A 58,163-nucleotide genomic window follows, 5' to 3' on the forward strand; every position below is an offset into this window, starting at 1 on the left:
AAATTAACTCAAGATAGATCAACAACATACATATAAGTATGAGATAAAAATAATAAAACTATTAGGAAAAACAGTGATGAATCTTTATGACCTCGGATTTGGCAATGGATTCTTAGGGTACCAAAGGCATGAGTGACGAAAGAAAAACAGATAAATTACATGTAATCAAAATTAAAAACTTTTGTGCATCAAGAACATTATGAAGAATGAAAAGACAACCTACAGAAGAGAAAACAAACATTTGCACATAACATAGCTAATAAAGGTCAGGCATCCTGAATATACAAAGAAGTCTTACAACTGAATAACAAAAAGACAACCCAAGTTTTTAAATGGAAAAAGGAACAGACGTTTCTTCAAATAAGACATGCAAATGGCCAACAAGCATATGAAAATATATTTGTCTTTAGGGAAATGAAAATCAAAACCACAGTGTGGCACCACTTCATACCCAGTGGGGTGGCTATAAAAAGAAAAAAGAAAGGTGGGAGGTGGAATAGGAGAAATTGGAACCCTCATACATGCCCAGTGGGAATGTAAGTTGTTCAACAACCATGGAAAATAGATTCCAATGATCCAAAATAGAATTACCAATAACCCGACAATTCTATTCCTAGGTATTTACCGAAAGAATTGAAAACAGGTACTTAAGCACATGCAAGTTTATAGGAGCACTATTCACAAGAACTAAAATTGCCCAAATGTCTCTCAATGGAGAAATTGTGATATATCCATACAATGAAATATTATTCAGCCACAGAAAGGAATGAAGTACTGATCCATGTTACAATATGGACACACACTTACTTGGTGTGTGTGCTAAGTGATTGTATATGATTCCATTTATATGAAATATCCAGAAAAGGTAAATTCACAGAGATATAAAGATTGGTGGTTGCCAGGGGCTAGAGGAAAGGAGGAACAGGGAGTGCTGGGGACTGAATTGTGCCACCCCAAGTTTACATGTTGAAGGCCTGCTCCCCAATGTGATGGTACTTTAAGATGGGGCCTTTGGGAGCTAATTAGGTTTAGATAAGGTCGTGAGGGTGGAGCCTTCAGAGCCATGAGAACATAAATTTTTATTAAGCCACCGAGTCCATGGTATTTTATTACAGGAGCTCAAGCTGACTAAGACAAGGATAACTGCTTAATAGGTATGAGGTATCCTTTTGGGATGATGAAAATATTTTGGAACATAGATAGTGGTTGTACAACATTGTGAATGTACTAAGTGCTACTTTGAATAGTTAATTTTATGTTATTTCAGTTTCTTCTCATTTTTTTTAAACAAACGAAAACAGCCAGAGGGGTCCAGAGAATGCTGAGAAGTGTAACACCGGACCATTGCCATCAATGCAACATACCATGTAACGTCTGAACATCTCCCAAAGGGCATCAGTGTATACTGTCATCACTTCCAGTCTGTCCTCCAACCTCACCAGGACCTTGCTCCACTGGGGTCTCAACTTAATCCCCTTGGCAGCATTGGACGGTTGATCACTTTCTTCTCCTCTACCCTCTTTTTCCACATGGCTTCTACCACACCACAGTCACCTCTTTTTGTTTCTTTCCCACTGGCCATTCTTTCTCAGCCTCCTATACTGCTTCCTCTTCTTTCTCAACTTATTGCAATGTCTCAGGGCTCAGTCTTTGGCCTCTATACCCACTTTCCAGGAGAGCACATCCTGTTTTATGGCTTTTTTTTTTTTTTTTTGGCCCCCGCAGCATGCAGGATCTTAGTTCCCTGACCAGGGATTGAACTCATGCCCCCTGAAGTGGGAGTTCAGGGTCATAACCACTGGACTGCCAGGAAATTCCCTGTTTCATGGCAGGGACACAAATAAAGAGAATTTATTGGCCAGTGACCTTCTACTTTATATCTCCCACTGTTCTCAAGATGCTTGTATCTATCTGCTGCTTGACTCCTCTAACAGACATCTTAAACTTGAAGCTTGAAAGCCATCCTCTCCCTCCTCCACAATCTGCCGCCTCCCTGCCTTCCCTATTAGCCAATTGCTCAGGCCCAAATTCCTCTAGTTACATGCCACTTCTTTACTTCTTGTACATCCACAAATCTTATTGGCTCCACCTTCGAAATATATCCAGAATTCGACTCTCTCTCACCACCTGGCCTGCTACCCCCTGGTCCCTCCAAGGGAGCTTGCATTAGCCTCTCAACTGTTTTCCCTGCTTCATCCATGCACTCTGCAGTCTACTCTCCATACAGCAGGCAGAGGATCCTTGGAAAGCAGGCCATATCTTACCAAACCTCAGCTCTCCTCTTCACTCAGTGTCAATAGGCATCCGGCCCTCTCATTCAGTTCCAGCCACATTGTCTGCTTTGCACTCCTTGCTGGCCTTTGCATCTGCTCTTCCCTCTCCCCACAGATATTCTATCTGGTTGCTCCTTGACTCTCTTCAAATGTCTGTTCAAAAGCCACATACTGAGAGGGCTTCTGAATCTCCCTCTACCCTTCTTTCTCTATTTTTCTTCACAGTACTTATCACTCCCCACATATAATTATTTTGTTTATTTTCCATCTTTCTTTGCTGGAATGTGAGCTTCTTGACCACAGGTATTTTTTCTTCTCCACTGCATCCCTGGTCCTTGCCCTCCAGGGTCTCACAGGATTTTCTGGGTGGGCTGGAAGAAATGAAGGCAGATCAAATATATTGAGGAAAAGGTAGCCTGCTCACTGGGGTACATGGGAGACTGTGAGGTAAGGTCAGGCTGGCCAGTTCCTGAAGGCCAAGTAGGCCACCAGAGAAATTAGGATATTATTGTCAGGGGTTGAGGAAAACATCCCTTCCTTTCTCTCAGTGCTTACTTCCTTTCTTTAGTTAAGGCTCCAATGTGAAAGAAATGATTATCCAAAACTTGGAAATAGAAAAGTGATTATTAGTGACAAAAGTTCCCTCCTTGACCAAAATTTAGTCAGGCTCCTCTGAGCCCTCTTTTCAACTAGGCGTTGACCTTGGGCTTCCATGTCCTGCCTTATAGAGTCCAATTTTAATAAGAATCCTGCTAGGTCAGTCTAGTGAGAATCCCCCTACCTTTAATATCTGATCACCCTCCACAGCTAATCAAATTCCTTATCCCTCACCATCCTCCAGGTGATATGTGATGACCCTGGCCTACCTTCAGCAGAAATCCTATTAAAATCAGTTTAGCAAGACTCTCTCTACTCTTGATGTCTCTTCTTAGCCATTTTCTATCCACTGAACCCCACCCTGCTCCTTAGCTGTAAATCCCCACTTTTCCTTGCTGTACTTGGAATTAAGCCCAATTCTATATAAGATCTCTTTTCCCCTTATTGCAATACTTCTTGGATAAAATGTCATTTTACCTCTTTAACTACATTTCGCTCTGATACTCTAGGATACTAAGTGTCCTTACAGTGGAGTTCTTAGCATCAACTAGCAGATCTTTTGGAGATTCCAATGTGCACCTTTGATTGGCTTCTATTGACTTGATTATTTTACAACTCTGTGTGGTAGAAATTAACTTGTAGAAAACCGATAGTAATGCAAATGGTTTCTGTCTGAGAGCAATGCCAAAGATTCCTATTTATAGCAGTACAAATAAAATTTGACAAGGGATGCCCCTGATTTATCTCTGGTAGACAAAACAACACCAAAATAGCAACCATACCTTAAACATCACAGTTTATTATACCATTAATATATTAACCTGTCTTCCATCTGTTAGCAATCTCTTTTCAACATTCCTTTGGCTGACTGATCATTAAAGACTCTTTTCAGAATCTCCTTTGAACTGGTTATAACATCATATAAGGCCCCTCATTAATGAACTGAGTAAAATCTTGATACGTTCGCAGCATTCATATGTTTGTGTGTCATGTTTTACTTTCTGAACATTTTTAGAAAAATCCACTGCAGTGAGGTCTTACTTGACAACCCCATTCCAAAAATAGACCTCTACCATTTCACTGTCCTGCTTTTGCTTTGTCCTCACAGCCTCTGTTTGTTTGTGCTGACTGTCCCCTTCACTGGCAGTCAGCTTGCCAGGACAGCGACTTCGCCTTTGTTCACTGCTATATTAATAAAGACTCAATGAATAAATAAATGAATGAATGAGTGAGTAAATGGTTTGCGGTCTGGAGCACAGGAGTTAGGACTTTCCATTTGATGCTAAAGCACACTTTCTATCTTTGCACTCTTTTGTTAACTGCTCCCCTGAACTATGTTTCAACTAGACCTGACTTTTGGATTTTCACGTTTCTCTCTACAATATCCAATTTTAGCAAGAATCCTGCTGAATATGTTTAACCAGAATGCCCCCTCCTCGATATAGGATGACCCTGAATATATAATGCAGTTCCTTGTTCTCTACCATCCGCCAGGAAATGTCTGATATGCTGGCCTACCTTCAGCAAGAACCCTGTTAGATCGGTTTGGACAGAATCCTAGCACCTCCCCGCCCCACACCCCTTAGTAATTTTCCATCCAATGACTGCCTCCCATCTCCCTCTTTGGCTGTAAATTTCCGTTCTCCCTTGTACTCAGAGTTGAGTCCAATCTCTCCTTCCCCACTGCAAGACCCTGGTGCAGCGGTACCCACACATATCTTGATAACCCCTCCTTGAATAAAGTCTTCCTTACACTTCCTAACAAGTGTCATGAATGAGTAATTTTTTTCTTGAACACTGATCCCCACCCCCCACCCCATTATCTTTAACCACGGCTGGGTGACTTGGCAGAGGAAGAGAGGTGGACCTTAAAAGGATGGGTATGCCAGGGACAATAAGGCAGAAAGCCCTAATAATTTGGAAACAACAACAGCAATCACTGTCGCTCCCTCTGTGACAAGCGTGTATTCCATGAGCTTTCCTTGTATTCACTCAACTAGCCAGTTTCCTCCGCTAGGGCCAGGCATGTGCGGCCGGAACCCGGGGTCGGGCAGTGGCCGGTCCCCCGGGTGGGCTGCTGCCTGGCGCTTTCTCTTCGCCTTTGCGACTATAGTGTCCTCCCTTTGCTAGGTCGGGTGGTCACTAACCCCTCTGGTTTTCTAGCAGGATCGCCCTTAGTTTTGGAGATCCGGCTCGATTTCCGGCCCCGCCCGGGAGAGCGAGGCTGTGCAGTGCCGAGCGAATCGCAAACACAGCATTCTCCGCGATCTCGGTGGTTAGCCGCCGGCGCCTAGAAGGCGGTTCTTCTCCGCCCGGGCCAGGCGGATTCTGCCATAGGCTGCCGTGACCGAGAGGCGGGGCAGCGTAGCAGGAAGCCGTAGGAAGCAGGCTCCACACCAACAGTCGCCTACCAGCGTGTCAGGATGGCCGAGTGGTCTAAGGCGCCAGACTCAAGGTGTGCACCTTGCCTGTGGGCATTCTGGTCTCCGAATGGAGGCGTGGGTTCGAATCCCACTTCTGACAAGCGCGTTTTGCCACTTGGCGCTACGTACCCAAAAACATTCTTTGGTGCTAAGGGCAGGTTTTGTTTTTTTGTTTTTGTTTTTGTTTTTTTATTGGCATATAATTGCTTTACACTCTTGTACCAGTTTTTGAGGTACACCAAGGTCAATCATCTGTATTTATACACATATCGGTTTTTGTTTTGTTTTTGTTTTTTCTGTTTTCTGGGAAGACGGCAGTATTCAGGTTTTTATCGTTGCTGCCGTTCTCCACTGCCTAAATTTTGGGCTTTGCAGTGCCCGAGAAACTGCCTAGGTGGAAGAGAGAGGCGGCTTAAGTACCCGACGTTCATGCAATCGTATTCATGAACTCGATTTACGTCATACCTTTTACACTTAGTCTAGCTTACTGTAGGAACTGCACTCATGTGTTCCCTGGTGGTCTAGTGGTTAGGATTCGGCGCTCTCACCGCCGCGGCCCGGGTTCGATTCCCGGTCAGGGAAAGTGTTTTTTGTTTCAACTTAAAACGTCAAAATACTGTACTGGCCACCTTTCTCTTTGGGAGAAAGTAATTACCGGAGATGAGAATTATTCAGGTTAATGGGTGCCGGCTGTGTGTGAGTAATTGTCCTATACCTGCAATACGTTAATTAGGAAGGGGAGAACAATGCAGACAGCACTAAATGATTCCAGAAGAAAACCCTGGTGATGTCACAAGTGCCAGGCCTTCCAGTGCCCAGGGTTAAAAAAAAAAATCTCTCCGAATGCCCAAAATACCATTAGAATGGCCGATGTCACCTAGAGGGGGACTCAGGAAGGTCTTAGCTCCTCATGATGGCTCAGGCAAGTTTTGCTATGAAAAGAAGTCAGGAAATTCTCCCCCTACCCGAATATCTGCCTTTTTATTTTGAAAGTAATTTGAAATAATTATAATAATGAGTCAAAGAACGCAGGTGTTCTTTCTACCTACATACGACGTAGGTGAATATTTTGACACATTTTCTCTTTCTCTCTAGACAAACATGCAGAGCTTCCCCAGCCTGCCACCAGTTTGAAAGCTGCAGCCATGATTACACTACTCCACTGTCACACCTGAAAAAATCAACGTTAACTTGTCATCAGCTGCCAGTCCACATTCACAGTTCCCCTAATTGTTCCCCAAATATCTTTTATACCTGCTTTTTAAAAGTTTTCATTCTAAAAATTTTCACTGCCCGTTTTTCTATTGTGACACCTGTGGAAAATAAGCTATTTTAATAATAAAAACACTTTAGGCACATTTAGGTTCTCTCTCTCTCTCTCTTTTTTTCAATTTTATAGCTTTATTATAGTATACTTGACCTAACAATAAAATGCCTCTATTTAAAGTGTAAACCTATTGGATAGGTTTTCACATCTATGTATTCATCTGTGAACCATGCCCACGCTAAGAAAATGGATATACCCATCATCCCCCCAAATTCCCTTGTGCTCCTTTAAATTCTTACTTCCTCACAAATCGTGGTTACCAAACGTTGACCTGCCTCCCCTGGCTATAAAATAATTGTATTTTGTAGAATTTCATGTGCCTCAGAATAGGCAGTATGCACTGCATTTTTGTATAGCTATGAAGTTCTGTCTTCTTAATATTTGTGTAGTATCCTGACCCTCTATGCTTAAGTTGTTGTTTTTCAAAGTATTCATTTCTCCCTGGGTACTTTTTCTAGCCCTCCAGGGAAGGGCTGTTAGGATACATTCTACCTCCACATTAGTGACAACCTGGCTTGCCAAACGACCCCAGGCTTTGGACAAATAATTTTGCTTCTGCTTTTCTGTGTCCTAGAGTGGGCTTTTTTTTTTTTTTTGGAATCCAGCCTTGTGTGGAGTATAGCACTGTGAATGATGGCTGGTGGTCAGACTGAGCTGAGTTCAAGTTCTGCTTGGACTTTTCAGAGGGCAAGATGTCTGTCCTCTCTGAGCTTAAGTTTTCTCATCTGTAAAACTGGCCAATCACCAGATGAAGAAGAAAAAGAATGAAATTCCATTAACCTTTAAGTTTCATTTTGAAATCTTCCCTAATCTTCAAAAGGAATTGGAAGGAATCTAAAAATAAAAAACAAAGGATTTTTTTTAAAAAGCTGGGAAGACATACACCTAAATGTAACTATTTTTCTGTGTGTTAGGATTATGAAAAATTCAAATTTTCTTTGTTGTAATTTCATGCATTTGCTGATTTGTCTACCATGAGTATATAAAATTTATTATTAGAATAACATATTTGAAAAATTGCTCACACCTTACACAAAAATGAACTCAAAATGAGTCATATACTTAAATGTAACACATAAAACTATACAAACTTTATAAGAAAACATAGAAGAAAACCTTTAGGACCTAAGGCTTAGTGAAGAGTTCTTAGAAATAACAATAAAAACATGATCAAAAAAATAAAATATTAAATTGGACCTCCTCAATATTAAAAACTTATTTTGCAAAAGACCTTTTTAAGAGGATGTAAAGACAAGCAACAAACAGAAAAAAATATTTGCAAACCGCATATCTGACAAAGGACTTATATCTAGGATATATTGAGAACTCTCAAAACTCAATGGTAAAAGAAAACAATCCAATAAGAAAATGAGCCATTGGCGTTTGACAAGACATTGATGTTCAACGTTATTGAAGTGCAAAATAAAGTTACAATGAAACATCACCACAAGCTTTTCAGAATAGCTAAAATAATAAGCAGTGATAGTACCAAATGCTAGTGAGGATGAAGAGAAACTAGATCACTTCTTCATTGTTAGTGGCAGTGTAAATGGTATAGCCATTTAGGAAAGAGTCTGGCCATTTTTTACAAAACCAAACATGCACTTACCATAGGACCCAACAATTACATTCTTAGGCATTTATCCCAGAGCAATGAAAACTGATATTCACACAAAAACGTGTACCAAATGTTCATAGCACCCTTATTTGTAATAGTCAAAAGACAGGGAACAGCTGAAATGCCCTTCAATAGGTGAAGGGTTAAACAAATGGTGGTACCACTGTACCAGAGAATGCTACACAGCACTAACAACAAATGAACTATTGACACAGGGTACAGCTTGGATACACCTCAGGGAATTATGCAGAGTGAAAAAGCCAGTCTCAAAAGGTCACATACTGCATGATTCCATTTACATAACACTCTATGATAAAATTACAGTGGTTGAAAACAGATTAGTGTTGCTAGGGTCTGGGTTAGTTGGTGGGTAGGGAGTCAGGTGGAGGTGACTATAGAGGCATAGCAGGAGGGAGATCTCTGTGCTGATGAAATAGTTCTGTATCTTGATTGTGGTGGCAGTTATAAGAATATGCACATATGATAAAATTACATAGAACTGCAAACACACATTGTATTAATGTCATGCTTCTGATTTTGGTATTATAATTATGTTAAATGTAGCTATTGGTGGAAATTGGGTGAAAGGTCCACAGACACCTGACTGTACTCTCTTTGCAACTTCCTATGAATCTATAATTACTTAAAAACATTACTTGCTCCCTACACAGTGGATGATGTCAGCCCTCAGCAGAAGAAGCCCTCCTCTGGCATCCCAAGGTTCTTATTATTTTATTTCTGACAAACACCATCATCTGTCACTTGTCACACTTACTTGAACATATGTCATAGTCCCTGCTACAGACTGAACTTTTGGTGTCCCCAAAATTCTTATGTTGAAACCTAATCCCCAATGTGATGGTATTTGGAGGTGACATTTTGGGAGATGATTAGATCGTGAGGGTGGAGCTCTCATGAATGTCATTAGTGCCCTTATGAAAGAGATCCCAGAGAGCTCTCTTGCCTCTGCCCCTTGCCCAGTAGGCGGGCCCAAATCTGCTGAATCTGCTGGCACCTTAATCTTGGACTTTCTAGACTCCAAAATTGTAAGAAGTAAATTTCTGTTGTTCATAAGCCACCCAGTTTATGGTTTTTTTTGTTATAACAGCAGTTACAGAATAAGACAGTCCCTAAGCTTGTCTCCAGGTTCACTGAGGGCAAGATTTGGGTCTGATTCATCAGATTTCAGAGCCACTATCAGAGTGGTTGTTTAATCCACATGAATTTCATGTGTGCAGTGAGATAGAGTGGGGACTCAGTGAGACTGTGTGTGCCAGCCTGTGTGGAGCTGGGCTGAAGGTGAGGAAGAAGATAGAAACCACACTACGTAGGGTAGTGGTTGAGGTATGGGTCGGTCTATGTTGGGAAAGGCAATCACCAATGAGGCCTGAGTGTTTCTGCACATTCCTGTTGGATATGCTTAGAATGCAAGGCCCTAGGCCTCTGCCCAGTCATTCCTAGCAACTGCTGCAGATGCCTAGACAGCACCAGCCCCTGCTGCCCCAGGGCTGTTATTGGCTGGCTGCCCCGGGGCTTCCCCGGGCACGCCCTCTGGTCTGCTCTCCCCATGGGTTCTGGGCTGCTGATGGGCCGGCTGCAGTGGTCCTGGCCTCGTGCCAGGAGCCTGCCTTTTTGATGGGTTCCTCCTTTCAAGCATATGTGTGTGATGCTGCAGAACAGTTAGGCTTGATGTGTTGGGGCAGTTTTAGGCATCGTTTCTAGCTGAAGGGACTGCTGTCCTTCCAAGTCTAGAATTTGGGGTACGGAGAATTTTGTGGTGTGTGGTAGGGTTTTTGTTTTCTTTTGTTCTGAGCTTTCATTTTTCCCTTTGGCCTCCTGGCTTTTTCCTTCCCCTTCTCCCTTCTCTTCCATCGGCCAGCTTGGGCCTTCTCCCTGTGTCAGTCTCCATAGGAAGACGCCCGCCCCATCTGTCTGCCTGCGACAGGCATCCAAGGGCAGAGTTCAGGCCTGCAGACTGGGTTGGTGCCTCCTTGGCCTCAGGGGCATGAGAGCTGGGGAAGGGGTTTTAAAAAAAATAATAATGAAAGGGGGAAAAAAAATGAAGTCTTTGGCGGTTTCCAGCCATTCAGATCCTTGAAGGCTGCAAGGTTTTGCTGATCTGGGTTCATTAGGAATGTCTCCTTGCCAGCCAGGGCCAAGACCCAGGCCTGATGAGAGCAGAGGCCCTCCCAGTCCCCAGGCTGCCATCACCCCAGGGGGCTGATCTTAGAGAGATGGCTACAGAAAGTTGGGGTGGCCACCATCAGGAAGCCCCTCACAGGGGCCAGAACTCCTTTGCCAGCGTGGATTTCTCAAGTCAGGACTGCGTAAGTAAAGCAGTTGCAGCTTTATTTTTTTTACAGTTTTTTTCCCAAAAGTGATTTGTGGTTGTGTGTGCAGCGCGTTGCCCTGATATGCATGCTCTACAAAAAAAACCAAATCTAGTGTGTTTTGGAAAGAAAAAAATGCAAGGGCCTGACTGCCCTTTGCTTGGGCTGTTTCTCAGAGCTGTGCTTTGGTGAGCAACGCTGATGGATGAGACAATGACTCCTCCCCCACCTCCTACCATCCTCCCCTCCCCGACAAAGAGCAGGTTTGCTTACTGCTTGCTAAACACTTGTAAATTTTCTGAGCTCAGTGTTTCTCAGCTGCAATGCAACCCCACCACATGCATAGCATGTACCTGGGTATCTGCATTGCCCCCACTGGGACTTGGGGGCTTGGGGTGCTCATGCTTCTTGCTGTGCATGAGTAATAAAATCCTATGTCTCTGCCCCATGAGTCTGCCAGCATGCATGAAACTGTGCAAGCTACTTGTTAGCTTACAAGTAGGATAAGATCCTAGACCCTCCCAGCTGGAGGAGGTTTCTTGGGTACCTTGTTCTGTCCCAAGCCTCAGACTCTAAAGAGCATGGCACTTTCTCAGCTGGTTCTGAAGGCACCATTTTGCCTTTGGTGATGAACTGTCCTTTCACCTCAAAGCCATCTGGCCCCTTCCTGAGACCCTCTGGGTGATTACTCATACCTCCAAGAGGTCCTTTATGGACATAATTCAGGCCATGTCACTGCCAAATGATGGGCCTCTTTAGACCTCATGCATCTGATCTGTCTGCTTGAAAATTCTCCTCAGTATTGACTCCATTTATTTGCCTCCTCACCCCTCCAGGATGCCAGGCCAAGAAGATCCAGGGGGATAAGAAAAGGATGGAGGGCAGACCCCCAGCTTTGATGCTGTGCATTCTGAAAATTCCTTGCTCAAACATTCAGCGTATTCATTGCTGAATGTCAACAATGTGAATCGTTACTTCAGGGATACAAAAAAAGGATAAGACACTGTGTGTAGAAGAAACAAAAAGATTTGGGGTTAGATGACTGACTTAGGTTTTGATTCCTCTGGACCATAATTTGTGACTTCAGGCAAGTTATTTAACCTCACGGAGAATCAGTTTTCCTCATCTATAAAATGGAGTAATATTAGAATATGCACATTGGGGGGTTGCTTTAATAACATGGAAAAACTTTGGGCATGTTGCTAGCCACAAAGTTGCTTCCACCTAAGTTCCCAACTTCTCTTAAAATTCAGTCACGGGAGATGGAGGAGTAGACATGGGGATGGGAGGTAGGGCTAGACTCAGAATAAAGAAATAACAGAAGAGCCAAGGACCCCAGACAAGACCCTTGGAAATCAAAGGCCTCCCTAACTCCCAGCACTCAATTCTATAATTATTCAGATGCCATGCAGAATGTCGACAAAACACTTAGTGATAGCCTTAAGCTTAATGAATGCTTTACTTTTAATCACTGTATCACATGTTGTTGTTTTTGAGACATTGTCAATAAATTCAAAGTCATGGTGGCCAAATATTAGAGGGACTCTGTTCCTTGGCTTTGTGTGGCACCTCTTGGGTGGCATTTTTGGAAAACGGTGGAGATAAAGTGAGAGAGTGGATTTTGAGTCTTTTCCTCATGGACCATACTGACCAGAATTATTCCAATTCCTGGTGTCATGAAGTTGGCTCTATTTTTTTTTAACTGAAGTATAGTTGACTTACAATACTGTGTTTCAGGTGTAGCTATAGCTCCATTTTGGAGTGGTGTTCTTTTGTGTCTCTGGGTCTCTTGGTCAAAGACAAACCCACAGCCTTTTGGATGTTCTGTGCAGCCCTGAGCCCTGATTTGATTGCCGTGTCAATCCAGCCATGGGGCAGGCTTGTGTGCTCACCGGCAAAGTGGACCCGTCTTTCTGGCTTGCAGAGTTCCTGGGCATAGTCCACATATTGGTAGGGAGTGAAGGAGGCAAAACCGCCCATGGAGTAGGGATCCTGACTCCAGTGCTTGACTGTGGAATAGGGACACAGGGCCCGCAGCTCCTCCTTGGGGAGGTCATGGACTGCTGCCAGGTCGTCCAGGATGACATCTATTGCCCGGGCATGGTCCATGGCACCGAAGAAAGAGGAGTCATCATCCAGGGTATAGGAGGCCAGAATGACCCCTGTGCCATTGGGGAAGATGTGGTTGGGGTAGAAGATGAAGCGGGAAGGCCGGTCTGTGATGGACTTGCCCCCAAAGATGCCTTCGCGCTCCCAGAAACGCTGCGTGCAGGCCAGGATCACTTTGGTGGCACTGCTGTAGTGGACGGATCGCAGTGCATCCTCCTTGCCACGGGAGAGAGGTGGCCGGAAACGGAGGAGCCGGGCAGCCTTGGCTGTAGTGGCCACAATTGCGTAATCGGCGGTCAGACGTGCCCTGGGTTGCAGCGGGTCAGGTGTTCGGTAGGTGATGTGGACGTGGTCTCCGTATGACTCCACCTCCTCTGCTGGCGAGTGGAGCTGGACTGTTCCTGGCAAGAGGGCAGCATGCAGGGCCTGGGGGAGCTGGTCAAAGCCCTCAGTGATTTCATCGAACCTGAAAGTAAACAGGGAAGCGAGGGAGAGGGAAGCAGGTTTATGGACAAGGCCAGGTAGAGGGTGGGCCATTTGGACTGCACAGCGGCTAAGCCCTCTAATGGACCTGCTCCGGCCTGTGTGTCAGAGAGGTAAGCCATTGGCAAAAGGAGGCCCTGCCAGGCAGGGTGGCTCTTAGATCCAGGGGACTAGAGATAGGTACCACTTGGGGCTGACAGATCAGGAAAATGCATCCCCTCTGGGCAGGTACAGCCTCCTTTGTCAGAGCCTCAGGCTTGGCTCTCGGTCACACCCTCCTGCCTCCTCCAGCAGTCATCTCCAGGCAGGACTCGTGGCTGTGGGGGCTGACCAAGCACTGGGGCTCTTACAGGCTCTCTCAGTCCCTTCCATAATCCTCTTAGAGAGAGCCCAGCCTCAAGGCATGAAGCACCAGTAAGTTCCCCCACTCAGCCTGCCTTAAGACCTTCCTCTTCCTTCCATTCTCCCTTTAAGACAGTCCCTGGCTTGAATATAAATGGATTTACCCTGATTAAAAATTTTGGGAGGAAGGCAGAAGATGCTATTGGGAGAAGAACCAGCCTGGTTGCTCAAATAACTGAGCCAGTCCCCTTGGCCACTGAAGGCTTGCAGGGTCTGTTGTCCTCTCATGAATATCTGTAGCCTTTTTGTTTTTATTTTTTGGTAGGACTGGGGTCACAGAACCCTAAGAGAGAGTGAATCCTGGTTTATTTTATCTTTGCAGCCCCAAGCCCTCTTGAGAGCCGCCAGGGGTTTGGTAGTCGGGGTCTGGAGTTAGCACCCCTGGTACATCCTCCTGGGCTGACAGAAAGGGAGGTTCCTTGTAAGGACCCTCATCCCTGTAACCAGAGAGCAAGTGAGGCCCAGAGAAAAACAGATCTGTAGCTTCCTGATGTGACTGCCTCTTACCCAGAGGTTCTCAAAGTGGGGCTCCTAGACAGAAAGACAGAAAGCAGCAGCAGCTGTTGGAACATGTCAGAAATGCATGTTCTCAGGTCCAACCCCAGAAGTACTGAATCAGAGACTCATGCTGGGGGTGGGGCTCAGCCTTCTGTGTTTAACAAGACCCCTAGTGATTCTGAGGCTCACTGGAGTTTGGAAACCCTTGCTTCCCCCTCCTCCCCATTTCTTTTGGGATTGTCCACCTGATTTATCTAAACTTTCTTTCTACCACTATCCTGGATAGTAACTGGCTAACCCATGCCCATTTTCCCATTTCCCCACCCCATTTCCCACCGAGGCTCCAGGAAGATGGACATGATGGCACGCAGGGTCTCCATGAAGGCCTCGTAGTAGCCAGCATCTGCATTCAGCAGGTCTCCGATCATCTGCACGGCCCCACGGCTCAGGTTCCCCACCTTGATCAGGTATTCCTGCAATCAGCCGACCATGTGCAGGGAGAGAAAGCAGGGGAGTCAGATGGTCTGGAAGCCAACATGAGAACCCTTGCTTTGCATCCAGGAACAGGGAGAAACAGAACTGGACAGAGCGAAATGGCCAGGGCCTTCAGCCGGGTTCCTGGGGGCTGCCATGTGTCTGCCTGTGCTAGGCTCTGACGGTCTCAAAATGCTCTCCTGGGTCCTAACAGGAAAACAGCTAACTCTCAGTGCTACTTCCCATGTACACACACTCTGCTGAGCTCTTCACTTGTATGAGATCATCTAATCCCAAGAAGTAGCTTATCACCCCTGTTTTACAGATGGGGAAAATGAGGCCCATTCCTCTTGTCAACTGCAAGTATGTTGGGCCCTTCACAATGATCTGGAGGAATCTAGGTACTGAGTATTTTTCTCACCCCTGCTCTCATCCCCCACCATCACACTGCAGTTCTCGCCAGCCCACCAGCAAGTGATGCTGAGGTTCTGCCTCTGGTGTGCCCATCGAGGACTGTGATCTGTGCTTCACCCCTGCTCCCTTCTCCCAAGCAAGGCCAGAGTGCACACCACAGAACTGGCTGGGAGGGGTTCACCTGTTAAAGTGACCAACTGTTCAGCTTGTGCAGGGCTGAGGGGTGTCCAGGGCTGAGCTTGTACCCTTGTCACCGGTGCAGCAGCCCTGGAGGCTGGGCTCTCAGGGAGCATGCCTGACAGGGACTGCCAGGATGGCAGGGCATAGCTGGTCTAGCCTTAACCTGAGCAAAGGATCTCTCTCAAACATGCTTGTTTAAACCAGAGACAAGACGGCAGGGCCCCACCATCCCAGGAAAAACCACATCACAAGTTCCTGGAGACAAACTGCAAGATCTGCAGTGGGACAACCAGAACCCAGAGAGGGTGGTAGGTTCCCTATCTCCGCAAATGAGTTGTAGGGCAGCTGGGGGGTGAGGGTAGGGCAACTGAGAATCTTCTCTAGCTTGCCTTATTCTCCAAGCCCTGTACCTCGTCCCACTTTTTACTTCCCTCCTTCCTTCTTTCCCTTCCCCCCTCTGTTCCCCTCCCTCCCTCCACCCTTGTCCTCCAGGAGCTTACATTCTAGCAGGGGAAGCAGACCATAAACGACTTAAAGAAGTAAAATATTCAATATAGTGTGATAAGTGTTGGGGTGGAAAATACTGCAGAGAAAGGAAGCTGGGAGCGAGCCAGATGGGACGAACCTCAGTTCAAAGGGAACATTTGAGCCACGACCTGCAGAAGGTGAGGGGCAAGCCATGTGATATCTTCAGGAAGGGCATTCTAGGCAGAGGGAACAGCCAATGCCAAGGTCTTGAGGGTGTGCTTGGCTGAGTAAGAAACAGCAAGAGGTTGGAGTAGATGGGTGAGGAAGGACTCCCTCTCCATCTCAGGCAGCCCTGAGCCACAGGCGGGAGGATGTAGAGCAGAGCCTGTGCACAGGCTCCTTCTAGCTGCCTGCTAGGGAGGGCGGCTCAAGGGATAACATGCTTCTCCTGCTATAAGCTGGGAAAAGCGTGGGTGGTCCTGCTGTTGGGCTCCATAGATTGTGACAGGGTGGACAGTGGGTAGCAGGAAGCGGGTCCCAGGACTGACCTTGGTGGAGAAGGAGTCGTACTTCTCCAGCACCTGGCTGCAGCTACTGCTTCTCAGCTCCTCTACCACCTGGGCATGGAGGAAGGAGGGGCGCTTAGTGAGAACAACACTCCACCCCACACCACAGACACTCACTGCCGCCCGGTCCAGCCCCCCATGCTCCTGCTCCCTCACTCGCGCCTCTACTTGTGTGTGAGCCCAAGGCTTGCTTTATACGTGCTTTCCGGGGATCCAGGACTGTGCCCTGCAGCTAGTCCGAATGTCCCAATGGCAGAAACTTAACTATTGGACAGATTACAAGGCTGTTAAGTAGGGGCCAGAGGTCCCCCATCAACCTGGGAGTTACAGAGGTTGGAAGTCTACCTCCTTGTCTGGTGTTGGACACATTTCTGTAGGCCTATGAGGCCACTGAATCGTATGGACAAGGCTGGGAAAGGCTGGCCCCACCGTGGCTGAGGGAGGCTGGGCAGCGTTCACAGGGTTTGGTATGTTCGCCCTCCTGGGCAGGGCTCACCTTCAGCAGTGATTCTTGGAAGAGCTGTTCTGCAGTCTTCCCCTCCTCATCTGCCCTGACTTGATAGCCCAGCAGGCCCGGGTTGGCCTGCACGTCTCCAGTACGCTGCCGCACCCCATTGACCAGCACCCAGGTCTGGTTGTTGGAGCCATGGAACTTATTGAGCTTTAGCCCAAACTTCCTGATGAACTCACGAGAAAGCCTGTGGGGTGAATCAGAGACAGCTCAGCAGGGACAAGGAAACTGCCAGCCCTCCCTGCTTCAGGGGCTCTGCTCTTTTCTTGCCACAGATTTATGGGGGCTACTGGCCTCTATCCAAAGACAGACCTACAGGCTTCTTTATCACTACACTCATGGCGGCAGGGCCACGAGGGAATGGGGCCACCATTCTTGTGGCCGCATCGCACCAGGCTTGTCCTCCATTTTGGCCAAGATCCATCTCACGTTGTCTGAGACCTCTGGCCTCAAGGTCCAGGAGGCGGCATGAAGAGCACCGTGGCAGGGCCCTCTGGGCTTATCCTCCCTGGAGGCCATGTGCCTCCTTCCCAAGCCTCCAGGAAGCATCCTCCACCACCCCGCATTCTTCATGGAGCAGGGCTCCCCTTCAGGATGACCCTCCATGAGGTCACCTTGTGCCAGTTCCTGCTTCCGGGGCTCCCACCAGACACCACACCCTCTCCTCGACACACACTCGTTATTCCCATTGTTAGCAAACCTAGCAGGCCACTTTTGACTTTTCAACGTGCTCTCCCATCCTTATTATCTTTTGGGATCTTCCACATGAGCTTCGAAGCAGGCAGGGAGGGTGCCATTATGCAAAGCATACAGATTAAAGCATTGAGGCTGTGAGTTGGGGCAAATCCAGCCCTGCTGACTTCCAGGAAAGGACTCTCACTCCTTGCTATTTGTCTTGGCCTTGGTGTTGACTGCTGTTCTAATTGTGTTCTAACTGTGTGTTCTGTGTCTTCTTAGATTCTATCTATTTGATAGTCATTAATCACAGGGCCAAACCATCACCAAAGTGTTTACGTCTCTCCTGCATGTCAGCTTGCCTAGAGCTCTCCTTTCAGTGTGCAGACTGGCTGGTCTAAGACCCTCTTCCCACCCACACACCATCTAAATATTTTCCCTTCCCTAACTCATCCAGGGCCAGGTACCAGGCAACTTTAGAGACCACTCCTGCAGCCCAGAGTCCCCTGTAATTATTCAAAACAGCCAAGCCTGAGCTGTTTTCTCTGTCCCACCTTGCCTTTCCCTCAGAAACTCCAGTAAAGGCTGTGGTCTGTGCCTTCTTTTTGCTTCTGTCTTCTGCCTCCTGATCACCCCAATGTATCCTCAGGGCCCTGTGTGGTGTCATGTGTCCCCTTCTCTCTAGAAATGTAAGTAATAAATTCTTTCAGTGGCATTAACCTCCCCAAGGCTACTCATCACCTCCATAAACTAAAATCCCGAGAGTGCAAATGAGACAACTGCCCACACCCCAGCCTTCCCTGCCCACCCCGACTTTCCTCGACCATACCTGTGGCTGGCGGGTATCCTCATGGGACCCAGATCCACATACCACTGCGCTCCAGGTACTCTGTGGGTCTCCACTCTGCCACCCACACGCCCTGAGGCCTCCAGGACAGTCACCTAGAAAGACAGCGATTTTCTGACCTCCGTGAGGATGGAAACATCTCCTCCTAGCAAATCTAGCTCCCACAGCCCTCCTGCCTCTTCCCCAGTCCTCCCTCTGTTATATGGTCAGGCCACCAGGTTCTATTAACCCTTTTGCCCCCACCTAGAGCCCAGCTAGACTCAGTCTCCTGCCCTAACTCTCTGAGGCTGTCCACTTCCCTCTCTCCCAGGTTCCCCATGCAAGAACCTCCCCCACCCTATCATGCACCTTGTGGCCGGCATCCTGCAGGGTCTTGGCAGCGGTGAGCCCGGCCATGCCTGCCCCAATCACCACTATATGTTTCCTTTCTGCCGTCCGCCCCAGCCCGTCTTGGGCCAGCCGCACCATCTCTTCATACTGGGGGTCCTGAAAGCACTTGATAAGCTGGCTGTTGAAGGCCTGTGTGCCGAGGCTTAGCACAGACAGGAGGGCGAGGGCCAGCCAGCCTGGGCGCATGGCTGTGGAGATGTCAAGCAAATGACTGAGGACCAAGAAGTCCTGCTGGTCTTAACACTTGCTTGGAGGAGTGCTTATATTGCTAGACCTGTGATGCAACAACCCAGCACTCCCATTCACTTCCTTCCCTACTGGACGGTGTCTTAGTCACTAGGACTGCCAAGCTGCCCTCAGCATCCCAGGCGGTCGGTACTGCCCCCTTACAGCCCCCACTCAAAGAATGATGCCAGATGGAGTCCTGCCCCAGGTAACTGCCCTTGGCCAGACGGACTGCCATCCACGAGGCCAAGCCCTCAGTCCAATGGAGGACAGGTGAGGTGGACCTGTCTACCACACTGTGTGCCCCATTTCCCCCTTGGGGTTGATAGAATGTTTGTGGCAGTGAGAAGGCCTAAGTCACTGGCTGTGGAAGGATGAGGTGAGGATAGAGAGTATAAACGCCTCATTTAATAATATCAGCAGTTTCTTCCTGAAATGCACATGGCAGGGTACCACCTTCCCAAGCCCCAGAGAGACACCGTGAGGTGGTTTCCCAGAGATGCCCAAGGCTGATTGACATTAAAGAGTTTGCCCAATTGTGAACCTGCATTTCCTCACTTGCCTTGTACAGCATTCCATTCATTCTGGCTCATATTCCCTCTAGAAGCCTATGAAAGGTGTGTGTTTCCTGACTGTCATTTTCTTATTGTTGTCCTTGTTGAAACTAGTATCTGTGTTGTGGGCTGAATTGTATCTCCCCACCAAGTCTTGTGTTGAAATATTAACCTCTAGCACCTCAGAATGTGGCTGTATTTGGAAACAGGGCCTTCAACGAGGTGATTAAGTTAAAAGGAGGCTATTCGGGTGGGCCCTATACAATCTGAATATTGTCCTTATAAGAAGAGGAAATTTTGACCCACAGAGAGACACCAGGGATGTGGGCGCAGAGCAAAGGCCGTGTGAGGACACAGCGAGAAGGCAGTGATGTACAAGCCAAGGAGAGAGGCCTCAGGGGGCGTTGCCAACACCTTGACCTTGGACTTCCAGCCTCCAGAACCATGAGAAACTTCTGTTGCTTCCACCACCCAGTCTATAGTAGTTTGTTGCGGCAGCCTGAGCAGACTAATACAGGTGGTTACCAAGTTTCCCTCTATATCTTTCCCTAGAGGAGGGAGAAGCGAGGGTCTGGTTCTGGCTCTTAGGGCAGACTCATCACCATATACCTTTAAAAACGGGCATTCATTTTTTTAATAAGAATCCACACCAGCAATGTGTGAATGTCTCTTTGATTCCAATCTCGGGATTTATGTTTAATGAGGGCCACCTTTCCCCCTTCATTTGTGGCTGTGATGGTATAGTGGTATTACAGAAAAAGAAAACACAGAGGGACAAATCATTTGTACCTCCGCTGTCTCACTCTCCCACCCGGTTCCGCTCATCCCCTTCCATAGTTTTCTATGATTCCTTCTATTCTTGCACAGAGTAAGATGTGAGGCAGTTACTCAATCTCTTATCTTCTCCATTTTGGAACAGAATCCCATCCCTTTTGCACATTGCCTGGCTCACAGTGGGCACTCGACATATTTGTGGAATGCAGGGGTGGATGGATTGACAGATGGACAGACAAATGGATGAAAAAATGAGTAGACAAATAAATGAGCGGATGGGTGGACAGAGGAAAGAAAGGATGCGTGGACAAACACTTTGGGGCTTCCTACAATGCCTTCCCCTGCCCTCCGCGTTTCATTGCGGATTTCATGCATGCGGGCAGTGCCTACCCCAGACTCTCTGTCCTTTAGTCTACCTGAATCAAGGTTGACTCTATTTGCCCTGCCTCTCCCACTCTTCTGAGGGCCTCCTGTGCTTCTCCAGCCTCCCTCTGAGAACCATGCGCCTAACTTTATCATTTCTTTTACTTATAATTCCTTTTATTTTATAATTTCTTTTATGGATGTACATTTCAGAGTTCAGCTTTCCTCCACCCTCAGCCATCCACCTTTTCTTCAAGGAACAAGAGTGGGGCTTATCCCTTCTCCCTTCTTTGAGAGGGAAATGGATCCTGAAGTCATACGTTCTGTCTCTTTGTCTCCTTACCCCCTTGTGATATTTATGTTTTAACCACAGAGTTGTATTGCTGGAAAAGTGTTTAAAATTGTAAGCAATTACAGCACCTTGCTTGCTCAGTCATTAAAAAAATGGAAGATGCACAGCTGGGCCCTCTGGGAAACGCAAGTGCTTTGAGTGGAGGAAATTTGCATGGAGTTACTCACACTTTCCCATCAGCTGCCTGGCCCTTGGAAAGTCAGTCCATTAGGGCAGAGGGCTCCTCCCCAGCTAAAGGGGAGAGGAGAACAATACATCTTTGAGCTAAAGGAGCTGCCCAAATTACCCAGCTGAGCCCTTGATTTCACCCAGCAGAAACCAGACCAGAGAATCTGTGTTGGCCTTGGTGCCACAGAGGTATTCATTATGTGCCATGGTTAAGTTGACACCAGACCCACAGCCCTCATGCCACACTTTACCCTCCTGAGAGAATCAACTACTGCCTTAAAGATCTGCTGCATATTGTCTCTGGGATAGATACACCACTGAGCCTGCCCTGAGAGCAGAGACCAAGTCTGCCTTGCCCACTCCAGTTATGCCTCCACCTGGCACAGTTGCAGCTCCATTGTGACTATTTGCTGTATAAATGAATATATGTAAGTGAGGTGTTGATAAATGGAATAATGCCTGCCATATGAGTAAACAAAGGATGTCACAGTCATCAGCAGCTGCAGTCCTCCAATGCGAGCTGGTGAGCCCCAAGGAAACTCAGGAAGGAAAGAATACCTGTCATCTAACAGCCATCAGACTGCAGCCACTCCCCATGGTGAGAAAGAATACCTGTCATCTAGCAGCCATCAGACTGCAGCCACTCCCCATGGTGAGCCCCTAGGAAACAAAGGATGTGAAAACACAGGATGCTGGCCCCAGAGAGCTGAGGTGCATATCAAAGGAATGACTTCAGTGAGCCCCAACTCTCGCATCTTCCCATACATAGAAAAGTGCTGAATTCCTTAAGTTGGAATATTGGTTTTCTTCAACTAACAATAATCTTTTGATGTTCAGACTACCTGCTATTTCATTGCAAGACTTCTATGTACCCTGGCTCTGCCCCTCACCTCCTCGGAGCAGTTCTCTCAGGGTTACAGGAGATGCTGCTTCCCAGGCTTGAAGTCCTAAAAATTCCCGCCAAATAAAACATAACTCTCAACTTTTAGGGTGTGAATATTCTTTTTGTCGACAGTGTAGATATGGAAACCACCCATCCTAGGTCTTTAAGAAATGTTTTCCCTTTGTCCCCTCCAAAATGTATCAGATGATATGTTTCCATTATTGGTTTGGAAAGTAGAGTCACCCTAGGCCCAGGGGCAGGGCAGTGGGGGAAGCCCAGCCTAGAACCCTGGCCTGACATGATAGCTTTGGGTACTCACAGACTCCCAGCATGGTTCTCACGTCCCCAGGAGAGAGATCGTTCCAACAGACCAGTCCCACTGGGGCTCAGGCCTGTCTGAGGGATGTGGGCAGAGTTAGGAGATGTATTCTCTTCTGCCTTTGAACTTACCAGATCCCACCCTTTTAATTGCACCAGCTCTAGGGCCTGGGGGAGGTGCTGGGGAGGGGATGCTGAAGAGGGGATAAGCAAGCAGAATCCAGTGCTCTTCTCATCTCTAACTGCTGCTAGGCCTGCTTCTCCTTGCCTCCCCCCTACCTAGACTGAAAGAACCCTTGCCCCTCCAGTTTCCTTGGCTAGGAACCCTGAAGTAGATTTGAGTCCTCCCTCTCCTGAGTCCTCACCTCCAGGTTTCCAGCCCCCCAGGGCCTCTCACTAGCCCCCATAACTTCTTTGCTAAGGCTCCCTCCTCAACCTGGTGGAGATGCTCTCTCCACATCCCTCACAATGGTCACAGCCTCAGGCTCTCCCCTTTTCTCCCTTGGCTACCACCAGAATGACAGTTCTAAATTCAAGTCAGGTTACGTGGTAGCCCCTTGATATAACACTCCTCCCCATCCCCACCACTGCAGCTCCTGGGATACTTTGACTTTTTTTCTACTAAGGCTCTAATTTTGCATGATTATGCCTTTATCTATTTGGCTGGCCTGTGGACTACATGATATCAGGGCACTTGCTTCTTCTTTTTATTTTTTACTTTTTTAAAATTTATTTTTATTTTTTTTAAAGCTCTTTATTGGAATATAATTGCTTTATACTCTTGTGCCAGTTTTTGAGGTAAACCAAAGTGAATCAGTTGTATTTATACATATATCCCCATATCCCCTCCCTTCTGTGACTCCCTCCCACCCTCCCTATCCTCGCTCTCTAAGTCATCACCCATCATTGAGTTGATCTCCCTATGTTATGCAACAGCTTCCCACTGGCTATCTATTTTACATTTGGTAGTGTATATATGTCAATGCTACTCTCTCGCTTCGTCCCAGATTCCCCTTCGCCACCCCCCAACCCTACGTCCTCAAGTCCATTCTCTACATGTGCATTTTTATTCTTGCTCTGTCACTGGGTTCATCAGTACCATTTTTTTAGATTCCATATATCTGAGTTAGCATATGGTATTTGTTTTCCTCTTTCTGGCTTACTTTGCTCTGTATGACAGACTCTAGGTCCATGCACCTCACTACAAATAACTCAGTTTCATTCCTTTTTATGGCTGAGTAATATTCCACTGTATATATGAGGGCACTTGCTTCTTTATCCAGGATGCCTCATGGCTTTTGGGTAGGTAGTGGTGCTCAAAGAGTGCTTCATCAGTGAATGTGGGAATGAGATGTGGGGCTGCGTGCCCATCGTGGCCAGCAGCAAGGCCAGAGGATGATTATGTACAACTTCTTTGAATTCAGGCAGTGTTCTTGCTCTCTTTTTCACCTCTACTTAAAATTGGATCCTCCCACTGATGAGGAAGATTTGAAATCTATAATCTGAGGCCTGCTATGTGAACCCTGCCTGCCAATAATTGCATAGAGATGATTGAATAAGTATAAAATGTACTGTTCCTGCCTCTGCTCACCTTTGTTTGAATTCCCGTGTCCTGTAACCCTTTGCAACTCCCATGTCCTGTAACCCTTAGCAACCCCCACGTTCTGTAACCACCTGTAATTTATAGAAACTATGTAACCAATCAGTTAGTGCCAACTGCAGCTATATGTCTTAACCTATAAAAGGAGAAAACTGGCCTGAAACGGGGCCCAGAATTTTGGAGCAATAGCTCAGCTGGGTCTGCTGGCTCAATAAACCTGAGTTCTCCAACTCTCTGAGTGTGGTGTTTGGTTTCCTGTGGGATTGATTTCTGCAACACCACAAGGGCCCACTTGTCACCCCCTACTCCTGTACTTCAGGATTTTCAGGTTAGATTTCCCCCACCTGGGGTTTAACTCCGGGTGTGAGCCCTGCACTTCCTCCTCTTCTGGGTTCCCACTGTATTTTTTTTTTTAGTATACTCACAGAATTGTGAAACCATCACCACTGTTTAATTTTTTTAAATTAATTTATTTTATTGGCTGTGTTGGATCTTTTTTGCTGTACATGGGCTTTCTTTAGTTGTGGTGAGTGGGGGTTACTCTCCGTTGTGGTGTGCGGGCTCCTCATTGCCGTGACTTCTCTTGTTGTGGAGCTCGGGTTCTAGGCACGTGGGCTTCAGTAGTTGCAGCACATGGGCTCAATAGTTATGGCTCACGGGCTCTAAAGCGCAGGCTCAATAGTTGTGGCGCATGGGCTTAGTTGCTCTGCAACATGTGGGATCTTCCTGGGGCAGGGATTGAACCCGTGTCCCCTGCATTGACAGGTGGATTCTTAATCATTGTGCCACATAGGAAGCCCCCCACTGTATTTTTGTTTTTCATGCATACCTCCTACTTCTGGAACTCAAACCTGCCATGCTTCCTGTAGTCCTCTTGTTCTGGGAAATGTTACCCTCTTCTGTCCCATCCTTTGCTGAGTGGTGAGGATTTGGGGTTGCCCAGGGAGTGCTCGGAGCACAAAGGTCAGGTGCAGCCTGGGCTGGAGAGAAGGGGTGGGATTTGATGGGGTAGAAAGTAGAGATTTCTAGTAAATGTGTAAATGTGTCAGTACCTGCTCCTGGCACACCTCGCTCTCACTCGCTGCAACCCAGAGCCATGAAGGGGTGCCTCAAGCTTGGCAGCGTTTAGCAATGTACTAGCCAAGCTGTTCAGCAGGGATGCTGGCATCCTGTTTCAGAACTTTCTCATCACCTCCCAAAGTGCCCTGACTTCACCAGAACTCTCATGCACAGTAACCAAAGGAGGCAAATCTGAAAAGTGTTGGAGATCTTTGGAGATAGGTATAGTGTCAGTCAGGGGTAAGGATAAGCCTACACCTCTCTTATTCTGATGAATCTTATTCATATTTGTTGATTCATTTATTATTCATTCAGCACATCTTTACTGAACACCCTACTTTACTTCTTGGGATCCCTTAGGGAACAAAACACAAGAGGATATGCAAATGAACAGGCATCATCATTAGTCATCAGGGAAGTGCGGATTGAAACACCAGTGAGATTCCTCTTCATATTCATTAACCACCAGAGATGGCTGAAATGAAAAGACGGACAGGAGGAAGTGCTGGCCAGCATGTGGAGCAACTGAAACTCTCATACAGCGTTGGTGGGTGTGTAATTTGGTACAATTACTTCGGAAAACTCTTTGTCACTATCTACTAATGCTACATGTATGTATACCCTATGATCTGGAAATTCCCTTCCTTGGTATACATCCACAAATGAGTGCATATGTCCACCAAAGACACGGATAGGAATGTTTATAGTGGCCCCAAACTCAAACTCACATGGATAAACAATATGTATCAAGTATATATTCATACAATACTACCCAGCAGAAAAAAAGCAATTCAACAAAGAAAACAAAACTAATTACTGATAACACTTCACAACCAACATGGGTAAATATCTCAGACATAAAGTTGAGCAAAAGAAACGTACTATATTCTTTCATACATGATGTTTAAAAACATGAAGAACTAACCACTGTGGATAAAAGTAACAGTAGGGTTTACCTCTTGAGGGTATTGACTGGAAAAAAGCACAGGAGAACTTTCTGGGGTGATGGAAATGTTCTATATCATCATCTGGATAGTTCTCATGTATATAAATACACACAACTTCATCAACTAAGATATCTAAACTATATATAAATTATACCCTGGTAAAAATTTAAAAGGGCTTCTCTGGTGAAGCAGTGGTTAAGAATCCGCCTGCCAATGCAGGGGACATGGGTTCGATTCCTGGGCCGTGAAGATCCCATGCAGAGCAACTAAGCCTGTGTGCCACAACTACTGAGCCCACATGCCACAACTACTGAAGCCTGCTTGCTTAGAGCCCATGCTCCACAACAAGAGAAGCCACCACAATGAGAAACCCGTGCACGGCAAGAAAGAGTAGCCCGTGCTCGCCACAACTAGAGAAAGCCCGCGTGCAGCAACAAAGACTCAATGCAGCCAAAAATTAAATAAATAAATAAATAGTAAAATAAATCTTAAAAAAATTTAAAAGTAAATTCTAAATCATAAAAAAGTACCCATGTGCTAAAATTAAAATTGTTTTTTTCTAAGTTAAAAAAAGAGAGGAATGAGGAAACAGCGAAGGAGAGAGAAAATAAACCAGATACCTATGTATAGTATGTCAGGTGGTGAAAAGCATTCTGGAGAAAGAGAGGAGGGCACAAGGCATGAGAAGACCTGGGGAGGGTCTGGAGCCCAGAGGGAAAGGGGGAGCAGGCAGTCAGGTGTGAGGCTGATGGGGATTCAGGCTGACCTCTGCTGAGAGTCTTCCTGTCCCACAGCCCACCTGCACCACTTCACTAACAAGCAAAAGCACTGACAAGTGAAATTCTCAGTAAAGCATTGCCAAACTGCAATATAAGAGAGTTCAACAAAATTCTGATTTTTGTTTATGTTTAAAAAACATCCACTATTGAATTGTTGGGGAATCCTCATCCATTTTGGGGGGTGCCCCCAAGTTACCAGGGCTCAGGGTGTGGGTTTGACATCACTCCTGCTAATCCAACTCTGATGTTATTTCACTCACTCTCCACCCACACATGTGAAGTCCGGTCCTCTTGTTACTGTTGTTTCCCCATGAGGAAGCCATGGGAAGAAGTCAGGGGCTTACTGAGGCCTGATCACATTGACAGGCACGTGAGCTGAGGGTGAGCCCAGCTCTGCCTGGTTTCTGAGTGTGCACTGAGCTCTGCTTCCTGCAGGGAACTCTTACAGGTCTAGACTGGAAGAAATATGACCAACATCTGACTCAAGCCCTGGCAGTGCATTGACAAAACAGGCGTGCACACTGACACCACATACAGGAACACATCTGAGACCCAGCAAGCAGATGAACTCTCAAGGGTGAGCAGTGCTGGGGCAGGGCTTCCACAGAACCCCAGGCCTGAGAGCTGGACCCCCTTCAAGATAGTGGGGACCAGGCCTGCCAGGTGTGTCTTGGGACCCATGTTCCCAGAACTGGGACCTGACTATGTGGGCTAGGGCTGCCAGCTTCCCAGCTTCCCAACTTGTGCCTTGGTTGGGGGGTGAGCTCTTCTTTGGGGTTCCCCCAAACCCTGCCTTATCAAGCATCCTGGACCTATTCTCCAATTTATGCAGAACCAGAAGAGAGGAGGGTCCTCAGGCTGCCTGAATATGAAGACATTGGCCAAGGGAGGGTTTAGCAAGAATTCAGGCGTGTGCTGAGGGAATCTGTCCTCGGGGAGTTCATCCTGGAGAGGGGCCTGTTCTGGCAGAAGGTTTGTGCTAGAGGAATCCGTACTGGGAGAGTCTATCCTGGGGAAGCCTGTACTGGGGGGACTCTGTTCTTTCTTTCCTTTTTTTTTTTTTTTTGTCTTAACTCTGTTTTCAGCTGAACACTTTTTTAAAAAAATTAATTAATTTATTGGCTGTGTTGGGTCTTCGTTGCTGTGTGTGGGCTTTCTCTAGCTGCGGTGAGCAGGGGCTACTCTTTGATGCAATGTGTGGGCTTCTCATCGCAATGGCTTCTCTTGCTGTGGAGCACAGGCTCTAGGCGTGCGGGCTTCAGTAGTTGTGGCTTGAGGGCTCAATAGTTCTGGCTCATGGGCTCTAGAGCACAGGCTCAGTAGTTGTGGCACAAGGGCTTTGTTGCTCCATGGCAGGTGGGATCTTCCCAGCCCAAGGAATCGAACCCATGTCCCCTGCATTGGAGGTGGATTCTTAACCGCTCCGCCACCAGGGAAGTCCCAGGACTCTGTTCTTGAGGAGGCTGTGTTGGTGGGGGCCTTTCCTACTTGCCCTCTAGCTGGGATGAGACAGAGCTCAGGGACAGAGCTGAGGGGCCCCTCAAAGTGTGGGTTGAAGATGAATTGTTCGACAGTCCCCTGGGGATTTAGCCTGCTCGAGGATAGAGCTGCTGGAGGCTGCGAGGAGATGTGAGCAGGTCATGGAGGACCCAGGAGCTAGAAGGAGCAAGGCACTGAGCCAGGGAGGGTGAGGCCCTGGGGAGATGCCCTGCCTGCAGTCCTATAGGGCCTGTCCCTGGCCTTCACCCCGGACCTTTGCCCTCATCTTTTTGCGCCTGCTCATTTCCTCCCTCCACACCCATGCCTTAGGGTGTGAGGGCCGCTGGAGCCCAGCCTGCTCATGCTCTCCACAACCCACACAGAAGGAAATTATCACTGAGCCATGCCCTTGTGCCCTCCTCTTGGCACAGGTGTCAAGTAGAGTGAAACAGACATGGTGGGTGGGCTATGTGGGCCTTGCACCTCCGCACTTTCCTCTGCAAGCATAATGCAGAACCTCAAAAACTGCATGGAGGCCTTTGAATGGGTGGGGCATACAGGGTTGGGAGAGGGGAGAAAGAACATGGAACCAGGAGGAGGGGGCGGCACACAGGATGAACTGTCACTTTGTACAGCTCCAGACTTACCCACCTCAGACCCCCATGGAGGCTGACTGACTCACGGGTCATGCAGACCCTGCCCCTGAGACATGTCCTCTTCTGTCTGCATCAGCTCCCAGGAAAAAGGCAGACAGAACATCCTTGGGGCCACCCCAGGACCATCTCACCCTTATGAGAAGATGAAATGACAGGATGGAGGGAGAGGGGTCCCTCCTTTGATCACAGCTGGGGGACCTGTCCCATCGCACTCTAGCCTTTGCACCAGCTCACCAAGGAGCCAGCCCCAGAGAAGATATGGCCAGGGAAGGGTGCTGGTCCAGGTGGAAGAGGACCAGGACTCAGGTCAAGGGAAGGTGAACACACCCTCTTTGGGGGTGGCAGGCTGGTTAAAGGAAGGTTACTTACAGGGTCTGCCAAGTTCATCTTAAAAGGCTGTGCTGTGCAAGAAGGTGAGGGACCACATACTCTCAGAGGTGACCTGAGATGCGGTGACCTGAGATGGCCCCATGCATGCCATATCTCTCCATCTTGAAAGGTGGCTTTCCTTCTTTTGAGAGCTGCATGTGGAGGAAAAGTTCTGGTTTGACCAGCAGCCTTTAGGTGCCCCTTGGAGGGATGAGGGGCCTCAGTGGAAGGTCCACAAGTTGAGTGGTTCCTGTGGCCCAGATTGCACTCTGCCCTGGCCTGTGTGTCTCCAAGCTGCTCTCTTCCTCCTAGAAACCCATCTCTCCTGCCCTTTCACCCCACCTGCACGTCCAGGGTCAGTGTTGTCCTCCCCATGATGGGTGGGGGATTGGTGGAGGTGGCTGGAGCACCTGCCTATTGTCTTTCTTGGCTCCGAACCTGGCCCTGCCTGGGTTTGCTGTGTGTTTGGGTCATCTTACCTGTCCAGTCTGTTGTTTCTGAACCCCACTTTGCGCTGACATGAGAAGATTCATGTCCCCGCACACTTTGAACTTCTATTAAAAGCCGCCAATGAACTATCATTGCCTATGAACCAGCTTATATATTTGGCACAGGTTTTCTACTTGCTCAGTGAAGTTTACCCTGGCTCCATTGATCCTAAAATACCATCTCTCCCATGTGGAGTGGTACTCCAGACCCTGAGGCGCTCAGAAGCAAGGCTGTGCCTCTGTCCTTTGAGGTGCTCTGTGCACAGAGATGCAGCAGGGTAGGGGAGGCTGGGAGGGGGAGATGGAGGGATGGGGAAGTGAAGGAGAAGGGCACAGGGAGGGAGGGATAGAGGGAGGGAGGAAGAGTTGGGAAAGCAGAGAGGGAAGAAGGAGGGGACAGAGGGAGGGAAGGTCAGAGGGAGGGAGGAAGGGAGGAAATGAGAAAGGAGGGAAAGGGAGACAAAGAGAGGGAAGAGGGGAAAAATGGCAAGATGGATGCCAAGTACTTTCCAAATTTGGACACATGGGGTAAGAGACCAGGCACATAACAGTATTTATTAAGTCGCTGAAAAGAACAAGAAAAAATCCCTGCCTTTGTGTGGTTCCTGTGGCATACTGGCCCTGAGCATACGGTGGTGAATAAGGCAGGCAAATGTCAGGGGTCCTATGGAATTTACAATCTAAGGACAGACAAAATAAAAGAGTAAAGCGAACCTTTCATTGTTAGATAATGATAGTGCTAAGGGTTAAAAAAGCATAGGAGGGGACAAGGAGTGCTGGGGTGGTTCCAATTTTAGGTGAAGCAGCAATGCTGGGTGGCTATCTGGAGTGGGTGGTGGAGGGGTATGTGGTGGAGATGTGGAGTGATGGAGATGTGTGGTGGTGGATGGTGGAGGAGATGTGTATGGTGGAGCTGTGTGTGATGGAGCTGTGCATGGTGGAGAGGCGTAATGGAGGTGTTGTTTGTGGTACCGGGGTGCCTGTGCAACAAGCATCTTTCCTAGTGCCTCTGGTGGAAGTCCTATACTGAATCAATGACCCTTGGTGCTGCATGTCCAAGCCCGAGATGAGCCTGAGGCCATTTTTCCCAGTGGTCAGTTTTCTCCCCAGGCTCCAGTGGTCAGTTTTCTCCCCAGGCTCACCCCCAGCTTGTTCACCTTCAGGACACCTGGCCTGATGGGGTCAGTATAGATTTTAAGCCTTAGGGCTGCCAGAGGGATCATTTCAAGCATGTCAGATAAGGGCCTGCTCTGCTTGCTTCCGTAACCCCGTGCCTCTTCATTTTGATTAGAGGAAAAGCCAAGGGCCTACAGAGCCCTCCAAGTGCCCACCAAGCTCTACCCCTATTACTCTTCAGTCTGGTCCATACTCTTCTCACATTTTTGCCTTTTGCTTCAAGCACATTGGCCTCCTGTAGGGCACTGAACAGCTCAGGCTGGCTTCAGCCTAAGCCTTTGAATGAGCTGTTCTCTCTGCCTGGAATGGTCTTCCCTAGGTTTCCCAGCAGTCCCCACCTTCTACAGTCCTTGCTCAAATGCTACCTTCCCCGTCACACCTTCTATGACCACACACCTGCCCCACTCTTTGCCTGCCTCCTGCTTTATTTTCTCCATAGTACTTGTCCTCTTCTAATAGCCTATATATTTATAGTCTCCATCTACAGAAAATGGAAACTCCACCAGGTCAGGAAATACCATTTTGGTCACTACTGTATCCCTATTCTTGACACATAGTAAGTGCTTGATAAATACCTGTTGAATGGCGAGCTCTAAATATTCATTAAATTTGAGACAGCAGAATAGCTTTTTCTTTTTCCAGAGACTTCAAGACGGAGGGAGCTGAGTTGTGGGGACCTTCCCATTTCTCAGTGACCTTCCCCACCTGGGACCCTCCTCCAGAAGGAGGCTGCACGGCAGTTGCTCCAGTTTGGCCCATCCATTTCTGGCCAGGCTGCTGGTGCCCCCTTGGAATTCCCAGAACACAAGGTGTTCAGCATGCAGTGTCCCCCTTTCCCACTATAAGGCCCCCTCTTTGGAGCCCAGGCACTTGAGTATCTCTGGTTCTTGATTAGCAGCGCTGTTTGGCTAGGTGTGGGTGGTGAAGCGTGGGAGGTGGTAGGTGATTATATCTCTGGGGTGAGCAGGGGTATTATTGTCTCCTCATCATGTGCTTGGTGTGGATGTAAGTCTACATTGCTAGAGGCAATTATTGTGTATTGTGTATTGAATGGAGAGATGGCAGGTTTATCGGTATGTGGGCATATTTGTGGAGTCACTGTGGAGGTGATTATGTTTGTGGGTGTCTCATGTTTACACTTGGGGGCCTGTGCCTTCCTTTAATCTTTAAGACTGTATGTGGGTCATGGGACATACATATGCTTGCACACGTATGGGATGGGCCCACTAAATTCTTCTGTATGAGCCAGGAGCTTTGGAGATAATTGCCCAGACCACAGAGAACTCCAGGCAAAGGAGAATCTCTCCGTCTCCTCCCAACTTCTCTTTCTCTCTCTCACATCATAAAACATGCAGGTGTATTCGATTTACAACTAATGTACAAAGACAAAAAGGTAGGAAATTAGGAAACTAGGTGATTTTTCAATTTATCAGTTAGCTTATTTATTGTCTCTTGGACAGAGAAATTTAGATCAACATTTGTAAAACATTGCAACACCATTCAATTTTGACATATATTTGAACTGAAGGGTCATAATCTTTCAAAGAATGAATGACAGAATGAGTTTATTCATTTTTGTTTTATCTCATCCAGAAACACACTCACTGACACACTCAGAATGTTTTTAAAATTGAGGTATAATTGACATGTCACATTATATTCATATCAGGCATACAAAATAATGATTCAATATTTGTAATATTGCAAAATGATCACCACATTGAGTCTAGTCAACATCCATCACCAAACATAGTCACACATTTTTTTCTTGTGATGAGAACATTTAAGATCTACTCCCTTAACAACTTTCAAATATACGATGCAATATTGTTAACTGTAGTCACTATGTAATGCTGTACCTTACATCCTCATGACTTGTTTATCTTATTAGTGGGAGTTTGTACCTTTTAACCACATTTACCCATTTTACACACTCCTCACTGCTTGCCTCTGGCTACCACCAATCTGTTCTTTATATCTATGAGTTCAGAGTTTTTTAAAAAAATTAATTCTTAAAGATTTTACATATATTCTTACTTATATTTTAAATAAAATAAAATGGAGTACAGTTGGGTAGAAAATATTAGAGTGATCACTCTTAAAACTAAATATTTTATATTTTATTTATTTATTTATTTGTGGAACTTTGTTTCTGTTAAAAATTTGGATGTAGTTGGGTATACAGGTACATCAATAGATAGGTACTTCCTGGGTACTGATGTAAGACACATTTCTTCTTGTACTGGGTCATGATAAAAAAAAAAAATTTGAAAGCTAGTGAGGCTATTCTAATATTCTGTAAGCATAATATATCCTAAATATACATATTCATGAAGAATATATATTGTGCCTACATTAATCACTTCTGGAATTTGCTGTCTATTGGATGGGCTTCCTCTGACTAGTCTGTCTATGATGGGCTTTAATCCACTTCCAACTCACCCTGCACCTCCCTTGCCTCACATTTGCCACTCTGCAAGGTTGTTGGTCATCAGAGGTCCCCTTTACCCACCAAACTTCAGTGATGGGGGATGAAGTGAACCCAGGATTGACATTTAAAGTATCTGATACCAGAACAAGAGCAAAACTAGATCCAGGTAGATTTCAAAGTGTCATACGTTTCCCAAAACCCCAAACTAAGCACCAACTGTGAAGTTTTCTCAGGCTAGTTGTTTATTGCTGAAACTGGATTCCAAATTTTTCTCTTATGGCCAAAGCCCTGTATGTTTTACTAAGAAATAGCAGCCCCGTCCCAATTTTACGGGAAGAACCTGACAACATAGCTTTCAAGGCCTTAAAAAAGAGTTTGATGAACACATCTACCCCTTGGGCACATAATTATCAGATTCCTTTCTACCTTTTTGTCTATGTAAAGGAAGGGAATGCCCTTGGGGTACTCACCCAACAACACAGGTACCACCATCAACCTGTAGGGTATTATAAGCCAGCAACTGGACCCAATGGCAGAGGGATACCCCTCTTGCCTTAGTGCCATTATGGGGTACTGCCCTTTTGCTTAAAATCGCTGAGATTTTGTTTTGGGACAAAACAAAATCATTGTGGGATCCCATTTCGCTATTTTTGTATCTCATGCAGTAGAAGCTCTCTAGAATTCTCAGCACACTCCACACTTCTCAGTCAGCTGCCTCCCCTCCTATGAAGTCTTTTTGTTAATGCTCTTTGCATAAATTTTATGTTCTAATATCCTTAACCCTGCTACTCTCCTCCCTCCATCTGATGTCCCTCCTGACTGTTTAATGCTGAGGGATCACTTTCTGATTCCTCATGATGATTTGCAGAAAATTTCTTTGAGTAACAATGACTTCTCACGGTTCACTGATGGTTCCTATTTAAAAGGTGGCAATGGTAAATACTGTGCTGGGTTACTGTTACAACTCCTTTTGATGTTGTTGAGGCAGCATCTTTACCATCATTACTCAGTCCAACAGGCTGACTATGGGCTTTTACACAGGCTTGTACTTTAGCCAAGGATAAAACTGCCAATGTTTATACTGAGAGTGGACATGTGTTCTGCATAGCTCATGATTTGGAAGGTTGCGAAAGCAGGGTGGCTTCCTTTCTTCCAGTGAAAATAAAATTTAAAATGGTCCCTATGTTCAGGAACTATTAGATGCAATACTTTAACCTGCCACTTTAGGTTTTATTAAGATTCTGGAGCATTCTAAACTTGACTTTCTGGAAGCTAAGGGAAATCACCTTGCTGACATTTCGGCAAGGAATGCTGCCCTTAAAGGGACCAACAGCAGCCAAACTCCTGTCATGGGCCAAAGGAATATTTCCCCAAATGATAACTTACAAAAACTGGCTAGAGAAATTTAACAGCTGGCCTCAGGAAGGGAAAAATAAGATTGGAAATTCGACAATTGTTGATTTGATAAAAAGAGAAAACTCTAGTTCAGACCAAAATAATAACCCCGTCCTACCAGAGACTCTAAAATTCCCACTCCTCACCACTGTACATGCATTAAACCATTGGTCTACTGATAAAATGATGGCATTCATTTGTCAATGTTGGTGGGAAAAATTAAAAAGGCCACAAAAATGTGCCTATCTCGCTTGCCCCAGTTATACAAAATACTACCCAGGGAAGCCTGTTCACACTGCCCCAGGGCATTTTATTTTATTATTTTATTTTATTTTTAAAGATTTTTTTGACGTGGACTATTTTTAAAGTCTTGTATTTTGTTAAAACATTGCTTCTGTTTTATATTTTTTGGCTACGAGCCCTGTGGGATCTTAGCTCCCCAACCAGGGATCAAACCCACACCCCCTGCACTGGATGGCGAAGTCTTAAGCACTGGACTGCCAGGGAAGTACCTACTCCAGGACATTTTTATTGGCCCAATGCACAACGTAAGGTCTGGCAAATGGGTTTCATTCAACTTCCTTCAACTCATGGATATAAGTATGTTTTAGTCATGGTCTGTGTTTTTTCACATTGGACTGAAGCCTTCTCTTGCAGACAGGCTACTGCTTCTTCTGTGGCTAAATTCTGTTGAGAAAGAAATTATCCTTACTTCAGAAACTCCTCTAAAACTTCATAGTGATTGAGGGATAAAACCTAATTTACTGGGTAAGTGCTTTAACAAACTGTGTGGTTTGGCAGGTTTTACGATACTTCCATTGTGCTTATCACCCTCAATCCTCTGGTTTAGTTGAAGGCACTAATGGCATTATTAAAACTCAATCAGCAAAAACTTGTAGAGGCCCTCCAAATATCTTTGCCAAAAGTATTACCATTTGTCCTTCTAAATCTCAAGATCACTCTTTTTTTAACCCATAAACTCTTACCCTTTGAGATAGTCACAGGTTGCCTGCTGCACTTGGCTTCTGCTTCTTTTGACTCACAGATGATGAAAGGAGAGATACTTCAGTATTTCAAAGGCCTAATTGCTGCTATTAAAAATAACCATTCTTTGGTAGAGCAGTCTTTTTGTAGTGCACTCTTGGGAGATGAGGGCCTTAAGCATCATACCTTGAAACCTAGATATTTCATATTTGAAAAGTCACCTCCAGAAGAATTCTCTTTAACCTCACCAGAAAGACTCCTATCAAATACTGCTAACCAACCCTTGTCCTGCCAAATTCCAAGGACTCTTGGATTCACATGATACATCTAAAGAAAGTGTCAAATCCTGACTGAGCCTACGCATCATCTGGTGACCTTAAAGTAACTATTTCCTTAAATTGAAGCAGATGACATCTGATGAGATAACTTTCCCAAAATATTTGGACCAGGCCTGCTGGAAGTCTGTAGCCAAACCTTTGATGATATATAACACTTCAGATGATCTTCAGTGTCTATGATCTTGATAACATATAATGGACTTCAGGTAAAATGTGCCTGAGACTTCTCTTTCCTACCCCTCCTTGTTACCTGAATGTGACCTTAATAGGTCTCCAATCTGTGCACTTTCTCCCTGATGTGAGACACAACACCCAGGAAACGTCCTTCTTGACACTGAGACAAAAAGTCCCTGAAACTAGAAAACCCGACTCTTGACCAGTTATGCTTTCAGAGAAAGATCTTCTTCAAAGGGGGAAATATAAAAAAAAAACAAAAAAACCCTCAATTAAGTCGAGTTGGGAGGCCAGAAGGGGGAGCTCTCCCATCTTGCAATGACAGCAGAGATGTGGATGAAGAGACTCCTTTTCTGGTAAGGACTCAGGCAACAAAAATCCACAAACTCTTTGTTTACAATAGCCCTCTCAGCTTCCCTTTTCCCTCTATAAATGTGTTCTTCCCTTGCTGTGCAGGAGACTTGCATGTGGCTTGCCATGCTTGCAGACTCTGAATTGTAATTTTCTGCTGATCCCAAATAAACCCATCATTGCTGGAGAAACATCTGGCAGTCTATTTATATCAGGTTAACAAAGCTCTCATTTGTTGTTGCAGCCCTAGCCCCTAGCCTGCTGTCTGGCTTGGAAGAAGCACACGGGAAGTGTTGAACTGAATTCCAAATCAGGAGGTGAAGATGGTTCTCCTCTGAGGTCTGCATTGCTGAGGCCTCAGGCATGTGACAGAGGCTGGCTTTGGAAAGGAAGGTCTCGAGTTTGTTCTGGCCCTGCTGAGTTTTGGATCCTCAGGACTGTCAGGTTCTTCCTGACTTGCAGATGGTCACCTTCTTGCAGTGTCCTCACATAGTGGAGCAAGAGAAAGGTCTGGTTTCTTCCTCTTTTCTAAGGGCACTATTCACAGCAAGGGGGCTCTCCATCATGATCTCATCTAAACCTAACTACATTCTGAAGGCTCCACTTCCAAATGCCATCACATTGGGGGTCAGGGCTTCAGCATATGAATTTGGCAGAGACACTAACTTTCAGTGAATAACACCACTTGCCTCTCCAGTCATCCTCATAAGTAAGCCCGTTGCCCCTTCTCTGTGCTGGGGGCCTCCAGGGAGCAGAAGATTCAGGGAAGGGCGGTGCTGGGCAGTGGAGAAAGGGAAAAGTGAGGGCAGGGCTTGACCTGGCTCAGGGAGGGGCAGAGCTGACTCACAGCCCTGCAAGAAGCAAGTGAACTGGGTGCCCAAGGCTCTGGCTCCAGTATAAGTAGTCACAGTGGCTGAGCACTCCTTCTGAGCCAGGTTCTGTGCTTTGCATATTGTAATTCGTTTAACAGTACTGTGCTATTGCTTCCACTTTACAGATGATGAAAGCAAGGCCCAGAGACACCAAGTAACCTGCAAGCCCACACCACACAGCTAGAAACGGTGGAGACAGCGGAGCCTGGCTCCTGGTCACTGTGCGTGTCATCCTGGTTCCCAGCATCAGCAGATGTGTGTGAGGGAGGGAAACGGTCCTCAGTGACTCACAAGTCAGGGGTAGCTAACACTTTAGGGTGAGTTGCTGCCAGTCAGTGAGTCTCTGGGTTCCCCTTGGTTCTGTGGGAAGAAGAGGGTGAGGGAGGAGAGGCCCCAGAAAGATGGGAAGGTGGATCAACCTGCTTACTCATCACATGGCACTCAGGGCTCCTGTGGGTCTTCCCTACCCACTCCTTCCTCTGCTGAAGAATGTTTGGGGGTTATGGGTCCCCAGCAGCACTGAATTTGGAGACTGGGCAAGATGATTGCTAAGGTCCCTTTCCAGCTCTGCACTCTGTGCTCAGTCCTGTCACCCTCATTGACTTCAATCCAGGGAGAATGATGAATCAGGTCACCCCTGCCCTGCCCAGGTCTTTATCCATGGGCCTTGGGCAACAGTCTTGTTTCTACACTTAGCTGAGAACTACTAAACTGGCATCGAGTATTTCCTATGCTTACCTTGACGTCCTGCTTTCTACTGACTTTTCTGCCTATTTTTCCCCTGCTATTTACTTTTTAAATTACTTACTTTTTAAATTAAAAATTTTAAGTGTATTTTATTTTTTAATTTAAACTAATTTATTTTATTTTTTATTAAAATATATTAAACTGGTGCAAATGTAGATATGTCTTTTAAAAATAAATCTTATTTCAGAGAATTTGATTAATTCAAAGAAGAAAATTTAAAACGATAATTCTACTAACCATGAGATAACTATTAACATTTCAATATATTTTTATTTGTTTTATTTATTTATTTTTCTTTAAGAACTTTTATTGAGATACAATAGACATACAATAAACTGCATATATTTAAAGTGTACAATTTGATGTTTTTTTCTTATTAGTAATGTATATATGGCAATCCCACTCTCCCAATTTATCCCACCCCAAATGCACCACACCCTTGCTTTCCCCCCTTGGTGTCCATATGTTTGTTCTCTATATCTGTGTCTCTATTTCTACCTTGCAAACCTGTTCATCTGTACCATTTTTCTAGATTCTGCATATATGCGTTAATATATGATATTGTTTTTCTCTTTCTGACTCACTTCACTCTGTATGACAGTCTCTAGGTCCAACCATGTCTCTACAAATGTCCCAATTTCATTCTTTTTCATGGCTGAGTAATATTCCACTGTGTATATGTACCACATCTTCTTTATCTATTCATCTGTTGATGGGCATTTAGGTTGCTTCCATGACCTGGCTATTGTAAATACTGCTTGCAATGAACATTGGAGTGCATATGTCTTTTTGAATTATGATTTTCTCTGGGTATATGCCCAGTAGTGGGATCACAGGGTCATACGATAACTCTGTTTTTAATTTTTCAAGGAACCTCCATACTGTTCTCTATAGTGGCTGTATCAATTTACACTCCCACCAAAAGTGCAAGAGGGTTTCCTTTTCTCCACACCCTCTCCAGCATTTACTGTTTGTAGATTTTCTGATGATGCCTATTCTAACTGCTGTGAGGAGATACCTCATTATAGTTTTGATTTGCATTTCTCTAATAATTAGTGATGTGGAGCAGCTTTTCATGTGCCTCTTGGCCATCCATGTGTCTTCTTTGGAGAAATGCCTATTTAGGTCTTCTGCCCATTTTTTGATTGGGTTGTTTGTTTTTTTAATATTGAGCTGCATGAACTGTGTATATATTTTGGAGATTAATCCTTTGTCTGTTGATTCATTTGCAAATATTTTCTCCCATTCGGAGGGTTGTCTTTTCATCTTGTTTATAGTTTCCTTTGCTGTGCAAAAGCTTTTAAGTTTCATTAGGTCCCACTTATTTATTTTTGTTTTTATTTCCATTATTCTAGGGGGTGGATCAAAAAAGATGTTGCTGTTATTTACGTCGAAGAGTGTTCTTTCTATGTTTTCCTCTAGGAGTTCTATAGTGTCTGGCCTTACATTCAGGTCTTCAATCCATTTTGAGTTTATTTTTGGGTATAGTGTTAGGGAGAGTTCTAATTTCATTTTTACATGTAGCTGTCCAGTTTTCCCAGCACCACTTATTGAAGAGGTTGCCTTTTCCCCATTGTATATTCTTGCCTCCTTTGTCATAGATTAGGTGACCATAGGTATGTTTAAGTGTACTTTAAATTAAATACATTAAATATAGTTGGTATGACCTGTTCTTGAACTTCATTTTGACAGCATCACCTGAACTGTGTCTGCAGGATCCATTCATTTTTATTGCCCATGGTATGCCACAATTTATTTACCCATCCCACTGTTGATGGACTTTAGGTGGTCTCCAGTTTTTGGCTTTTGAGAATAAAGCTGTGAGAACATTTTAGCACATGACTTTTGGTAGATATAAGTATTTATTTCCATTGGGCATTTGCCCATTCCATCTGAGTTTTAAAGCCTGTATCATGAAGGCCTGTTCTCCATGTCTAACTTCATTAACAATTGTTTTAAGAATAAATAACTGTCTTATGAATATATTATGTCCATTGTCATTTGGATCTGTGGCCCTCATTAAATTCTACAAGTTTGCTAGCCACTTGGGAAAAATAAATAAATAAAATTATGTTGCTACCACACGCCAAAGTACAAAATAAATCCAGATAGACTAAATTTTTGATGTTACTTTAATTGTTAAATGAATTGTTAAATGAAATACAGATACAGAAAGCCAACATATGACATAATACATTTTATGAGTTGCCACCCTACAACCACCATCAAGGTGAAAAACAGTCATCCAGTGGCCTCTCCATGTTCCCACCTGAGTCACACCTGCCTTACCCACCAAAGTGACCTCCAACTATTTCATAACAACATCTGCATTTCTTAATAACTTTATCACTCAAAGAGCATCCCTGGACCTTATGATTTAGTCTTGTCCTTCATGCATTTTACAATTCACAATCTGTGAAAGGTCCTGGGTGTTTGACCTATAGTTTCTCCTAGTCTGGATGTTGCTGTTTGCATATTCATGGTGTTTTTTAGCCTGCTTCTCTGTCCTCAGAGTCTGCAAACTTGTTCAGAGGCTCGATCAGATCCAGGTTTGGTCCCTTTGGCAGGAACATGGATGGTGGTGGTATGTTTCTTCACCAGGAGGCACCTCACGTCTAATTTGTCTTTTGTGATATTAGCAGCTGTTGATGCTCAATGCCCGAGTCCATTAAGTCCATTACTTCATTGGGGTTAAAAATGTGATATTCCAAAACAATCATTTCTTTTTTTTTATTAGTTGGAATACTTTTTATAAAGAGATATTTCCCCTTCTTTAATTTTTGTTTACCTATTGATATAAATCACACAAGAAAGGCAAGGTAAATGACTGATTTTTCTCTTTAATTGACTAGTTTTCAAGATAATAAATCTATCCTATATTATTCTCCAAGTGTAGCCAAATACTTTTTTTGGTATTATTATGAAATTATGATTTTAAGCATATATGATGTGTTTTAATCCTTTGCAGTGATTACTGTTATTGAAGTTCAAATTGTCCTGTCTTTGGCTGGTGGGAGCCCCCTTTTTTTAAAGGACTTTTATTGAGATATAATTGACATAAAATAAACTGCATATATTTAAAGCGTACAATTTGATATTTTTTTCTTAGTAGCAATGTATATGTGGCAATTCCAGTCTCCTGGTGGGAGCCCTTTTAAGTTGACCCTTGAGTACTTTAGTCATGACCCTTGTAGTTCTTCTAGATTCCTGGCTGTCTGATATGATAAGATGTTCTAGGCTTATCTTGTATATTTCTTGTGCCAGAGCTGGAATCAGCCGTTTGTCCAAGTCTCCTTGGTTTCTTTAACAGGGAAATGTTATTTCAGAACAATAATCTGTTCTGGGGGCTAGGAATACTCAATACTACTAGGTTCGTTATTATTTCTAAGCCTTTTCAGTGGACAGAACTGAAACATGAAACACTTCATAAATTCATACTTAAATTCAGGTCCACAGATTTTTAACACTAAATCTCTTCCATATTACATCTTTATCTCATTTCTTAAACACTGAGAATCCTGGTTCTCAAGGAAATAGGGAATAATAGAATTATCATATTTTATTATTTGTTTGCTTTTCCCCATATCACATACACAACAGTTTCAGCAAAAGTAGCACTAATCAACTTTGTAATTACTGAAAATAGATTAATATTTTTTATCACATTTTTTCTGTCCATTCTCTCTTCATTTAAAATATGTTTGTACTGTATTTGCATGATTGGACCACAAAGGCACTGCAAACTATATTCTCTGTCTTTCAATCTTCACTTAGTATTAGTTCTACAAATAACTGCATTTAATGCTCACCTCTATTCTTTATGTCAATTTCTCTTGTCACTTTCTTTTCCTAAAGCCCATTCTCTGGCAGATACATAAAAAAGGGCTCAGAGGAACAATCTTCTTTGAGCTCTTGCATGATAAGTTTGTCTATTCCCTTTTGTTACAATGTATATCAGTTTTGCTGGTCATAAATCATTGACCCACATTTTCTTTCCTTGAGTATCTTAATGTCAGTTTATTTTGGCATGAGTTTTTCTGTCCAAAAGTTTGATCATAGTCTAATTTCTTTCTCTTTCAAGTCACTTGCTCTTTTGGACATGCCCAACAGATTTATTTCCTTTTTCTCTCCAGTCCAACAATTTTACTAGTGTGTATCTTGGTATCACTCATTCTAGGTTGATGTATTTAGATTTATGGTGTATTCTTTCAAATGCAGGTTCAAATCTGTTTTGTTTCTTTGCTGAAAGTTTCTTCAGTTATAGCTTTCAGAATTTGCTCTGTTATTTTGCTTTCTTTTTCTTTTTCTTTTTTTTTTTATAAATTTATTTATTTATTTATTGGCTATGTTGGGCTTCTTATTGTGTGGGCTTTCTCTAGTTGTGGCGAGCAGAGGGCTACTCTTTATTGCAGTGCGTGGGCTTCTTATTGCCGTGGCTTCTCTTGTTGTGGAGCATGGGCTTCTAGGCATGTGGACCTCAGCAGTTGTGGCACATGGGCTCAGTAGTTGTAGCTCACAGGCTCTAGAGCCCAGGCTCAGTAATTGTGGTGCATGGGCTTAGTTGCTCTGTGGCATGTGGGATCCTCCCAGATCAGGGCTCGAACCCATGTCCCCTGCATTGACAGGTGGATGCTTAACCATTGAGCCATGAGGGAAGTCCCTGCTTTATTTTTCTTTACTATGCACTCCTATTATCCATATTGTGGATTTTTCTTACTGTGTTAATTTTTTTTTTCATTTTGTCTTGAATTCTTTTCATGTCTTTATTGATTTAAAATAGTTTTCTTCCTTTTCATCTTCTATTTATAATATAATAAGACTTTTTTTTGGTACAGTCATTCATTTTTGTATTCCTTCTAGTTTAGTTTTCATTAATGATATCAATTTTTCTGTTATTCTAATTCTTTCCTGAATAAAAACTTCTATTTTTATATTTTTGATTTTTGCTGTTCTTTCATGTTTTATGTTATTTTCTTAATGTCTTTTAGTTCTTTTTGAACTCATAGGTGATCTGTGTCATTGGCATGTCTTTCTGGCGTGTTTCCACTGTTTGTAGAGATTTTATTCTGTTACTCTCCCTTTTCTTCTTCTTCTTATAATAGCAATGTATGGAGTGTTGTAACCAAACAGGACTCTATGGGGCCTTTCTGGGACAGATCCCCCCACCCCATGAAACCTGCTGTGTCCTCTGCCTCTTGTTTGTAGAAAAACTTTAGCCTCCTAGGCATTCCCTGAGTTTCAAAGAATAAATTTAATCAGAGAAGTGAGAAAATGCAGAAGCAAAGGTAAACAGTCAAGCAAGACAAAATAATAATAGTTTAGCCATTAAACTAAGGACCTTTAGTTCATTTTCAGGGGCCAAAGATAATATTCTGAGCCATATCCTTGTGCTATTTTGCAGATACTAACACCCCCACCAAGTAGAAGAAGTTAGCTGCATGCCGGCCACAAGCACATAGAACGCAGACTGATTTGAATCAGAAGTTTGATGATGTTGACTCCTGATTACCTCACCACCAACCAATCAGAAAAATGTCTATGAGCTGATCACGTACGCCACAACCTTCTCCCTCACCCTGTCTTTAAAAGCCTTTCCCTGAAAGCCATCAGGGAGTTCAGATCGTTTCAGCATTAGCTGTCCATACTCCTTGCATGGACTTGCAATAGATGCTGCACTTCCCTTTGCCGCTACCCGGTGTCAGTAGATTGACTTTACTGTGAATGGGTGAGTGAACCCAAATTTGGTTTGGTAACAATTTTACCTTGATTTTTTTCTTTTGTTCATTTCCCTGTGAAATTAGTTCTCCTGCACATTAGGACACATGGTTCAGGATAGTTTTCTAACTTCATGGAGCTCCCTCCTCTATTGTTTCTGTGAAGCATTCTAAAAAGTGGTGGCTTGGTCTCTGACATTTCCTGCTCTACCACCGCTCTTTCAGAGCTCAGTCACTATTGGATTGGGCAAAACCCCTTCCAGTTTCATCTGCTGTCCTCAGTGGCCTGCTGAACTTCCAGTAAATACCTATTGGCAATTCTGTTGTTCTCCTGTTTTCAAGTTGTCAGATATCCACTTGTTTTCCTTTGCTTCCCCCACACCGACCCCAATAGCATGTGGGTGTCGTGATCCAGTATTTTGTCCTCACCCCACTGGTACTTTGGGTTCATAGGGATAATTTGGCACTTAATTTTGTTATAAATACTGTTGATGAGATTTTTCTGTCTAGTTGCTATGGTTGTTTCTATGAGGAGAATTGAGTAAAAACTCTTCCACCAACACCAACCTCCCAGAATCCTTGACTAAACTTTCAAATGCAAAATAATAAATAAGTAAATAAATAAAATAAAATCGGGGCGGGGATTGTAAAAATCTTAGTTAAAAATACAGGTGAATTATTTCGTAATCTTGAGGTGCAAAAGGTCTTTCTAAACATAGTATTAACCAAACATTAAAGAAACAAAAAAGAAAAATTATGTATTTGACTACGTAAAAATTAGGTATCTGTGTACAAAATCCAGCATAGACAAAACGAAAGACAAAACATAAACAGGAGCAAATGTGTAGTTCATGAGAAAAGAATACTATTCTTAACATGTGTACTCTTACACATTAATTTTAAAAATTAACTCCCAATTCATAAGAAATAAGAGGAATGAGAAATTACAAAAAAACATAAATTAACAATCGTTTTAAGAGTATGGGATTTTTAATTTAAAAAAATAATCGGCATAACTTTTCTGGAGGGCAATTTGGTAATGTATGTGTAAAACCCCTTAAAAAAATTCCCTCTTACCCAGTAATAATACTTTAAGAATTTATCCTGTGGAAATAATCACTCAATTGTTGCAAAGACGTATAAAGGAGGTTCATGAAAGCATTGTATTATATGAGAAATGTTGAAAAAAATCTAAATGTGATTCATTCATTGAGGGGTTTGTTAAATCATTGTTAGTTGAAATAATGGGACACGTCTCAGTCATTACAAATGATGACATAGGGCTAAATTTGACATGGAGAGAAGTCAATGATATATTGAGTGAAAAGCAAAAAAATTTAAAACGGCCATCATAATGTGGTAATACGAAGACATTATTTGTTCAAAATATAAGCATGTGTTAATGTATAGGAAAATTCTGGTTGGATACTATAAGAAATGTCGACTGGTTTCCTGGGGCAACGTGGGCCGCCTACTGGAGGGGTGGGTAACATGCACAGCTTTCACTGCTTTCTACCCTGCCCAGATGAATGTGTATCATATTTACAATCTGAAAAAATATTCCGTTGAAAATTTACAAGGCCACCTTCTGTAATTATGAGGCCTGATTTATCCACCCTCTTCCTGAACTCATGTTTGTAGCCTACAGTCTCTATCACACAATGTGAGACTGAATCACATGCCTTAGTCATGTGTTAGTCACTAATGGCTTCATGAATGTTACTCAAGTCTTGCCTACCTTCAATGAAAGCTCGAGACTGAAGGTTATCTTTCTGGTTGTTTTCTTTGGAGACAGTATAATAATTGTCGATGGAAGTAATTAATAAACAGTCCATAAAAGGAACAGAAAAGAGTTTTATTTGAGCCAAGCAGAGGACAATAGCCTGGGAGACACAAATTCAAGAAGCATCTGAATTGTATTCCACCCAACTGCAAAATGGGGGAGGCTTATGAACACAAAATCCACACAATTACATACGTTGTTTGTCAAGAGTTAGGACTGGAGCTGGCAAGAAGTAAGGGTACTGTTAAGCAAGGATTGGTTGGGGTCCTAAAGGGTTGCGAGGGGAGACATTGATACCAGGAGTTTGCAGCTGGCAGTGGCTAGAAGATATTATTTTGAGAATGGCTGATGGTATCTTTGAGTCTCATACAATTCAGAAAATTCAAGTTCTCAGTGATGCAGGAACATATCTGAAACCATATCCACAATGGCCACTCAGTTCCATTTTGGAAGCCTGAACCACAGTTACTCCATTTTGATTTTTTTAAAATTTATTTTTGGTTACTCTGGGTCTTAGTTATGGCAGAAGGACTCCTTAGTTGTGGCTCTCTGGCTTCTTAGTTGCAGCAAGTTGGCTCCTTAGTTACAGCTTGTGGGCTCCTTAGTTGCAGCAGGTTAGATCCTTAGCTATGGCATACGAGCTGTTAGCTGCAGCATGCATGTGGGATCTAGTTCCCTGACCAGAGATCAAACCCAGTCCCCCTGCCTTGGAGGTACAGAGTCTTATCCACTGTGCCACCAGGGAAGTCCCCCATTCTGATTTTCAAATACCTTATTTTCTTTAATGGTTAAAGCAGATGTGCAATGCATATTTGACAGGCCATAAGACAGTCTGTTCTAGTTAGCATAAAGTTAAAGTTAAATCATGTATAAGCCAGAATGACTTCTTCAAACCCCCATATGTGAAAACTTCTTCCATCATAATAAATCACCATTTGTGGAAAGGTTAAACATAACTTTACATGTCTACTACAGTCCCTTAAAAATGTGTTCTGAGGGATAGTCAGCTCCTATTTACAGGTGAACATTTGGAGAGGTCCAGGCCACTTATGCTCACTCTTAGGCACCTATGATGGGCATAACAGTAGTCCCCACAAAAGCCCACATTCTAATCCCAAGAGCCTGTAAATATATCACGTAACATAGTAAAGGAGAATTAAGATTGCACATGGAGTGCATGGAATAGGGTTGCTAATCAAAGGACTTCACAATAGAGAGATTATCTTGGATTATCTAGGTGGGCCCAATGTGATCACAAGGGTCCTTAAATGTGGAAGACAGAAGCAGAAGAGCAACTCAGAGTGAAGTGACACGAAAAGGACTCAGCTCCACATTGATCCTTTGAAGACAGAGGAAGGGCCATGAGCCAAGGAATGCAGACAGCTTCTAGAATCTGGAAAAGCAGGGAAACATATTGTCCCCAGAGTCTCCAAAAGGAACACAATCCTGCCAACACCTTGACTTTAGCCTAGCAAGCCTCTGTCAAACTTCTGATTTTCAGAACATTAAGACCAAAAAATTGTATTGTTTTAAGCCACTAGATTTCTGTTAATTTGTTTTAGCAGCAATAGAAAATGAATACAGCACCTGACAGATTTACCATCATTTGAATTCTCAAACCTAGTCTCAGTTCTGAAAGAAACCCCCTTCACATTATTAGACTTAAGATGAATAAAGGGATCCCACCCATTCCCCCACGTGGGGGTATGTGTGTGGGACTCCTGGAGAGCAACAGTGCTTGACAAAGATAACCTCACCAGTCCTGCTGATTCCCATTTCCACCCCCATCTTTCTACATTGGAAGCTGATAGAAAGAACAGGAACTTGTTCCCTAATTTCTCCTTTCCTAAATTCAGCATCCAGAGATCTGTCTTGCACTCAGTGTGGTATCTGATGTCTCTCAGATTGGTGACTCAGTTTATTTATTTATTTATTTATTTATTTTTGGCCATGCCATGGGGCTTGGGGGATCTTAGTTCCCCTCCCAGGGATTGAATCTGGACCTGGGCCCAAGACAGTGAAAGCACTGAATCCTAACCATTGGACCACCAGGGAACTCCCAGTGACCCAGTTTAAACTGAAGCAGAAAGAGTCCCATTTTAATATCCTGCTAGACAATCAAATATGTCGTAGCTGCCAAGTATACATATGCAACCCTTGAGACTGTCCTATGTATTAAATTTGATGTTAGAACAAAGTTTCTCATACGTTGCTGGGGGAACGTTTTTTACAAGTTCATCTTGTCAATTCCCCACCAAGTTTCTGTTCTTAGCTACCTTGGAAATTGAGCTCTTCCCAGCAAGCTTTCTTATCCTGCATGGGTACATCAAAGGACAATGTGTCCCCTTTAGTAATCTCTTTTAAGGTATTTTGTGCTAACAGTGGTTGCCAAAGGCTTTGCTGAGATTATTTCTGGTTTGCCTCAACTTGCCCAACATCCAAAGTGGCAAAGTGATAAAGACAGAGCTCTCAGCTCCTATCACATACCAGGTTTCTACAGGAATGCTTACAGTTTATTGGCATAAAGATAGAAATTAGAGTGGCCAATAATATACATGTATGAATTCTTAATATCAATATCATCAGCCTGATACATGAATATACTTCCGTTAGTAGAAATAGTGTTGTCTATATCAATCCTAACATGATCACCTAAATGAGCTCTAACCTCTGGGACTAATTATTTTCTTGTGCTGAGAAATGAGAGTGATTGTTGATTTGGTACCAAGGGACTCATTACTTTCAGAGCTCCTTCAGGGATTGTCTCTCTTCCATCGGAAAGTTTGATCTCTTTGAATTAAAATTATGCAGACTCAGGTATTGAACAAACAGTACAACTGAAAAATACCTTCCCAGGTGTTGGGATGGGAGATGGGGCTGGAGCATCTGGTTTCCATGTGTGGTTCGGGTCACGCAGCACATGTGGCCTGAGCCTGGCCTTCTGGGGACAGGGATTGCTGGTGGAAGCCTAGGGATTACCATAATAAGTCCTCCTTAACCGATGCCATGTGGGTCCTCCCTGGAGTGTTTAATAGGAAACTTTTTAAAAAAACGGATGCTTACTTTTCTGTGATAATGAAAGCAGTCAGCGGGGAACTTATAGTGGAAGAATCATATTTTCTCAAAGAGCAGGCTAATCAGAAAATCTCCAGAGGGTAAAACCCTGTGGCTTGCTGGCAGCCAATTCATTCAACCTGGGTCATATTTATATGTTTCTGTGCATGCATACATATAAGTGTATGTGTGTATACACACATAGACACATTTACTATTTATTTAGAAAATGTTTTAGACTTACAGAAAAGTTACAAAAATAGTAAAAAGAGTATCCCTTTCACCCAGATTCTCCTAATGTGGACTATAGTACAGCTATCAAAACCAGGAAGTTAACTAAACTATAGGCTTTACTCACATTTCACGAGCTTCTTTACTAATGTCTAAGTAGGATCTCGTGTTGCATTTAATTGCCTTTGTCCTCTTAGTCTCTTTCCATCTCTGATGGCTCCTCAGTCTTCTCTAACTTTGACACATGTTAAGAGTACCACTAGGTTATCTTGCTGAATGGCTCTCAGTTTGGGTTTGTTGGCTCTTTTCTCATTATTAGATGAGGCCATGCATTTTGGTCAAGAATGCCACAGAAGGGATGTTGTGTCCTTCCCGGAGCATTGTATCGGGGATACCTGATGTCAGTTTGTCTTGTTAGTGATGATGTTAACCTTGATTATCACAGACAGGTTTTGAGTTAGGAGATGGTTGGGGGAACACATGCCACAACAAGCAAAATGCCCCAGGCTGGGCAAGTGGCCAGCCATTGCTTTGGGAAGTAAGTCTGTCCACTCACTGCCCACAGGGAGATTTAAACCTGAAGAGGACTTCTATCCCTCAGGCCTGGGCTATGCAAAATCACCATCCCTTCTTCAGGGGTTAAAAAATGTGGCTGGCTTGATGGCAGGCACTGTCTTTGGCTTTGTCAATCCTATCCTCTATGTTAGTGTTTCTCAAAAACGTTTGCCCATGACCTATACTAATAGCAACAGTAATAAGAATGATGAAAATAACAAAATAAATGATACTTACTGAGCCAGACATGGTTTACATTTAATATTTTCTTATTCAATTCTTATGATAACCTTGAGGTAGTTACCATTATTTACTGTTAAAGAAATTGAGACCCAATGAGATCAAGAAATTTGCCCAAGGTCACAAAGCTCCAAGATGCAGGGCCAGGACTCAAGTCCAGGCCTCTGGGTCCTTGATTCTGACCCTTCACCACATACCATGCTGCCTCCAACCAGCCAAAGGGCAGTGGGAGTAATACATGTTGTGAAAGGACACAGCCCACTTGTGTACACACCCTCTTCCCACACCACACACACGTTCTTACATGCACTTACAAACACAGTCTCCACACACAGTTACTCATACTCACACAGTTAGATGACTGAAATAGAACTTGTGCAGAATCTGTCTATCGGGTGTGATGCCTGAATTTTTGTCTTGTCTTGCATTTTATTTTTAAAAATTCTGGACTTTGCCGACTACATTAATGGTCCTCTGAAGGATTGGGAAACCCTGCCTGTAGCCCGCTAGCCTGAGAGATGCTCACACTATCCTCTCCTCTCCTCTATGTGTCAACCCTGGGGCCAGGTAGCAGAGGGACCCAGAGGGTGAGGACAGTGTGGACCGGCTATGAGACAGATATTTCTGGGAAAATCTGTAATTATGAGTGTGGAATATGGGTTAAACATTTTGAGTTTCCTCATGTAAATTTTGAAGATGTTTTATTCAGTAACTTATCACACCTTTTGCTTAATAAGAGTTATGTGCTTTGGTAGAAAGTCACGAGAGGATGGTCAAAGATACTTTTAAAAACTGTTTGAAGAAAGGTACCTGTAGCCCAAGTCTTTATAGCTAACTTCTACTTTTCTAGGCAGTGATCAACAAAAGGAAAACTTCTAAGCCCTTTGTGAGGTCTATGCAGTGAAGAGTTGACTCAGCAGTTCTGGAGCTTCCAAACCCTGCACATTCCAAAGAAGACTTTGCCTGACTCTTGGGAGGTAACTTATAAGGCCTTGGGATAACTCGTCTTTGTTTACCTGGAGCTTGTGCCACCTCTGATAGTCTATATCAACAACTTGACCTTTGTTGGGCTGCCTTGGGCCATGCAGTATCAGCTTGACCTCTGAAAGGGCTGGGGACTAAGGTCAGCCAGTAAAACTGACTCCCAGTAAGAACCCTGAACACCAAGGCTTGGATGAGCTTCCCTGGCTGATAGTACTCTGTGTTGACATCACTGGAGAGCTGAGCACTGGGTTTATGACTCCACCAGGAGAGAACAACTGCAAACCTGCTTCTGGTCTTTTCCGGACTCCATATGTTCTACCCTTGCTGATTTTAATCTGTATTCTTTCACTGCAGTAAACCATAACCATGAATATAACAGCTTTTCTCAGTTCTGTGAGTCCTTCTATTCAAGCTGAGAGTGGCCTTGGGATCCCCCAACAACAGGCTGTGTTTTGGGAACTTACACGGAACGAATTCGGAAAGGTGTGACTGTGGCTGCTCTCTCTCTAGTTTTGCTCTGGCTTCATGGATACCAGTCCTGCCCCTGCCGTGTTAGTTCTTTTTGGTGATGAATGGCCCCCATACATGTGGAGGCCATAGTGCCAGCCTAGCTGAACACACACTGGAGTGACAAGAGAGTGGGTGTGAGCAGCGGTGGGTCTGCTGCTCAAAGGAGTGAAGCTGTGGCAAGACTGCCTTTGAGGATGTTGTGACTGAAGGACTGACCCCAGGAAAGCAGCTGAGGGAGAGACAGCAGCATACGGATGAGGGTGGGGAAAGGCTCCTGTCTGTCCTTGGTGGGTCAGGAAAAACAAAGTCAAGACTTACTTTTTTCAGAACCCTGTTAATCAGTTCCCTCATTTAACTGGAAAAGTTCTTTTCTTTTCTTTTTTTTTAAGAACTTTTATTGAGATACAGTCAACAGACAATAAACTGCATATATTTAGAGTGTACAATTTGGTATCCCAATCTCCCAATTCATTCCCCCCAATTCTCCCCGCTTTCCCTACTTGGTGTCCATATGTTTGTTCTCTACATCTGTGTCTCTATTTCTGCCTTGAAAACTGGTTGATTTGTACCATTTTTCTATATTCTGCATATGTGTGTTAACATATGATATTTGTTTTTCTTTTTCTGACTCACTTCAATCTGTATGACAGTCTCTAGGTCCATCCATGTCTCTACAAATATCCCAGTTTCATTGCTTTTTACAGTTGGGTAATATTCCATTGTATATATGTACCACCTCTTTGGAAAAGTGCTTTTCTGATATCCCTCTGGGAGAAAAGGAATTAAATTATAGGGAAACAAACAAATTCCAAGATTAGGGAACCACTGCCTGGGGCACCTGTCTTCTAATGGGGAGGTCCAAGTTCAGGGGCCCTGCTCTTTAAAAAGTGAATGATTTTATGAAAGCAACCTAAATGTCCATCAACAGATGAATGGATAAAGAAGATGTGGTACATATATACAATGGAATATTACTCAGCTGTTAAAAGGAATGAAATTGGGACATTTATAGAGTCATGGATGGGCCTAGAGACTGTCATACAGAGTGAAGTGAATCAGAAAGAGAAACACAAATATCATATATATATGCATATATGCGGAATATAGAAATATGGTACAAATCAACCAGTTTTCAAGGCAGAAATAGAGACACAGATGTAGAGAACAAACATATGGACACCAAGTGGGGAAAGCGGAGTGGGGGGGTTGGGAGCTAATAAATTGGGAGATCGGGATTTCCATACATACATTACTAATAAGAAAAAAATATCAAATTGTGCACTTTAAATATATGTAGTTTATTGTATGTCAATTGTATCTCAATAAAAGTTCTTAAAGAAAAAAATAATTAAGATTATAAACTTAAAAATAATTTTAAAAAAATTTAAAAAAATGAATGATTTTAGAGTGACTCAGTGATGGTTGCCATACTGTGAGCAGATCAGAGTGTTTCAGGAAGAGTTCAACCCAAAGTTACTGTTTTATCTCCACATAACAGAAGCTGGAGCTGAATATGGAACCCTAAGGTCCTTCCTTGAGATTTGTCTGAATTGCCGGGGCTCCCAGGCCACGTCAGAGAGGCTAGTGCCCTGTCCTCTCTAGTTTGGCGGCTGAGATCTGGCCTGCATGCACAGGTAGAATTGCAGCCAGCTAACAGATTGAAGTTTACTCAGCTCAGCCTCCCTAGTGGGGAGGATAGGTGGCCTGGAAGGGGCTCCACTCCCACCCTGAAATCCAATCAACTTATCCCCATGGCTGGTGCTCTAATTCAGGCTTGCAGCTTTCAATACCATTTATACTCTGCTTACTCCAGTGTATCTCTCTAGCTGGTGATGCCACACTGGTATAGTGGGGTGTCTAATAGGCACCTCACACAGAATAGGTCAAACCGATCTGCTGATCTTGGTCCATCCCAGCCCTGACCTGCCTAACTTCCCAGTCTTACCCAACAATACCCCCACACTTCCAGTTGCTGGAGACAAAATCCAGGTGGTCATTCTGGACTCCTCTCACACTCACATCAGCAAATTCCATCTGCTCTACCTTCAACTTCACAGCACCTCCGCTGCTCCCATCCTGGTCCCAACCACCATCTCCTGTCTGGATATCTGTGTAGCCTTCCAGCTTCTCTCCTCTCCTTGCATCTGCTGGGCTCTTTTTTGTCTATTGTCAACACGGCAGCTAGAGACCACATCTCCTTCAAGTCTTTGCCTGAAGGTAAGGGCATTATATGCTATGGGTTGTAGGACTCCAACTAAATTTGAATTTTGGATAAATAATACTTTTAAAATATAAGGACATACATTAAAAAAATCAAAGAAATGAATACTCCATATTCATTGCAACTCTTTTCTTGTGCTATGTCTATATAGAAGACATGAAAAAGAATAACATATTCCTCTGTATGCCATATTTCAATGTCTTTCCCCACTTATATTTCTGTTACTACTGTATATGTTTAATTTTGCATAGTATATACTATATATTGTATACACAAGTATCATGTAATTAATACAATATAACATTAATATAAGCATGTACATTGTACTCTTGATATTATATAATACATATTATGTTTAATTGTGCATATATTTATCATCCCAGTGGATATTCTTTAACAACAGTAATTCTTTTTTTAATATATATTTTTAAATTAAATTAAATTTAATTTATTTTTTATTTTTTATTTTCTAAACATTTATTTGGCCATACCAATTTCCAATAGTAATTCTTAATTTTACATAGGACATTAAATCCTTAATCATACAGAGTACATCCAATTAATTCAATTCTTGTCAGCATGTATATCACGTTCAGTATCATCCCTTAACCAGCAAGCTCTGAGAAACCAGCAACTTCATGGTCAATTCCACTTTCATTGCCCTGGGCCCGTTAATAGCAGGAGATTCTAGCGTGACACTATACTCAGCATCTTTCCTAAAATCTCCACCCATTTCCCTAAATAAGACACCTTGATGAACAGCTGACTAATCTGCCTGTGGTCCCACACAGCTGTCGTGTCATGCATGTGGCGTGCTTAACAGTTGGTAGCCTGTGATTCTGCTTATGGCTCTCGAAGGCCTTAACCACTGGACTGCCAGCAAAGTCCCTTCACACGTGCTTTTTTTTGTGTGTCTTCTGCTTTTCTGTCTCCTATAAGGACTTCCATCATCCCAACTGGTAGCTGAGCTTTAATTGAATATTATTTACCAACACCATCAATCGTAAAGTGTTATTTAGTCAACGCTTAACAGACATGAGAATTTTTACATGTGAAATTTTACCCCACACATACACATGTACACATACAGTCCTACACACAAAATAAACTAAATGATCACTTAAATAAAGATACAAGTTTAATTCCCCATGTCCCTTTCCCTCCTTAAATGTCTTACTTCATTTTTACATGCCCCTTAAAAAAATTGTCAGTCTCTTAAAGTAGTATTTATAAACAAGTTATCACAAGGCTTATTTGAAATTTACTAAAATAATAAACATAACTTTCTTTTCTCCAACACTTCTCTTCTTTAAAACTTAGCCTGTTTCTCAATTAAAGACAATTTCAAAATTTGCATTTTTTGGAAAGAATTCTGGTTTAATGGGCTGATTTTTCCAATTCCTATTATGTAGGCTTTTTCCTCCTTTTCACCCCAAATTTTAAAAATTCAACTTTTAAAAATTGTTAATGTAGCTTCATTCCAAGCAAGTCACAGAAAATGTCTACATGGATTCTTCAAAACTCCACAATTAATTTTTGGTAAAGTTGCACGTACTAGCATTCACATTGCAGGGAGAATACTCTCTAGATTACAAAGAGCTGAGAGGAGCTGACACCGAGCACACTGTTGATGTAGCTTATTGCTCCTTGCTCAAGTCCCCTTCCTGGGACACAGCAGTGATAAAAATTAATCAGTAAATGAAAGTTTGACTGAGTTATAATCGGCAGCATATATGAGTTGGTAAATTTCATGTCAGTCACGGTGGGCATATGATTAACTCAACAAAACTTGGCATAAAGTGTGTTTAAGAGAAACAAGAAATAAAATTAAATTTTAACCAAAGCCATAAAAAAGCTCCAGCTGAAATAAAAATAAGCTACGAAAGTGACTTTAACATTTTTAAATACATGAAAACTAACACCCTACTATGCTGTGCCCTAAACCTAAACAATTAATAGAACACTTTTTTCTTTTTTTTTTGCCAGAATATTATAAGCAACAGCTTAAAACACAAAAAGTGAGATGATGGATGTCCTTATAGGAGACAGAAAAGCAGAAGACACACAAAGACAGGGAAGGGACTTCCCTGGCGGTCCAGTGGTTAAGACTCCATGCTTCCACTACAGGGGGCATGTGGATTTGACCCCTGGTCAGAGAACTAAGATCTTGCATTCTGCACGCGTGGCAAAAACATCAACAACAACAACAAAAAAAACAAAACAAAAAAATAAACAAATGCCAAACCAAACAAAAAAAAAAACAAAAAAAAACACACATGTGAAGAAGAGGCACAGATTGGACTCATGCAACTGCAAGTCAAAAAGCACCAAGGACATTCATCATTGGATTTAAGGCCCACCTTAATCCATGATGATTTCACTTTACCTTTATTACATCTGCAAAGACTCATTCCAAATAAGGTCATATTCTGAGGTTCTGGGTGGATACATCTTTTGAGTGGGCACCATTCAATTCACTACAAGGCTGATTAAAACCTTCAATACCACAAGTAGAGAAACAGTTTCTTTTATTATTATTTTTTATTTTTTTAAAATTAATTTATTAATTTATTGGCTGTGTTGAGTCTTCTTTGCTGCACACATGCTTTGTCTAGTTGTGGGGAGCGGGGGCTACTCTTCATTGCGGTGTGCAGGCTCCTCATTGCCATAGCTTTTCTTGTGGAGCACGGGCTTTAGGCATGTGGGCTTCAGTAGTTGCGGTGCATGGGCTCAGCAGTTGTGGCTCTCAGGCTCTAAAGCACAGGCTCAATAGTTGTGGCACACGGGCTTTGTTGCTCTGCAACATGTGGGATCTTCCTTGAGCAGGGATTGAACCCGTGTCCCCTGCATTGGCAGGCAGATTCTTAGCCACTGCGCCACCAAGAAGTCCCAAGAAACAGTTTCTTCATTAAAAAAAAAAAATCCTTCAATGTACTCCAAGAAGGCAACCTAGTGTGAAAATTAATAAAAGGAAACTTTACTATATTAGAGTTGGGAGGCCAGAAGGGGGAGCTCCACACATGTACCACTCCAATTCAATACAAATTTCCATAGGAAGAGACATACTTTGCATCTCTGGCTGGAAAGGACCCTACTTTACCATTGCCAGCATGAGGAAGAAAGATTTTGCTCCTTGCTTTGCAACAGCACAGCCAATGTGAAGTTGTCACAACTCAGCCACTGAAAAGCCACCATACTTCAGTGGACTTTTTGTTTTTAACAGCCTTTCCAACTTCTCCTTCTCCTCTATAAAAGTTTCCTCTCCTTTGCTTTACAGGACTTGCACATGGTTTGCCATAATGGCATGTCCCAAACTGCAGTTCTTTGTTGCTCCCAAATAAACCCATTTTGCAGGTAAAATAATTGGTTGTTTTATTGTTTTAAGGTAACACCAGTCAAGGAGAGAGTACCTGAGCCACTAGATGGGCTTACCTGGAGGACCCTAACACCCACTACTCCATCATTCTCCTCTTCCCTCTTCTTCTCAGTCTTTAGTCCATCTTTTCATGACTACCTTCTTCACCATTTTTGGTCTATACTTATTTCTCCCTGTATCTTAGATTCCCCCTTCCCCAAATGTCTATGATGCTAATAGCCCACAATAGGGATCTGATATTTCTGGTGATTTGTAGGCTGGTTTATTCTGAAAGAGTGTTGGCCTCTCACTCTCAGATTCCTCCATCCTCCATTTGAGGTCATTCATGAATGAAAAGCCACAGTTTCCAGCACAGTATTGCTGTATGGATAGTGAAGTCCTTTCATACACCCTTTCTATTATCTGAGGAGGAAGGAACTGGGGAGCTAGAATGGAGGGGGAAGCTTCAGTGTAATCCCTCCCTAGGTTAAACTCTATGAATCAGTTGTGAATATTTCCATTATTCATGTGGGAGTGAGGAACCTAAATTTCCAGCGGAACAATCCAGTCATCCAAGCAAAATCTCAAATTTTTACTGAGCATTTATGCAGGAGAAAATGGCTTAGGTCAGGATCCTAACCATTAATTAAGACAAAGGTGAGTATGAGATGGAATGATATTTCTCCATCTAGAAAAAACAAGCCAGTCAGCACCTCTACTAACTTGCTAAACAAGCTCCCAAAAGAATACCAGTATGTATCTAATGCCAAACTCCTTACTTCCCACCAAACCTGCTCCTTCTGCCATCTTTCCCTTCTCAGTTAATGGCAACACGATACTTCTACGTGTAAAGGCCAAGAACCTCCAGACTCCTTTCTCTCATGTTCTACATCCAATCTATGAGCAAACCCTCTTCTCTACCTTCAAAATATGTCTAGGATCCTATTACTTCTCTCTGCCTCCATCATTTGCACCTTGGTCCAAGTCACCATCATATCTGGTCTGAACAACTACAATAGTCACCTGTCTGGCTCTTCGCTTTTGCTTCACCTCAGAAGGTACTTATAAAAGCTTTATCAGACTGCATTCCTCCTCTGCTAGAACCCCAAGTGCACACATAAGCTGGCCACATACTTGGCACGTGATTTATGACCTCTCCAACTTCATTGTTTTGATCCTCTTTGTTCACTCAGCTCCAGCCATGCTGTTCCTCCAAAGTGCTGGGCTAGTTCCCACCTCAGGGCCTTTGAACATGCTGTTCTCTCTGTCTCAAGTATTTTCCTCCTTGAATTCTGCATGGTTTATTCTTCATATCTTTTGGCTTTTCCCTCAAGTATAATGTATTCAGAGAGACCTTCCATGACCACACTATTTAAAGCTGGATTCAACATCCCCCTTCCATGATTTTTTTTTCCTCCATAGAACTTTCCACTTTGCATATCATATATT

At 43.8% G+C, this 58,163-nt stretch overlaps 1 protein-coding gene, 1 long non-coding RNA gene and 2 other non-coding genes across 7 annotated transcripts; 3 read left to right on the forward strand and 1 right to left on the reverse strand.

Annotated features, from left to right (window-relative positions):
• Positions 1-5,146: 5,146 nt before the first annotated feature.
• Positions 5,147-18,771, reverse strand: LOC130836396 (L-amino-acid oxidase-like). Its single transcript, XM_057708432.1, has 7 exons — positions 18,544-18,771; positions 18,178-18,290; positions 16,659-16,860; positions 16,145-16,213; positions 14,397-14,533; positions 12,374-13,143; positions 5,147-5,277 (listed from the first exon to the last, which is right to left on the reverse strand). Exons 1-7 carry the CDS (start codon positions 18,769-18,771, stop codon positions 5,147-5,149), a joined length of 1,650 nt encoding a protein of 549 aa, XP_057564415.1.
• TRNAL-CAA (transfer RNA leucine (anticodon CAA)) lies at positions 5,288-5,393 on the forward strand. The gene is made up of 2 exons: positions 5,288-5,325; positions 5,348-5,393. It is a non-coding gene; the product is annotated as a tRNA-Leu (tRNA).
• Positions 5,804-5,875, forward strand: TRNAE-CUC (transfer RNA glutamic acid (anticodon CUC)). The gene has a single exon. It is a non-coding gene; the product is annotated as a tRNA-Glu (tRNA).
• An 8,370-nt stretch (positions 18,772-27,141) lies between the features above and the next one.
• Positions 27,142-50,924, forward strand: LOC130836946 (uncharacterized). 4 transcript variants are annotated; one of them, XR_009049236.1, is made up of 5 exons: positions 27,142-27,184; positions 36,693-36,956; positions 37,446-37,637; positions 43,469-43,792; positions 50,495-50,924. It is a non-coding gene; the product is annotated as an uncharacterized LOC130836946 (long non-coding RNA). The 4 variants fall into 4 exon arrangements; XR_009049238.1 differs by lacking the exon at positions 50,495-50,924 and adding an exon at positions 27,440-27,579 and having other exon boundaries at positions 27,151-27,184; positions 43,469-45,547; XR_009049235.1 differs by lacking the exon at positions 50,495-50,924 and having other exon boundaries at positions 43,469-45,547.
• The last annotated feature ends 7,239 nt before the right edge of the window (positions 50,925-58,163 follow it).

Source organism: Hippopotamus amphibius, chromosome 15 (genome assembly GCF_030028045.1).
Source record: "Hippopotamus amphibius kiboko isolate mHipAmp2 chromosome 15, mHipAmp2.hap2, whole genome shotgun sequence".
Lineage (NCBI taxonomy): Eukaryota > Metazoa > Chordata > Mammalia > Artiodactyla > Hippopotamidae > Hippopotamus > Hippopotamus amphibius.

Excerpts from the sequence above, each read along its gene's own strand:
- LOC130836396 (XM_057708432.1), bottom strand. The coding sequence starts at position 18,771 with ATGCGCCCAGGCTGGCTGGCCCTCGCCCTCCTGTCTGTGCTAAGCCTC. Across the intron at positions 16,861-18,177 it reads AGGATACCCGCCAGCCACAG|GCTTTCTCGTGAGTTCATCA; the intron begins GTATGGTCGAGG and ends TTCACCCCACAG. Across the intron at positions 14,534-16,144 it reads ACGACTCCTTCTCCACCAAG|GAATACCTGATCAAGGTGGG; the intron begins GTCAGTCCTGGG and ends GGCTGATTGCAG.